This window comes from Ambystoma mexicanum, chromosome 2p, assembly GCF_040938575.1.
Source record: "Ambystoma mexicanum isolate Mex_15411 chromosome 2p, UKY_AmexF1_1, whole genome shotgun sequence".
Classification (NCBI taxonomy): domain Eukaryota; kingdom Metazoa; phylum Chordata; class Amphibia; order Caudata; family Ambystomatidae; genus Ambystoma; species Ambystoma mexicanum.
The window spans coordinates 396,799,096-396,871,184 of record NC_090923.1 but is presented as its reverse complement, the minus strand read 5'-3'; positions in this window follow the sequence as shown (position 1 = coordinate 396,871,184).

Here is a 72,089-nt window from a genome sequence, read left to right as displayed (position 1 = left end):
AGTTTCAGAGAGTGCATGTGATTTCTCCACATACATTCTAATTCCTTAGTAGGGGGTTCCATTAATTTTGTTTTTTCTCAAATAATATTGTTACTCCTTCCATAGATATGTCTAACCTAAAGCATATTGTTGCCCACAAATATGTGGCAAGGCCTTGGCTATCCAGAAAAGCCTAGTCTAGGGCAATGTCGGCCCCCATTTCAACAATAATGTAGTCAATTGTGGCCGTGCAATTGTGTTGCATGTTATGCTTTATTATTTACCCTTCCCACACCATTTCATCGGTGTCGGCCATTTGATATCTCATACCTTCTAATATAATCCAGTGCACCCATTTCATTAGCCCTCAGCCTTCCATAGTAAACAAACGTAGGAGGCACAGTGACCTTCCTATACATTTACAGAAATTATATTTTGTTGAATTAATTTTTCAAAAGCCATTGCATCTTCGCACTACCCACTGTTTACCAATGTTTGATGTCGACCCTCTCCCTCTGAATTGCCATTTCTATCGTGGGATGATACATTTTGAGGAATTGACCATTCAACACAGCACACCATTAATGTATTTCAAGAAGATAGCCTTGAAAACAACGTTTATTATCGAAACACGTGTCGGCTGACACCTTGAGCAACCATTAATAAATCTAAGGACAATTGCAATGAGTAACTGTAACAAACAAAATATCTTTAGTATGTCTTGTGAAATTCATAATGTACCACTGAATACCACCATTTCTGTAACTAAGCTGTTCTAGGTAATAGTGCCTTAATGTCATGCTTCAATTAAATTAATCAAATAAATAAATAAATAAATAAATACATGTAATTGTATAAGTATTATTTTTTGAGATTGGAACATAGAGTGTGCATGCATGCAATTTTGTTTGAATATATGTAGTCTATAAATTTCATTTAAAAAATGTTAGTTTAATATGATTTGATAGTGTGTGTATAAAGAAAGTAAATTGTATAAAGGTTTATAAGTGATAGTTGATTTTAGGAAATTGGGAAAAAGACAGTAGATTCATTTTACAGATTACACAAGCTAAAAGTCAGTTTGAAAATGTGTTCATGTACTATACAGAAAATATGCATTCCTGTAGTTTGTGTTCATGCATATGGATATGCATGGAGCTGCAAGTAGAAATCTTGGAGACTTGTACAGTATTTCTTGTAGATGGTGTATGCCAATGATATGACACTTGTACTCAGAGAGATTCACAGTACATTTGCAGTGCTGATCTATGATGATGCAGTTAGATGTAGAGGTCTTGAATGTGTTTGGTGCATGGTCATGTGATTTCTTAGCTACATCCAATGAGGGAATGGCACAGAGAGTGAAGTGGAAATGGTAGAAGGGCTGTTCATGTTACGATATGTCTGCGGACATGGCAGTAGTTTGCGGACATTAGGAGTTACATCCGGGGATTTTTGGGTTCAGAAGTCATGCAAATGAGAATGAGCAGTGAAAGGGATTGGTCAGGAAAGTTTAGTGGGTGTGTTGTGCCAGGAGAGAGTTTCTCAGATACTCTTTTTGCTGAGAGAACAACAGATAGCTATGGCTGTGTGTTTCAGAAAATAGATTGTTTGGATTTTGGGAGATTCGTGGATTCATTGGCTGAAGGTGCATGCAGAAAGCTGTGGAGTAGCTGTAGATCTTTGATTTCCACATGTGGAAGTTCATTGGTTGAAGGTGCATGCAGAAAGCTGTGGAGTAGCTGCAGATCTTGGATTTCCACATGTGGAAGTACACTGGCATGGAGTACGTGGAATGAAGTGTTTGGACTTGCTACCTCTCTGTGCTACTTTGGAAACAAAGCAACATCCAGACATAATTGTAATTCATTGTGGAGGGAACAGTTTAGGACATGTGTCTGGAATTTCTTTGCAATTTGCTATGAAAGAAGGACTTGGGAAAGTCATGGACATGTTTCCTAATTCTCAAGTAATATTTTCACGGATTGCACAGAGACAAATGTGGCTTTGTTCTTCTTCATTTGGTCCACAAATGGAAAAAGCAAGGCGCAATGTTAATAAGGCTGTTTGTGCCTTTCTAAGAGATTTTGGCATGTCCTCTTTTCACAATGAAAATATTATGTTTCGTAGTACATACATTTTTTACAGAGATGGAGCCCATCTTACTTATGCTGGCAATCAGATATTTCTGATCAATGTACACAATGCATTGCAACCTTTTTTTAGAAATACAGCATCCATTTTGAAGTAGGTGTTAAGTATTTATAATTTTTGACATACAAACACCTCCCAAAGGCTCTTTTCAGAGCCACCACTTCGTCCCAGAGAAAAATGCAATGGTAACAATAGGGTAGCACCCCAATTTTTGTAATGTTCGCGAACTGTCCGCGGACTTTTAAGAAATACAAAGGGCCCTGCTTTATTCATCTTCACTTCTATTTTTTAACTGTGAAAGGCGGCTCTAAAAAAGAGCCTTATTTTTTTTGATTTTTGTTTTTTGTATTTTTTTGTTTTTTTTTAGACACAACACACTAAGAGAGGAGGGGAAAGGAGGGTAAAGGGGGGACAGCAACCACAGGGATAAGAAAGGGCGAGCTGAGAGAGGAAGATGTAGAGTGGGTTTTATTTGGGTAGTGAGCAGGTCTTCTCGTGCTCTGAGACGATAGTCTCAAAAGCACTGCGAAGTCGCTCCCCCCTGCAGAGTACTGTGTCACAGTACATACATACAACTGTGACCCTCGAAAGGTAAGGGTCATCAGAATTCTGTATGGCCTGTGAGGCAGCTTGAGGAAGACGCTGTCCCACAGAGGTGGTCCTTGTGGGGACAGGATCAGAAACGGAGGATGAAGTAGAGGAAATCAACCTACTACGTTCTTTGCAAGGTACAACCTTGCGAATAGCCTCAGAGTGAAATGACCTCAGGTGATGCTTCATGGTCGTGGTCCCAAAGCTGTACGAACCGTGCTTCCCGCGACTGAGTATCATTTTGCGCTCATTGCAGATAACACGGTTCGCACAAGCCTTAGGACCATTCCCATAAATGGACAATAACCGCCACACCCAAGACTCACGTCTAGTGCGGGTAGTAGGGATTTCCTGTACCTCATTCTCGTCATCCTCTTCTTCCTCCTCTGCATCCTCACTCCTGTTCCCCTCTTCAGGCCCTTGGGAAGGTGGTGGTGGTGGAGGGGGTGGGGGTGGTGCTGAAGCAGGTGCAGCACCAGGTGCAGCACCAGGTGGCAGTCCTGCAGCCAGGGATGCCATCTCGATGGTGGAATCAGCAAGTTGCTGGAGAAATAGCTGTGCTCTGAAGAATAGCCAGAAACACAATGAGAATAAGCTCTAGGGCGTGGTCTTTTATAGGGGTGCTTGTACGCGGTTCGTGGACATGCGCGCTCTCTGCAAACAGATAGAACACAAAAAAGGGTTCAAAAAGTTTCAAAAGATATGTAGAAACTCAGGATTACTATGTGGGACTTGTGCCATGATGAGTTTTTATGGAAAAATATTGTGGATTACTCGAAAATGTACTTTTAAATTGTTCGGGGCCACAAACAGTGTCCGCATTCAGAACACGCGATCAGCATGGGCGCGGTCACATGATCCCTTCGCGAACAGGTCCGTGAAGGAAGCTCCTGTCCGCAGGACACCAAATCCACGGACATTGGTTTGCGCATGCGCGTTGATGTTCTACGGACAGTGTTCGGGTCCTGAATTAATTAAAAGTGCGTCACACATCAAACAAACATTTCTGGACATCGCATATGTTCTAGAACAGTTTAAAGTTGCTAGCGAACACTACGGACAGGTATAGTGTTCTTTAGGACACCTCCATTTTTGTTTATTTACAAACATTTCAGGACACCGCTTGTGTTCTTAGAACAGTTTGAACTTGGTAGCGAACAGTACGGACAGGTATAGTGTTCTTTATTAGGACACCTCCATTTTCGTTTAATTACGAACATTTCAGGACACCGCTTGTGTTCTTAGAACAGTTTCAACTTGCTAGAGAACAGTACGGACAGGTATAAAGTTCTTTAAGACACCTCCATTTTCGTTTATTTACGAACATTTCAGGACACCGCTTGTGTTCTTAGAACAGTTTGAACTTGGTAGCGAACAGTACGGACAGGTATAGTGTTCTTTATTAGGACACCTCCATTTTCGTTTAATTGCGAACATTTCAGGACACCAATTGGGTTCTTAGAACAGTTTCAACTTTCTAGCGAACAATATGGACAGGAATAGTGTTCTTCAGGACACCTCCATTTTCGTTTATTTACAAAAATTTCAGAACACCTGCGCTGTCCGCGGACATCTACATTGTTTTAAAAAAAATAAAAAATGGGAAATAATTACAACACAATATAAAAATAAACCTTTATTTCACATATATTAATAATTTATGACAGAGAAGGTGAGGCAGAAGCAGAAACAAAAACAGGAGAATTAAGGGTTTCAACATGATTGGTATCAGGTGAAGAAGGGATGAAAGTCTCATCAAAACGTTTTGGATTATGGAAAGGGTTTGGGGATAATTGACTGGGATATGGTAAGGGGGGACAAGTACATGTGGGAAAATGGTATCAGGTTTTTGCTTTAAAATGATCCTCAACAAAAGTTTTCAAATTATTAAAATTGCTCAATAATAAATCCATTTTTTCTTTTAAGCTGTCAAGCGTGTTTTCCATAACAGTTTCTTCAGGCATATTTTCTATTTTGGTATGCTCTGTACAAAAAGAACTATATATGCTAAATATATATAAAATAATAACAATTAAATGGTTTATATTGTAAAGTGTGTACCATTAGCTTCACTATTTTCTGACATTTCTTCATGTGGGAAGTGCTCCTCTAGCCATTCCAGAGTACTAGACATTTCTGTTAGAAAAAAATAAAAAAATATTATATATTTTGTTAATATAATACAGAAAGTTTATAAAGATATGAGTAAAATGATGTACACTTACTATTTCAGGTAAGATATGTTCTGAGTAGTCTGTAGGTCTGGTCTTGGTCTTAGTTGTGGAGTGTCTGTGAGGTAATTATGTTGGAAGCCTATTTATCTTCTCTTGGTATATTCCATTTTAGAATATATTGTATTTAAATGAATGGTTAGTGCGGTACATAAATGGGTTACATTTCTTATGTATTACTACATATAATATGTATGTGTACTACTTTGTGAATTTTTTAAATGTTATCATGTTGTAATATAACAATTAAACATACCCCCCCAGACTTTTTAGGTAGTGGTACTGTTGTCCGAATATGTCCGCGGGCATCAAAAATGTTCGCGGACATTACATTCAGTAGAAGTGGTTCAGTATGTTCCATATTACATGTACATAAAGTCAAAGTTACTATTTTTAAGCTTTGCTACTAAAAACCTATGAAATTCAGTGAAAAAACTTTGTTAAAGGGACGTTATGGTTAAGTTGCGCTACTAAAAACCTATGAAATTCAGTGAAAAAAACTTTGTTAAAGGGACGTTATGGTTAAGTTGCGCTACTAAAATCATATGAAATTCAGTGAAAAAACTTTGTTAAAGGGACGTTATGGTTCCAAGTAAAACTGAAAAACCCTTGAAATTCGCCAGTTATGGTAAACTAAGCAACCATAACTCGCGCCACCACCGTGCACTGCTAAGACTAACACCCAGGACATCAAAGATGACATCACAAATGTCATTGATGACATCACTGATGACATTGCATGTGCATTTATCTTTCATGAAAAGTCTGTACAAGGGTTTCTTATTGTAATGTTAATTAAAAAAAGTGTCAAGGATCATTGGAATAAATATCAAGTGCTAATTCGTCCATCCAGTATACTAAGGTGCTCATGTAGAAACATAGGCATTGTGTGCAGCATACATGATGGAGGTGCAATATTCATAAATATGTGTTCATTAAGAACATATCATATGTATTGAACTGATGCGACGTATCTTATGTGAATAAGATAGTTTTAATGGTTTTAAGGAAGGCGCTGAGGTTTTCAATTAAAAAAATCAATATCTTAATTAAAAACAATGCAATATACAAACAAAATTTCTAATTTGTTTCTTTTACAATTGCAGTGAAGACCATTCTCCTGAAAAGAAGCAGCCGAATTTCAAGAACAAAGAAGAACTAAGAATTAAACTGCTCATTTTAGAAAAAAAGTAAGTAGAATATCACCATAATATTTGTGTTACTCAAACATACTGTAAAGTTAATTCATGCTATTTCTGTGCCTAAAAATAGAGATTGTGCACCATTCTGTCCAAAAATCCCCATGTCTTAAACAGCGATTTACAGCCAGAATGGCGCACAACTTCCTACTTTGGACACACAAATTACCCAACTCAACCGCTAGAATTTTCATATTATAGAACAAACAACTGTTTTTATTGTATACATTAGATTTACTATTTGTACTTATCCACACCACTAGCTTATTTTTTTCTGTCATCTGAACCTGAGTTTAGTAACGTATTAATTGAAGAATACACATCTCTACTAGTTGTAGTTCCCAATGCACAATCAGACACCATTACATACATCATCTTACTCAAACACTAATGCACACAGCACAAATACATTGCACAACACCCCAACCCATACCTTCTTTATTTTTTTCAACATACCCTAAAGAATGCCTACCAAAAGTTAAGTCCGTAGAAATCAATGCAAAAGTAGAGCAAATGAAAATAAAAGTGTCCAACATAAGCATCCATCTCTAGCAGAATTTGTAAAAAAAAGTTAAAAAAAACAGCTAATATAGTCATTTAGTGAAACACAAGAAGTTTCAAGTACAAAAACTTTGAGTTCTCTATCAAAATGTAAAACAAACCAAAAAACAATTAACAGAAAATCAGCTATCACTACATAATAAAACTACTTCTTTACATTTTAATATAGTGCAAAGTAAGCATACCAAGAAAAGTATTTTAGCCAAAATGTTCCGTCACAAAGTCCTTCAAAATCTTATAAAAACAGGAGCGAAATCAGGTTCAATGCTTAAAACCTATCGTAGGAAATTAATTTTAGAAGTGTTGATAGATAGTGCAATTCTTCTCAAAAGAAAGTTATTTATTTTAGCGTTAAACAAAATGAAACCACTAACAAAACGAATAACTAAATTACAAAAAATACTTCTCAATAAACAAAATGTCAACAGAAAGAACTTCATAAGTATCTGCGGAGGTGAATGGAGTCACACAACGAGCACAGAACCATACTTTAATGAAGAAGCGTACAAACAAAAGAAAACAAATACACTTGCCATACATAGCAGTGGTCGAGGTTATAAAAAAGTGAATAATACCATAATGGAACAAGAAGTACTCCTTACAAAAATATGCCCTGAAAACATTGAATTACCCCTCCATTCAACTGAATCAGAACGTCTAGTGTATAAATGGCCATACACGTCAATATGTAACATTCCTAAACAATTTTTCAAGTCTTTACGCCAATTCCTCAATCAATATGTAAAAAGCAAAGACAATATCAAAATTAAACTACTGCAAAATATGGATACCTGTCCAGTGCGCAAATACACAGGACTACAAGGATATTCATTGGCCTGCATTACAGGACCTACTTGTAAAACCACCTTCCATGATATCAAAAGGATATCAACACATCATTCAACTATAAGATATCTAGTCTATAAACTGTACTATGCTAAAAGTCCTGCTTTAGCACTAGCAAATTTAAATAACATTCTTCTACATGGTACAGCAAAAGACCTACTTGAAGAAATTGACTATACCCAGAAAAAATATTTTGGAAGTGAAAGCCATTTACAGAATGAAATAGCAACCAAATTAGCAACAATTCTACACATGGCAACCTTTTGCTAAACACATACAAAAAAGAAATACTCAAATTTTAAAGTACATAAGCTGAAGTACCAAACCATGTATGTGTATGTTGCCGCAGAACTTATTATAAACATAACACGAAAACTGTACACCTATCATATAAAATAGAAGACAATGAATGGTTTGAATTAGCTCTCTACCTTATAGCAGAAAACAAATACGAAATAAGTGACCCCTTAATACTTTGCAGTTACTGCACTACAAAACTTGACAACAACCAAACTCCTTCACGTGCTATCACAAATAATTTTGAATTATACCCACTACCAAAACCCCTACAACAACTTAATTTATATGAGAGCATCATAATTCAAACAGTACACCCATTTCAAGCAATAATACGCCTTCAACCAAAAACAGTAACATTAACTCCCTCTGAATTGGTAAAAGGCATTCGTGGAAAAGTAGTTTATTTACCATTAGATCTAAAAGAAAATGTGCATACTCTAGGAGTGCAATGTCCAATGCAGCAATATTTAATTATCTTAGTAAATGGAGTACCTACAAAAGACAAACAAATATGGCAACAGCTGGTAGATTTACATAAAGTTAGACAAGCCTTACAATATCTTAAAGAGAATAATGAATATTACAAAGAAATTCATATTGAAGAAAACTTGAAAGATACAACTGAAATAATTCAAGAAACACAAGAAGCTGGTCAATTTGAGCTACTAGATCCTGCTACAATATCAAATACTTTAGACCATTATACAATTCATACTTTGCACTCTAATGACACCATAGAAGATGCACTGGAAACATACCAAATGTGTCAAACAAAAGGATCACCAATCAGCATATGGGAATAAAGTATAGAAGCACATGCTTTTCCTCTACTCTTTCCCTACTGGCAAAGGAGAAAGGTAGGATGATAGACCTATTCAAATATCAGCTTCAGAATACCGCTCATTACGGATGTATTCTGAAGATCCCAGATTAAGACAAAATGTGGAATACATATTCCACCTACTCTTTGAAAGTGAACTAGAAACTTTATGTTACGGAGTTACACACATATTAAAATCAGGATCCGACTTCCAAAATATGACAGCTACACAATTATTACAAAAAGTGCAACAAAAGGATGAGGTTTTACAATCAAATATTACAAATCTATTAGCAAATATGCGTGGTACTAAAGAGTACTGGTTTCGACGTCATGGAGATGTATGTTGTATGATCAGAAACCTTGGCCCACCCACTTGGTTTGTTACATTAAGTTGTGCAGAATATGCATGGGAAGATTTACATGATTTCCTACGCATATCAAATAAAAACAAAACAAACATAGATATACTAACACCAGGAGAACTTTGTTCTTTGGATCCTGTTAATGTTTCAAGATATTTTCACCATCGCTTCATTGCTATGCTACATTTTATTTGTAATAAAACTGTTCCTCCCCATGGAGAAGTGCAACACTTCTTTTGGAGAAAAGAATACCAAGCCAGAGGAGCACCACATATCCACATGCTTTTATGGATTAAAGATACTCCTAAATTTGGTCAAGACAGTGATGCCACTGTTTTACAGTTCATTGAAAAATACTGTCACTTGTGAAATTCCATCAGAATCCACAAATAGTGATCTTCATGCACAAATTTTACAATTTCAAAGACATGAATGTGGCAAATATTGTCGTCACAAATACAAAAACAAAGGGAAATACTAAACCAAATGCCGATTTGTTTTCCCTAGACCAGTTACAAATACAGGTCAAGCGAACAACCTCATGTCTTCAGTTGGACATAGTGTTAAAGGTAAGTCACCTAAAATATATATATTACATAAAAAGAAAAGAAGAAGAAAAATATATCAATGATTATAATGCAGTCATTGTCCACTTATGGAATGCAAACATAGATGTGCAGTACTTTGCAGACAATTCTACTGCAGTTGCACAATATGTCACAGCATACTTAACCAAAGCTGAAAAGACAGAGCTCCAAGACCTCTGGAATCAGATAAAACAATGTCTCAGAAATTATACACCTTGGGCATAAAAATGCTCTCCCATAGAGAATGTGGATCATATGAAGCAGCTGATCGTTTAACTGGTACTGCATTGTATGGTAAATCTGAAAATATAGTATGGCTAAGTCTTGCTCCAGCTAAATCTAGATAAAGAGTTCTAAAAACATACGAAGATATAGAAACAATAGCCAAACATGATCCCAACAGCCAAGACATTTTAAAAAACAATTTATTGGACACATACTACCCAAACAGAAGTAATACTTTGGAAACCATGTGTCTATACCAGATAGCCCAAAACTACACATACAAAAATAATATAAAACCTGATGAAAAAAAGGTAAATACAGAGTGACAAACTGTGAAGTCACTAAACCAAATTTAATCAATCATATCAAATTATCACAAAAAAATATATTACATGTCCCTGCTACAACTCTTTATACCATGGAGAAAAGAAGAAGAAATACTGGAAAACTATGACTCATATGAAGATGCTTTCAAAGCAAATGAAAGCACTATAACTGATGTAAACTTTACACAATACAAAACAATGTTGCACAATGAACAGCAACACGAAGAAGAACTCCAGGCCCAACTAGATAAAGACACTCCTGACAGTAGTCAAACTTCGCTAACAGAAAGCCAAGGATCACTGGGAGAACCACTAATAATAAATGAGGCAGAATTAGCTATGATAGAAGTAGAAAACACTATATGTCAGTATGAAGATAAAGAAGACTTAACTATACTACAACCAAAACTAAACAACGAACAACGTAGCATTTTTGAAGAAGTAACAAAAAAAATTGCACATGGTGTACAACATGAAAAAAAATAATGTTCCTGCCATAATCATAAACCTATACTACTGTACTTCAGTGGTGAAGCTGGTTCTGGCAAAACATTCCTAATCAAAATCATCAGTAAATTCCTTCAACAAATGACAAACAACAAACTGTCAGCTGTTGTCACTGCCCCCACAGGTTTAGCTGCCTACAACATAGGTGGTGTCACTTTACACCGATTACTACTATTGCCAGTAGAACACCAGAACAAATTAGACTATTACAAACTTTCTGCAGAAGCTACAATTGAACTACGCAGAGTATTAAAACAAATGAAATGCTACTAATAGATGAAGTGAGCATGGTCTCCAACCTAATGTTGGCTTTGATTCACCTCAGATTACATGAAGTACTGAAAACAAACTATGAATAGCTCTTTGCAGGAAAATACATTGTTGTTTTCGGAGATCTTCTTCAATTAACACCAGTAAAAGGTGAGCCCATTTTTAAAACATTAGGACACAACCTCTGCCATAAAACTGTTGGCAGCATTGGAAATGTCAACCTTTGGCAGCATTTCCAATACAGAGAATTAACAGAAAACATGCAGCAATCTGAAGATCTCACTTATGCCAACATCTTAAAAAGTATCAGAGTTGGTATACTCTCTAAAGAAGCAGAAACAATATTGAAAACCCGGCAAATTAATGCATTTTATGGCGATAATGCATGTGCTACAGATGTTATGGAACAATTAGCCCACAAAAATGTCAATTGTATGGCCTTAATGCCAACTCTTGCAAGCTGTTTCAAATTCAATGAAATAATGTTAAGTAAAGAAATGCAACCAATAATGGAAATTTGCGCCACAGACAAACTAGATGTACATGGTATGACACTACCTATGTGTGACTAAGCCACAACAAGACTAAATAGTTTTGAAAAATCAATCTCAAACACAGCAGGCTTAGAAAAGATATTAAAATTATCCTTAAATTGCAGAGTAATGCTTAAACGTAACCTTGACGTGGACCAAGGACTAGGTAATTGAGCACTGGGTACAGTTGTTGGCTTTCAAACATACCCACGTGACAACAAAATTCAGTTTGTCAATATACTCTTTGACAAACTTTCAGAAGTTAAAAGGATAGGACGCTCAACAGCTCGATTCCTTCTCTTCAAAGACATGTATGTATGCAGAGAACAATTTTCTCTAACTCTTGCATACGCAGTCACGATTCATAAATCACAAGGTCTTACCCTAGACAAAGCAATGATAGATATTGGTAACACAGTCTTTAAAGAAGGCATGAGATACGTAGCACTAGCACGCTTACGTACACTTGACGGTCTATTTCTAATCAACTTTGATGCAAGTAAAATAATCGCTGATATTCCTTGCATTTTAGAATACAATAGACTTCGCTCACTATACACTCCCCATCTAAACACATATTCTGTTCCACAAAAAGTAAAACATTATAAAAGAAAAATAAATCAAACAGAAAAGCAACAGGATGTCACTGCAAATCCTCCAAAGAGAGTAAAAGAAAGTAATACTTCATCAAGTACCACAAGCAAAAAAGAATCAATTAGGGAAAGTAAACCAGGTACTTCTTCAAAGAAGGAAGACAAACTCCAAAAAAAGCAGTCAGATACTGAACTACCTGGTCCATTTAAACTCTCAAATATAGTTGGTGTAAGTTGCTACGCAAATGTAGTAATGAATATTCTATTTCAATTACCACCAATTGTTGAGAACATTTACTTGCACAGTACAGACTCATTGTGTTTGCAAATGTTAGTACTTCACAGAAATGCAGCAAGCAATCCTGACAACATGTATAGTGTTTATGGAATAAGACAACAATTGGACTACTGTGCTGGAATGGTGAAATTCACTATAAACTCACAGGAAGATCCACAAGAATTTCTAATGTACTTACTACAAGTACTCGAAAACAAAAACATACCTATAAATGAAATCTTCCAGATTTCATACATGTGGAAACATACATGCACTCTCTGCAACAATGTGACACAAGAAGAAATCCCCAATGAACGCTTCATATATATATCAATACCTAATTGTGAATCCATTCCATTTCAGCAACTTGTACAAAATGCAAACCATGGTAGATTATGTTCTACCTGCAATTCAGATAATCGATCCACGTTAGTAATACAAACACATAGTAAATACGTAATAATGATGCTTCTACGTTACAATGCAGATGGTACCAAAAACAACTGCAAGCTGATTGGAATCACACATGGTCAAATATCACTTGGTAAGAAAACCTTCACAACAATAGGTATAATCTACCACGCAGGAGCCACAACCAATTCAGGGCACTACACTGCATATATAAAAAAGAAAAGTGGATGGTTTCAATGTAATGATAATACCATTACTCTAAAGCAGAGATTACCAGCAAATCTTACAAACGCTTATTTAATGTTCTTAAAACCAAAATTTTATAACTAAACTGTACTTAAACCTCAAGTAAACTTGGAGTAAACAATATAAACTGTTAGAATATTCCAAAAGCTATCTAACTGGCCAAAGATTCTACAACAATTAATCACATTAATGAATACCACTAAATTAGAGCAAAAAATAGACAATTAGAATACGCCAATTGGTATCTAACTGTCCCAAAATTCAACAATATCCAAACAGATAAATCAATACCACTAAAATATATAAAACAAATAGACAGTTAGAATATGCCAATTGGTATCTAACTGTCCCAAAATTTAACAATATCCAAACAGATAAATCAATACCACTAAAATATATAAAAAAAATAGACAGTTAGAATATGCCTACTGGTATCTAACTGCTCCAAAATTTCATAATATCCAAACAAAGAAATAATATGTTAGTGCTGCAAAAAAAATGCAACAACCCAATGTATAAAGCATTAGCCAGAAACAACAAGTGAACACTGAAAACAAACAAACAAATAAACTGTAGCATAACAGAAAAAGTTTTTTTTTTAATCCAACATGGATTTTTTTTTCTCCCACAGACCCAATGATTTTAGCAACGAACACAGAAACTGAGCAAATTACACAGTACTCTGATTTGTAATCTACTAAATATGAGGGTCCAAAAAAAAAAGTATATTGATTATACAATGTAATAAGTCATTACAAAATACTAATACTAACATGCTATTTACTTTTATCACAGAAATGAACAAGAAAAACATGGACTCCCTTACTAGACCAAACAGTAAGTATACAATAATAAGGAGAACCATAGCAGCATATCACATCCATAGTATCTAATACCTTTGTTCCTTATACATTTGATTTTCACCCAAAGTTATAAGCAATATGAATGTGATATGCTGCGGTGGTTGTTGCCAGGGCATAGGCCATGCACCCAAGACGCTATGCCCTGGCAACAACCGCCGCAGCATATCACATCCATAGAGTCAAACATTTCAACTATGGTCTATGGAAACTTTTAATGTCCGCGGACATTATGAGTGTTCTTAGAACACTTTCAACTTGCCAGCAAACAATACGGACAGTGTTTTCAGGACACCCCCTACGAACATTTCAGAACAACGCGATAGTTCATAGAACACTTTCAACTTGACAACGAACAATACAGACAGTGTCCTCAGGACACCCCCATTTTGTTTATTTGCGAACATTTCAGGACACTGCGAGTGTTCTTAGAACACATTCAACTTGCCAGCGAACAATACGGACTACGCCTTCAGGACACACCCTACGAACATTCCAGGACACCGCGAGTGTTCTTAGAAACGTCTTCAGAACACCCCCATTTTGTTTATTTGCGAACATTTCAGGACACCGCGAGTGTTCTTAGAACACATTCAACTTGACAGAGAACAATACGGAGAGCGTCCTCAGGACACCCCCTACGAACATTCCCCGGACACCGCGAGTGTTCTTAGAAGCGTCTTCAGAACACCACCATCTTGTTTATTTGCGAACATTTCAGGACACCGCGAGTGTTCTTAGAACACATTCAACTTGACAACGAACAATACGGACAGTGTCCTCAGAACACCCCCATTTCGTTTATTTGCGAACATTTCAGGACACCATGAGTGTTCTAAGAACACATTCAACTTGACAGAGAACAATACAGACAGCGTCCTCAGGACACCCCCATTTTGTTTATTTACGAACATTTCAGGACACTGCGAGTATTCTTAGAACACATTCAACTGGCCAGCAAACAATACGGACTACGCCTTCAGGACACCCCCTACGAACATTCCAGGACACCGGGAGGGTTCTTAGAAACGTCTTCAGAACACCCCCATTTTGTTTATTTGCGAACATTTCAGGACACCGCTAGTGTTCTTAGAACACATTCAACTTGACAGAGAACAATACGGACAGCGTCTTCAGGACACCCCCTACGAACATTCCCCGGACACCGCGAGTGTTCTTAGAAGCGTCTTCAGAACACCACCATCTTGTTTATTTGCGAACATTTCAGGACACCGCGAGTGTTCTTAGAACACATTCAGCTTGACAGAGAACAATACGGACAGCGTCCTCAGGACACCCCCATTTTGTTTATTTGCAAACATTTCAGGACACTGCAAGTGTTCTTAGAACACATTCAACTTGTCAGCCACAACCTCCATTCATATTTGCGAACATTTCAGGACACAGCGAGTGTTCTTAGAACATATTCAACTTGACAACAAACAATACGGACAGCGTCCTCAGGACACCCCCATTTTGTTTATTTGCGAACATTTCAGGACACAGCGAGTGTTCTTAGAACAGTTTCAGTTTGCTTGCGAACAAAACTGACACATATTGAGTCCTCAGAACACCCCCCATTCAGTTTATTTAGAACATTTCAGAACACCTGTGATGTCCGCAGACAAATCGAACACAACAAGAACGTCTAACACATAAAAAACACAACTTTCATCCTATCTCATACACTCCCACCCTCCCCAAACACTCCTACACACCAACACACTCTACTAAATACACATTTTGAACAAAGTTTCACCGCGCTGTCTGCGGACGACCGCGAATCCAAGATATCGGGCACTACCGAAAATCTGACGCGATTCACGCTCCACGCCGTCCAATCAGTGAACACGTTGCATGTCCGCGAACATCACGCAAGCCGATTGGCCAATCAGGAAACTGTCCGCGGAGCGAACAGGGAAGTGTGTCCGCGGACCGAACACAGATATCACTAATTTTTTTACCTACTTTTTGGTCATTTTAAAAAAAACTACTGGACAGATTTTACCAAATTTCCAAAAGCACGCTTTCGGGACAAAGCCGCTGCTCCTGGTCCAAATTTGGTTCAGTCTATGGGGAAAAAAAAGTTTTGGGACCCCCCCTATAACTTTGCCCCCCCTGGAAGAATCCTCACCAAACTTTGCAAAAAAAATTCAGAGTGACCCAAATACTTTTTTTTGCAAAGTTTGGCGAGGATCTGTCCAGGGAGAGCGAAGTTATAAGCCGCCCAAAAAGTGCTCTTCCTATGGAAACAGCAACTTAACCATAACTACATGGCCACTATCGTGGCCATGTAATAATATCATTAGAATCACAGGTTGAGTGTGATTTGCGTGTTAAATAATGTTATAGATTTTCTAAGTTACCAGGCACTGTGGGGTTGCCTGGTTTTTGACGTCTGCAACGCAGCTCAAACCTAACATCAATTCAAGGTGTGCAGAGCGCATACACAGGCCCCTTATCCACCATTAGTATTCTCATTACCATCTACTATGGCACCCCTAGTCAACAGCCTTAGCTACTACAATTGTCACTTTGTCGTAGGTCACATTGTTCAGGTCTGTATGATTCTTGCACCATGGGCATGCCTTATCTGCACCATAGAAGTCTATAGAATATTGTCACTTGCATCGTGACGGGATCACAATAGTCGCAGGACTCTAAGGGGGTAATTCATAGAATTTAGCACACAAGTGGCGCACGCGGCTGGCCCACAGTTCCCCATTTCTGCGCACAGCGCATACATTGATTCCAGCTACCAAAGCCAGCCGTGGCGCACAGTGGCGCAGCGACCCTGCAGCAGCGCCAGTTACGCCCCCAAGAACCCCTCTCGCGCAGGGAAAAGCCATCAAAATCCCCAATCCAGCGCAAAGGGCTGCGCTAACCCTGTACCAGCACGGCAAGCGGGCTACGTGTATCACTGGGGTGCGCGGGAAGTACCTCACGTCATTTCCGCTGGGTACATGTATTTCAGGGGTGCGCTTGAAGTTCCACACGCGATTCCATCAGGGTACGTGTACATCAGGGGTGAGTGGGAATTTTCACACGTGAATTCAGCAGGATACGTGTATATCAGGGGTGCGCGGGAAGTTCCACACGCGAATGTCCTGGCTACGTGTATTTCGGGGTGCGCAGGAAGTTTCACACACGATATCAGCAGGGAACGTGTATTCCAGGGGTGCGCGGGAAGTTCCACACGCGAATGTCCTGGCTACGTGTATTTCGGGGTGCGCGGGAAGTTACACACGCAAATGTCCTGGCTACATGTATCTTGGGGTGCGTGGGAAGTTTCACACGCAAAGTCAGCAGGGTACATGTATATCAGGGGTGCGCGGGAAGTTCCACACGCGAATGTCCTGGCTACGTGTATTTCGGGGTGCGCGGGAAGTTTCACACGCGATATCAGCAGGGTACGTGTATTCCAGGGGTGCGCGGGAAGTTCCACACGCGAATGTCCTGGCTACGTGTATCTTGGGGTGCGCGGGAAGTTTCACACGGGATATCAGCAGGGTACGTGTATTTCAGGGGTGCGTGGAAAGTATCACACGCGATTCCATCAGGGTACGTGTATTACAAGGGTGCGCGGGGAGCACCACACGTGAATTGCACGTGTGAGTCCTCCCAGGTGTTCCCTCTACACCCTCCACGGCCCCTGCAGGTGGTTCACACCACAGGGTCCTACCCTGCACATGTCCTGCAGGCACCCCATCCACCATGGCCATGCCCCCCAGCCAACCCACATGTCAACTTGCACTACTGCCCACCAACGCATGTTCCCCTGCACCCCCAGCCACCAGGGGCAGCCTCTACCAGGCCCCCACCCATGTCTCCCACCACCCCCACCCCCCAGCAGTGCAGGAGGAGCCTCCACCAGGCCCCCACCCATGTCTCCCATCACCCCCACCCCCCAGCAGTGCAGGGGCAGCCTCCACCAGGCCCCCACCCATGTCTCCCACCCCCCCACCCTCCGGCAGTGCAGGGGCAGCCTCCACCAGGCCCCCACCCATGTCTCCCATCACCCCCACCACCCAGCCACCAGGGGCAGCCTCCACCAGGCCCCCACCCATGTCTACCACCACCCCCACCCCCCAGCAGTGCAGGAGCAGCCTCCACCTGGCCCACACCCATGTCTCCCATCACCCCCACCCCCCTGCAGTGCAGGGGCAGCCTCCACCAGGCCCCCACCCATGTCTCCCACCACCCCCACCCTCCAGCAGTGCAGGGGCAGCCTTCACCAGGCCCCACACATGTCTCCCACCACCCCCACCCCCCAGCACTGTGGGGCACCTGCCAGCAGGCCCCCACCCATGTCCAACTCATGTTCCCCACCACCCCCACCCCCCAGCACTGTGGGGCACCTGCCAGCAGGCCCCCACCCATGTCCAACTCATGTTCCCCACCACCCCCACCCCCCAGCACTGTGGGGCACCTGCCAGCAGGCCCCCACCCATGTCCAACTCATGTTCCACACCACCCCCACCCCCCAGCACTGTGGGGCACCTGCCAGCAGGCCCCCACCCATGTCCAACTCATGTTCCCCTGCACCCCCACCCCCCAGCAGTGCAGGGGCAGCATCCACCAGGCCCCCATCCATGTCTCCCATCACCCCCACCCCTTCAGCACTGTGGGGCACCTGCCAGCAGGCCCCCACCCATGTCCAACTCATGTTCCCCACCCCTCCCACCCCCCAGCACTGTGGGGCACCTGCCAGCAGGCCCCCACCCATGTGCAACTCATGTTCCCCTGCACCCCGACCCCCCAGCAGTGCAGGGGCAGCCTCCACCAGGCCCCCACCCATGTCTCCCACCACCCCCACCCTCCAGCAGTGCAGGGGCAGCCTTCACCAGGCCCCACACATGTCTCCCATCACCCCCACCCCCCAGCAGTGCAGGGGCATCCTCCACCAGGCCCACACCCATGTCTCCCATCACCCCCACCCCCCAGCAGTGCAGGGGCAGCCTCCACCAGGCCCCCACCCATGTCTCCCACCACCCCCACCCTCCAGAAGTGCAGGGGCAGCCTCCACCAAGCCCCCCCACCCATGTCTCCCATCACCCCCATCCCCAGCAGTGCAGGGGCAGCCTCCACCAGGCCCCCACCCATGTCTCCCATCACCCGCACCCCCAGCAGTGCAGGGGCAGCCTCCACCGTGCCCGCACACATGTCCAACTCATGTTCCCCACCACCCCCACCCCCCCAGCACTGTGGGGCACCTGCCAGCAGGCCCTCACCCATGTCCAACTCATGTTCCCCACCACCCCCACCCCCCAGCACTGTGGGGCACCTGCCAGCAGACCCCCACCCATGTCCAACACATGTTCCCCACCATCCCCACCCCCCACCACTGTGGGGCACCTGCCAGCAGGCCCCCACCCATGTCCAACTCATGTTCCCCTGCACCCCCACCCCCCAGCACTGCGGGGCACCTGCCAGCAGGCCCCCACCCATGTCCAACTCATGTTCCCCACCACCCCCACCCCCCAGCAGTGCAGGGGCAGCCTCCACCAGGCCCCCACACATGTCTCCCATCACCCCCACCCCACCAGCACTGTGGGTCACCTGCCAGCAGGCCCCCACCCATGTCCAACTCATGTTCCCCACCACCCCCACCCCCCAGCACTGCGGGGCACCTGCCAGCAGGCCCCCACCCATGTCCAACTCATGTTCCCCACCATCCCCACCCCCCAGCAGTGCAGGGGCAGCCTCCACCAGGTCCCCACCCATGTCTCCCATCACCCCCAGCCCCCAGCACTGTGGGGCACCTGCCAGCAGGCCCCCACCCATGTCCAACTCATGTCCCACACCACCCCCACCCCCCAGCACTGTGGGGCACCTGCCAGCAGGCCCCCACACATGTCCAACTCATGTTCCCCTGTACCCCCACCCCCCAGCAGTGCAGGGGCAGCCTCCACCAGGCCCCACCCATGTCTCCCATCACCCCCACCCCCCAGCACTGTGGGGCACCTGCCAGCAGGCCCCCACCCATGTCCAACTCATGTTCCCCACCACCCCCACCCCTTCAGCACTGTGGGGCACCTGCCAGCAGGCCCCCACCCATGTCCAACTCATTTCCCACACCACCCCCACCCCCCAGCACTGTGGGGCACCTGCCAGCAGGCCCCCACACATGTCCAACTCACGTTCCCCTGTACCCCCACCCCCCAGCAGTGCAGAGGCAGCCTCCACCAGGCCCCACCCATGTCTCCCATCACCCCCACCCCCCAGCACTGTGGGGCACCTGCCAGCAGGCCCCCGCCCATGTCCAACTCATGTTCCCCACCACCCCCACCCCCCAGCACTGTGGGGCACCTGCCAGCAGGCCCCCACCCATGTCCAACTCATGTTCCCCACCACCCCCACCCCCCAGCACTGTGGGGCACCTGCCAGCAGGCCCCCACCCATGTCCAACTCATGTTCCACACCAACCCCACCCCCCAGCACTGTGGGGCACCTGCCAGCAGGCCCCCACCCATGTCCAACTCATGTTCCCCTGCACCCCCACCCCCCAGCAGTGCAGGGGCAGCATCCACCAGGCCCCCATCCATGTCTCCCATCACCCCCACCCCTTCAGCACTGTGGGGCACCTGCCAGCAGGCCCCCACCCATGTCCAACTCATGTTCCCCGCCCCCCACCCCCCAGCATAGTGGGGCACCTGCCAGCAGGCCCCCACCCATGTGCAACTCATGTTCCCCTGCACCCCGACCCCCCAGCAGTGCAGGGGCAGCCTCCACCAGTCCCCCACCCATGTCTCCCACCACCCCCAACCTCCAGCAGTGCAGGGGCAGCCTTCACCAGGCCCCACACATGTCTCCCATCACCCCCACCCCCCAGCAGTGCAGGGGCATCCTCCACCAGGCCCCCACCCATGTCTCCCATCACCCCCACCCCCCCAGCAGTGCAGGGGCAGCCTCCACCAGGCCCCCACCCATGTCTCCCACCACCCCCACCCTCCAGCAGTGCAGGGGCAGCCTCCACCAAGCCCCCCCACCCATGTCTCCCATCACCCCCATCCCCCAGCAGTGCAGGGGCAGCCTCCACCAGGCCCCCACCCATGTCTCCCATCACCCGCACCCCCCAGCAGTGCAGGGGCAGCCTCCACCAGGCCCCCACCCATGTCCAACTCATGTTCCCCACCACCCCCACCGCCCCAGCACTGTGGGGCACCTGCCAGCAGGCCCCCACCCATGTCCAACTCATGTTCCCCACCACCCCCACCCCCCCAGCACTGTGGGGCACCTGCCAGCAGGCCCCCACCCATGTCCAACTCATGTTCCCCACCACCCCCACCCCCCAGCACTGTGGGGCACCTGCCAGCAGACCCCCACCCATGTCCAACACATGTTCCCCACCATCCCCACCCCCCACCACTGTGGGGCACCTGCCAGCAGGCCCCCACCCATGTCCAACTCATGTTCCCCACCACCCCCACCCCCTAGCAGTGCAGGGGCAGCCTCCACCAGGCCCCCACACATGTCTCCCATCACCCCCACCCCACCAGCACTGTGGGGCACCTGCCAGCAGGCCCCCACCCATGTCCAACTCATGTTCCCCACCACCCCCACCCCCCAGCACTGCGGGGCACCTGCCAGCAGGCCCCCACCCATGTCCAACTCATGTTCCCCACCACCCCCACCCCCCAGCAGTGCAGGGGCAGCCTCCACCAGGTCCCCACCCATGTCTCCCATCACCCCCAGCCCCCAGCACTGTGGGGCACCTGCCAGCAGGCCCCCACCCATGTCCAACTCATGTCCCCCATCACCCCCACCCCCCAGCACTGTGGGGCACCTGCCAGCAGGCCCCCACACATTTCCAACTCATGTTCCCCTGTACCCCCACCCCCCAGCAGTGCAGGGGCAGCCTCCACCAGGCCCCACCCATGTCTCCCATCACCCCCACCCCCCAGCACTGTGGGGCACCTGCCAGCAGGCCCCCACCCATGTCCAACTCATGTTCCCCACAACCCCCACCCCCCAGCAGTGCAGGGGCAGCCTCCACCAGGCCCCCACCCATGTCTCCCATCACCCCCACCCCCCAGCACTGTGGGGCACCTGTCAGCAGGCCCCCACCCATGTCCAACTCATGTTCCCCACCACCCCCACCCCCCAGCACTGTGGGGCACCTGCCAGCAGGCCCCCACCCATGTCCAACTCATGTTCCCCTGCACCCCCACCCCCAGTAGTTCAGGGGCAGCATCCATCAGGCCCCCACCCATGTCTCCCACCACCCCCACCCACCAGCAGTGCAGGGGCAGCCTCCACCAGGCCCCCACCCATGTCTCCCATCACCCCCACCCCCCAGCAGTGCAGGGGCAGCCTCCACCAGGCCCCCACCCATGTCTCCCATCACCCCCACCCCCCAGCAGTGCAGGGGCAGCCTCCACCAGGCCCCCACCCATGTCTCCCACCACCCCCACCCCCCAGCAGTGCAGGAGCAGCCTCCCCCAGGCCCCCACCCATGTCCAACTCATGTTCCCCACCCCCCCACCCCCCAGCACTGTGGGGCACCTGCCAGCAGGCCCCCACCCATGTCCAACTCATGTTCCCCACCACCCCCACCCCCCAGCACTGTGGGGCACCTGCCAGCAGGCCCCCACCCATGTCCAACTCATGTTCCCCACCACCCCCACCCCCCAGCACTGTGGGGCACCTGCCAGCAGCCCCCACCCATGTCCAACTCATGTTCCCCACCACCCCCACCCCCCAGCACTGTGGGGCACCTGCCAGCAGGCCCCCACCCATGTCAAACTCATGTTCCCCTGCACCCCCACCCCCCAGCAGTGCAGGGGCAGCATCCACCAGGCCCCCACCCATGTCTCCCATCACCCCCACCCCCCAGCACTGTGGGGCACCTGCCAGCAGGCCCCCACCAATGTACAACTCATGTTCCCCACCCCCCCACCCCCCAGCACTGTGGGGCACCTGCCAGCAGGCCCCCACCCATGTCCAACTCATGTTCCCCTGCACCCCGACCCCCCAGCAGTGCAGGGGCAGCCTCCACCAGGCCCCCACCCATGTCTCCCACCACCCCACCCCCCAGCAGTGCAGGGGCAGCCTCCACCAGGCCCCCACCCATGTCTCCCATCACCCCCACCCCCCAGCAGTGCAGGGGCAGCCTCCACCAGGCCCCCACCCATGTCTCCCATCACCCGCACCCCCCAGCAGTGCAGGGGCAGCCTCCACCAGGCCCCCACCCATGTCTTCCACCACCCCCACCCCCCAGCAGTGCAGGAGCAGCCTCCACCAGGCCCCCACCATGTCCAACTCATGTTCCCCACCACCCCCACCCCCCCAGCACTGTGGGGCACCTGCCAGCAGGCCCCCATCCATGTCCAACTCATGTTCCCCACCACCCCCACCCCCCAGCACTGTGGGGCACCTGCCAGCAGGCCCCCACCCATGTCCAACTCATGTTCCCCACCACCCCCACCCCCTAGCACTGTGGGGCACCTGCCAGCAGGCCCCCACCCATGTCCAACACATGTTCCCCACCATCCCCACCCCCCAGAACTGTGGGGCACCTGCCAGCAGGCCCCCACCCATGTCCAACTCATGTTCCCCTGCACCCCCACCCCCCAGCAGTGCAGGGGCAGCCTCCACCAGGCCCCCACACATGGCTCCCATCACCCCCACCCCCCAGCACTGTGGGGCACCTGCCAGCAGGCCCCCACCCATGTCCAACTCATGTCCCCCACCACCCCCACCCCCCAGCACTGTGGGGCACCTGCCAGCAGGCCCCCACCCATGTCCAACTCATGTTCCCCTGCACCCCCACCCCCAAGCAGTGCAGGGGCAACCTCCACCAGGCCCCACCCATGTCTCCCATCACCCCCACCCCCCAGCACTGTGGGGCACCTGCCAGCAGGCCCCCACCCATGTCCAACTCATGTTCCCCACCACCCCCCCACCCCCCAGCACTGTGGGGCCCCTGCCAGCAGGCCCCCACCCATGTCCAACTCATGTTCCCCTGCACCCCCACCCCCCAGTAGTGCAGGGGCAGCCTCCACCAGGCCCCCACCCATATCTCCCACCACCCCCACCCTCCAGCAGTGCAGGGGCAGCCTCCACCAGGCCCCCACCCATGTCTCCCATCACCCCCACCCCCAGCAGTGCAGGGGCAGCCTCCACCAGGCCCCCACCATTGTCTCCCATCACCTCCACCCCCCAGCAGTGCAGGGGCAGCCTCCACCAGGCCCCCACCCATGTCTCCCACCACCCCCACCCCCCAGCAGTGCAGGAGCAGCCTCCACCAGGCCCCCACCCATGTCCAACTCATGTTCCCCACCACCCCCACCCCCCAGCACTGTGGGGCACCTGCCAGCAGCCCCCACCCATGTCCAACTCATGTTCCCCACCACCCCCACCCCCCAGCACTGTGGGGCACCTGCCAGCAGGCCCCCACCCATGTCAAACTCATGTTCCCCACCACCCCCACCCCCCAGCACTGTGGGACACCTGCCAGCAGGCCCCAACTCATGTTCCCCAGCCAACATGTCATCACAATCTAGATACCTGGTCCCTATGGTCAGCCTCCAAATGCAAAACACCCACCCGAGTATTGCATCCACCCACTCAGAAATGGCAATTACATGACAGAACACCAATTGCAAGTTTCGAAACAAACACATGTCCCTCACATACACCCAATGGGTGTCAGTGAATCTCAAAACCCATATCATGATATGCATGAAACCAATGAGATGATACTACACATTGAAGTTCGATCAAAAAATATGTATTAAAGGAAACAGAAATGGGAATGTACAAAAATGAAAAGAAGCATGTCCGTGAAAAAAAGCAAAACCAAAAATCATAATCCAAAGGAATGGTGTCCAAAGTCACAGTCCACAAAAGAAAATCCAATGGAAAATTATAATTGAAAGCCATTGCTCCATGGGTAAATTGTGAAAGAAAAAGAAAACCCAACAGTGAACTATGTACAGACGAACAAGCCAGGGTCCATTATCCCAACAAAAGAAATGAAACCTATCTAACAACACTAACTAATAAAAAAAACTATAAACAAAAATGTGGCCCATTGTCCAAAAGGTCCAAAATAAATTCAAAAACAAAGGAAACCTAACACTAACTACAATGTCCCGGAGGCGGTCCTCCTCCATGGCCCTGAGGGTCCGCAGGGCTGTCGACGTGTCCACCTCCAACCCCCTGCGGATTGCCTCGAGGCACTCGGCCCGCCTCAGGGCCCTCCGCATGGAGTTCTCCGCCCTGACCATTGTGAGCCGTGCCTCTCCCGCCCGCTGCCGCTCCGCATCTATGGCGTGGCCCAACCGCTGCCACACGGAAGACACTTTCTGTCCTGGGTCCTCCTGCCCTCCGGCCGATGCCTGCCCCTCCGATGTTGAAGGCCCCGAGCATTCATGGCTCCCACCACGTTGCTGCTGCTGCTGTGCCTCTGCCCGTGCACTGCCTCCTGCTGCCTGCACATCCTCCGCCGGCTTGGGTGCAGTCGTTGATGTGGCCACCCCTGTTGGACGTCCGACTCCCGACTGTGGCAGGGATGCCTCCCCCACCAGCCTGGCCCACCATCAGAGGCAGCTCCACAGGGCACCCAGGTGACTGATGGGTGGGAAGATGGCACGGAAGACGACTGGGGCGTAGGGGGTTCAGTTGAGGAGGGGGTCGTAGCAAGCCCCATCAAACGGAGGAATCCGGCCTGGGTGACCTATCCCAGTAGGCTGACGCGGTCAACGAGCCGTTCGAGATGACGTGCAGTCTCCTCATGAAAAGACTGCAGGTCACCTTGCATGGCCCGTTGATGCAACGCCACACCCGTCAGGACAGGCTCAACCCGGATCCGGATAGCCACGTCCGCAGGCAGAGGAAGGCTAGTTGTCGTTAGCTCATCCCCTGACTGAAAACGGGTCTGGACGGAGGCATCCCTGCTGGTGCAAGATGATGCAGGGACAGGATCAGGGACAGGATTGCACACAGGCACTTCCGCGGCGGCCTGTGCTGCCTCCTGTCCCTGGTCCTGCACTGCACCACTAGCACCAGTGGGATCCCCACATCCAGACCCCGTCTCTGTTGCTTGCACGGCCTCCTCCTCCACCAAATCCCCCACCAACCTGGATGACTCCGTGCCATCTTCCCCCGTTGGGCCCTGTGGGGTCCCAGCTGCCCCTTCTGCTGCCGAGGAGTCCAACTCCAACCTCCGCCTCTTGGACCTCCCCCCGGCAGCTGCGGCCTGGGACGCGGCACCGGACTCCTCACTCCCTGACGAGATGACAACATGGGAGGGGAGCCGGGCCTTGCGTCTCCGGCTGGCGGTGGTATCCCCGCCGCTGTGCTCCACAGCACCTTCTCCGCCCTCTTCATCAGTTGACGCTGCAGACAGGGAGAAATAAAACACAGGCATCAGGGCACTGTACAATGGACACATACACACATGACAGTTGTACATGAGTGGCATTGGCAAACCTCAGACATGCCATCACAATCCCCAACACACATGTCATTTCAATTCGCACACATGAGCCATACCACAGCCATATCGCAACTGCCAGCACCATCCATACACATACAACAGCATGAGCAGGCAAAGCTGAGCCAGACATCACATGCAAAACAGGAAGTGCACTACACATGTAAACACACCACCACACTTGCATGCATGTGTACACCTCTGCCTAGTGTCGCATTGTTCAGATGGGCATCCATGTCACATCTGCCAATCAGGCTTCCACATCCCGCTGTCACATGCATCCATGTTGCTTCACTGTTGCACCCTTGTCAAATATACACAAATGCACATGTACACAGTGCTGATACATGCAGCTGAAAACAACATACATGCGTGACATCACGAACATGTCTACTTACATACACATTCATCCAAACATGTGTGCCCACACAACTGCATTTGGCATGCAAGCCTACACACACAAGCACCATACATGTCTCACACATTACAGCCCTCGCATGTGTTAGCCTAACGGCCCTGTACACCCCCACCCATACTCGACCCCATACAAACAGATGTGCAACCTGCACACTACTGAAACATCACCACACGCACAGCTCACAATCATGATGCATGTACACTTACCGCTCGACTCCAGACGGGTCTGCCTCTCAAGGACCTGGACGTGGAGCGCTGGGGATATGCGTTCCAGGACCCTCATCTGATCTTCCGACAAGTGGCCCCGGTGCCCCTTAGCATCCACTGCCTTCAAGAGGCGCCGGGCCTTGTTCAGGGTCCTGGACCTGAAGTCCTCCCAGCACTTCTTGACATGTTGTAAGTCGCAGACTGCCACCCCCTCCGCGTAGATGGCAGTCACGATGTCAGTCCAGATCCGAGTCCGTCCTTCCTTGTCGGCGCGGGAACTTCCGAAGAGGGCATCATACTGCCCCAGGACTTGCTCCACCAGGACACCAACTTCCCTGGCACTGAAGCTGGTGCCCCTCTGCCTCTCTGGCCGGGGGTTGTCAGTGGTGCCAGATGTTGCAGTGCCCGACATGACAACCCCAGAGGCAGGAGTGGGTGGGCAACTGGGTCCTGGGGCTGGGCTATGGAGCGATGGAATCCCAGTCGGGAGTCTTCGGTTCCAGCAGGGATGATCACAGCAACAGCACCCCTGGCTGATGTGCAGGCAGCAAATGGCAGGGCACGTGGGCAGCAGTTAGTCAGGCAGCAGCAGATGGCAGGTGGGAGCGTGCTCGGGGATCTGGGGGGCAGTAATTCGGCCTTCTGGGCAGGAGCGTGGTCTTCCGTGTGCTTACCCGTGGCCAGCTTGATGCAGAGTGATTTGGCACGTGAAAATTCTGCACATCAGCGTGTAATTCGAGGAAAGGCCCTTAGCGCGTAAGCGCGTCTGCACGCATATGCAATTTCATTGGACAGAAGGCCCCTCAAGCGCAAGCGCCCCTGTGATGTGACGCTCACAGGCGTGCATGGGCATTTCAGCGCGCGTGAAAAACTGCACGTCCGCGTGTAATACGAGGATAGGGCCCATGCGCGTAAGTGACGTGACGCGCGCGTGCGTTTCCCTCAGCACGGGTTGAAGGTGAGCGGGCCCAGCAGTTTGCTGTACGTGCCTTTCGTGGAGACCGACGTGTGTTGCTGCTTCCTGTTGTTTCGCGCGCCATCACAACTTCACAACAGCTATCAAGGACGTATCTCTTCTTTTGGCAGGGGTATTGGCTATGCGTGTTTTTCTGCATCGCGCTAGTCAGATGGTGAGTCGCACACGCTCTTTTTCCCACTGCGGGTGCCCCTGTGTATTGCACCCATTTTCGATGTCATAGTAGCGTGCGTGTCCCACGCGTACGCGTTATTCGTGTTACTGGGTGTCACCGCGTACTGCGGGAGGTTGAATCCACGCACGTAGGCTGCAGGGTTGCGTGCACGGTTTTACTGCAGTTTTGGGGTGCCTGAGCGTTGCGTGACCCGTCACTACATCACCGGGGTCACATACAGCCTTGCAGGTGCAGGGGGGCTGTTAACATATTGCTTCCCACCCCTTCACCCCAATTGCCCAGGTCAATTGTGGTGTACACCTCCCATTGGCACCACTCCATCTGTGCCGGCACTACTACATCTGTGCCGTGGTTGGGAGGCCACCAAAGGTGAGGGGTGCCTCAGCTGGGCGTACTCATCGTGGCGGGCGTGGTCGGGGACGTGGCCATGGTGACCAGGGAGTAGGGGGACTCCAGGGTGTCCAGGGCAGCCACAGAGGGGGAAGAGGCAGGGGTGCGCCACTTGAGCACAATGTTGTGCCATGTGTCGGTGCAGTCATGCCACCACCCCCTGTGGTTCCGGGGGATGCAGTTTCTGCATCTGGCACTGGCGCCCGTGTGACCCGGCAGTCCGTTCCATCGACTGCCACGGGCCCAAGGGTAGTGGTAGCTGCAGGTGCAGCTGTGGACACCGCCACCCAGGCTCGGGGTCTGCCAGCTCAGGCAGCATTGGCACTTGAGGAGCCCTTGGTAGATCTCCAACAGGCCAGGGGGGAAACCATAGGGGCAGGCCGGGCTGCTGTTAGGCAGAAACCTGTGCAGTTCCCTCTGGGACCACTGCAAAAGATTTAGGACTACAGGTGTTTGGCAGTAAACCCACTTGGTAGCAGTCTGTACCACACAGATTCACTTGGTAGCTGTGGCTGAGCAGTCAGACTTCCCTCAAGAAGAGTTAAGCAGTATGTGGAGTATACAATATAAGGCAATTCTTCACAGTAAGACAAGCAAACACGCAACGAGACTCAGTGTAAAGATATTAAGGTATTTATTTATAACTGAACATCTATGGAAAACACTGTGACACTATCACGGCAAACACTTCAATCAAAATTACTCTACGAAGAAGAAACGATCAATCCCTCTAACAATATTTCGACAAGTCTAGGTTCTACCAGCATCACTTATTGTTAGGGAGAATTCTCTGTTTAGGCTGAATTTCCTAACCTAGTGAGTCCCCCAGCAGCTTTGCTGGATTTCTGGAGTTTGTTTTTTTCCATCCTGCCAAGAGTGAGACTCTTTTCTCCCACTCTTGGACATGTATGCGTGTGTAATTCCTTTGAGATGTCAATGTGTTCGATGGGCTATGGGGTCTTTTACTCCATAGGGTCTCATATGTTTTTCTATGTGTGTTACACCGCACCCTACGTGCCGTAACACTGGGGCATCCTAGCGGACCCCCACCATAGACTCCATACCCGGGGACTGACTACTGTCTCCCCGGGCATGTAAAGTCACCATTGGCTTTACTAGACCTAAATTTACTAACAGGACTAGTACAAACCATCTTATTGTGGACGTACTAGTAGGGGTAATTCAATTACTCCTAGCCCTGTTACTCGAGGGGGCACTGTCCCGTCCCCCCTCGTCGAGTTTTGGCTGGTGGCAGTGGAAACTACTTGTTTTGTTCGACCCCGGACATAACCCTATGGGATTCGTCCCATTGTTGGAGATTGATACTTTTTCTCGTTAATCTCTAACATACCACCGATCTACTTATCTTAAATAAGTTTATCGGATGGTATTTTCTGCCAGAACTCGGTTTGTAAAATGGCGTCTGTGTTCGTCTCTGTGACTCCTAAACCAAAGGTTGAGCCCTTTATTCCACTTTTGGCGGGCCTCTGTACAGAGACCCTCCAAAGTGGTGCCATTCTGTCTGGTTACCTCAGGGGTGTGGGAGGGGGTTTAGGCACCCTGGACCGAGTTGCCTTGCCAACTCAGGTCGCACTCTGGAGTGATTGGCCCAAGTGGTGAGCGTTCCCGCTCACCACTTAGCATGTGTTGATTGTAGGCTATGCTGAATGAATGGGGGTTTTCTGCATAAAAGCAGGGCTTTTGGGACTGGATCTTCAGAAGTCGCCACAGGACCTAAGAATCCGACGAGGGTAACGCTGAGCCGACCTGCACGACGACACCTCCGGTGGAGCCTTGCGGAACCGACTCACCACTTCCCGACGACAGAGGAGATCTCCCTGCCGCAGAGTCTCTTCCCCTGGCTGGTGGGAACAACCAGTCCCCTTTGCTTTTTATTCGCCTCAGGACGCAGTGGTCAAATTGCCCGTGCAGAGCACCCCGGCAACCGGATAGCCACTACCCCTGTACCGCGACCAAAAGGTGGTGCCTTGTGACGGAGCACTCTGCGGCTGGTCTCTTCCCTGGTGGTGCACCTGACTTCATTTTCTTCGACGAAGAGATCATCTCTACTCTTGGCAAAGACCCGACGTGCATCCACCACCAGGAACAACTGCCCCCGCCGGAGCTGCCCTCCACAACAAGGTACTGTGTCCGCCTGGCTTCCCTTTCGATCGGTTTGATCGAGGTGTCTTAATCCTCTCTGTTCCGTTGGGTCGCCTCCAAGCTTTTCTCATTTGTTGTTCTGAACTGGTTCAACCTGCCGATAACAATTTGCTACACAGACTTGAATGCATCTCCACTAGAGACTTTTTGGGACATCGCGCCTTGCCTCTCTCCGAGTGGGCCTGGCCTCTGAACTTTACGATCTATTGTGATTCTTGCCTTCCTGCCTTGCATTTTATCCGATAGGATTGAACTGTGTTGACTTCATGACCTGCCTATCTTTTTCTATCCCATCCTAACTAATATTCAAGTGTCATCTGGGTTGAGGTATACACCTCTGTCTGAAAATAAGTGGTACCGGTAGAGCCTAGAGTTGTCGATATTGCTAGGGGGATTGATCGTCTACTTCGTAGAGTAATTGTGTTTGATTTGTTTGCCGGCATTTGCCTTAGTGTTTTCCATAGATGTTCTGTTATAAATAAATGCCTTAATATCTTTTCACTAAGCCTTGTTGCGTGTTTGCTTGTCTTGCTGTGAAGAATTGTCCTATCTTGTATACTCCACATACTGCTCAACTTTTCTTGAGAGAAGTCTGACTGCTCAGCCACAGCTACCAAGTGAATCTGTATGGTGCAGACTGCTACCAAGTGGGTTCACCGCCAACGCCTGTAGTCCTAAATCTTTTGCAGTGGTCCCAGAGGGAACTGCACAGGTTTCTGCCTAACACTGGTGTACAGCGGTGGGATTTGTATCGAGTATACAGTTTAGAGTGCTTTTCGACACTGTAGGATAACTAACCACAAAACTTTGCACAAAAAGCAACTTTCAAAAACATGTCTACGATGGAAACTTACAGTCAAGAGTCTTTGTCAGGTGAAAATACTGAGAGTTTGCAAGCTCTCTGTAGGCAAGAGAATCTTTCTGTAAGAGGCAAGAAGTTAGAATTAATTGAGAGATTGCTGGCGAACCAAAGTCTGGGTACTGGTTCAGAGGAACCAATCTCTCCAGCAACTGTAGATAACAGTGATGGTGTTGATCTGAATCGTAATTCTGATGATAGCGATGAAGAGGCTGACAAGGTCGGCGAGGCTAACGAAACTGTCTCACCTGCTCCTCTACCTGCCTTACCAGCTGTACCTACGGGGCCCATACCAGGTCCCACAAGTAACCCTGCTTATTTTGAACTTGAAAAAATGAAGCTCGAACTAGAATACAAACGGTTCTTGGCTCAATCTGAACGAAACCAAGAGCTCGAGTTCAGACGGATGAATGCCAAGGCTTAGCAGAAGCAAGCTGAGTTAAGACTCAGGGAAATAGAACTTAATCACGAGTTAGAGATGAAAAAGTTGTCTATGGAAAATGCTTCTCTCTCCTCTGGTTCCTCTAGGAGCTCCAGTCCCAAAAGACCCCGGATGCCGAAGGAATTAGTGGGTATGTATGAACCGAGATTGGATGTGTTGGATTGGCTGAAACTGTTTGAATACAATCATGGGCTCCAGGACATCACCGGGAATGCGTTGCTTCCCTGGTTGTTCTCTAGGCTCCCTCCTGTTGCGACTGATGTGGTAATGGAATTGGTGGAGGCGGATAAGACGGATTACGAAAGTGTGAAACTAGCTTTGATAGCTAGATTCGGGAAGACCCCTTCCCAGTATCTTAAGAGGTTTACAACCCTCAAAAAGCATGATGGTACCCCTTGGGCTACCTGGGTGAGTGAAGGGTTGAAAAACTTAGAGGGATGGATTAAGGGTTACAAAGTGAACACTTATGAGGGTATGAGAAATCTTTTTATGTTGGAGTCTATTTATGATGCCTGTTCTCCTGAGCTCAGACAGCACTTGGCTGATTCGAAGGAATTGGATTCCAGGGAGCTAGCTAAGGCTGCTGACTTGTGGGTTGTCAACAGGGCTACTCATAAGGATTCTGGGGCAACTCAGAAAAAGGATGAGGGAAAACAGCCTAAAAAAGACTCAAAAGAGCATTCGAATAACTCACATTCAAAAGAGGGCCCCAAACAAAACCAGAAGGTTAAGCCACCGGGAAAACCACAGCAGAATAGTATGCCTTCTGGTGCAAGACCGGAAGGAGGGCAGAACAAGCCACCATTCCAGAAAGCATTTGGTAAATGCTTTGTTTGTGGCTCGACTGACCACGTGAAAGGAGATCCCAGATGTAAGGGTAAACCTTCAGGGGTCCAGCTTGTCTCCTTAGCCTTCGCTCCAGAGGAGGAAGTCCGAATGGCAAGTGGAAACTTTCTACTGCTAGCTGACGAACCATTGGAGTCTCAGCCAGCGTTTCTTTAGTATCTCTGGGGTTGTGGGAACAACAGAATTTAGATGTCTATAATTCTATCACCGATAATACTAAAGAGTATTATAAGGACAGTGTCCAGGTGAATGGTCAGGAGTCTCATGCCATTAGGGACACTGGGGCCAGCATAACTGTGGTGGATAAATCATTTTTTCAGGCCGAGGATGTTGCTAAGGCACCCAAACGCCTCACCAAGTTAGCTGGAGGGCCTGTGCAGATGCTTCCCCAATTACCAGTTCTCATCCAGTGTAACGACATGACTGTGAAGATACCTGTCAGCATACAGAGTGAGGCACCAGGACGCGTACTATTGGGTAACGATTTGAAAACTCTCGGAGTTGTATCGCATACTCCCAGACCTCCTAGTAAACGGTTACAGGAGCTAACCAGACCTGCAAGAGAGAAGACCATGCGCGGAACTCTCCAGGAGATGATGAAGAAGGATATCACTCCTGCTCCACTGGAATTGTCGGCCGCTGTTTCCAAGAAATCAGAAGCGAAAGGGAAACCTAAGACTTCTACCCCGAAACCAGCAGCCAGCATTCCAGTGCAGCCGACACGGACTTCCCCGCGGTTGTCCAAAGTCACACCCGTAACTCCACCTCCAGCCGAGGCTGAGAGGGAGGTACAACCCTGCGTGGTAGAATTAGACTCTGAGGAAGAGCTAATGGAAGGCCAGGAACTCATTGGAGATCTGGATCCTGTTGACCATCCTGAGCTGCAGTCGTTACTGGCAGAAGGTGGACCCAGCAGGGCAGACTTCAGTAAGGGACAGAGAGAATGTCCAACTCTGGAAGGTCTTCGCCACCAGGCAGAAGCTCAGGCTGAAGGGCAAGAGCCTGCGAAACACAGGTTGCACTGGGAAGATGGCCTCTTCTACAGTGAACCGACCGAGTCTGCACCTGGAGACTACAAACGACTTGTAGTACCCCAAGAGAACAGACCACAGTTCTTGCAGTTAGCCCACGAGATTCCTTTGGCTGGTCACTTGAGTTTCAAGAAGACTAAGGAAAGGCTCTCTCTCTACTTCTATTGGCCAAAGATGGGGGCCGAAGTAGAAAAAGACTGCAGGAGCTGCCACACCTGCCAGACCTCTGGTAAGGTTGGCTCCAAGAATGTGGCACCATTAGTGCCTCTCCCAGTTGTGGGAGTCCCATTTGAGAGAGTAGGGATCGACATTGTTGGTCCCCTTGATCCTCCAACCTCATCAGGCAACAGGTTTATACTTGTTGTAGTAGACCATGCTACTAGGTATCCTGAGGCAATTCCTATGAGGACTGTTACAGCTCCGGCTGTGGCTAAGGCCCTCCTTGGTATTTTTACTAGAGTCGGGTTTCCTAAGGAAGTAATCTCTGACAGAGGGTCAAACTTTATGTCCCACTACATGAAAGCCATGTGGAAAACCTGCGGAGTTACTTACAAGTTCTCAACGGCTTACCACCCCCAAACCAATGGGTTGGTGGAACGGTTCAACCGAACCATGAAGAGCATGATAGGTGCTTTAGAGGAACCCCTTAAGCGTAAGTGGGACCTTCTACTGCCATGCCTTCTCTTGCTTATAGAGAAGTCCCTCAGGAGGGAGTAGGTTACTCTCCCTTCGAACTACTCTATGGTCATCCCGTCAGAGGTCCATTGGCCCTGATTAAGGAGGGGTTTGAGAGTGCTCCTTCCCCAAGCCAGTCAGAATGACTGACTACGTGATAGGTCTCCGGAGGAGAATGTCACACATGATGACGGAAGCAAGCGATAACTTGAAATCTGGACAAGCATTGATCAAGCATTGGCACGATCAAAAGGCTAACATGGTTGAGTTCGCTCAAGACCAGCTCGTTCTCGTTATGATCCCAACAAGGCAGAGGGCCTTGCAAGATAAGTGGATGGGACCCTTCCGAGTAGTGGGTAAACTCGGAGAGGTTAACTATCTGGTGGACTTGGGCAATCCCAAGGAGGCTCCGACAGTCTTTCACACCAACCGACTTAAAGCGTATGTCTCACGACCTGATGTAGGAGCGTTGCTTCTAGCATCATCCGAGGAAGAAGAAGAGAGTGAAGCTCTTCAAGATCTCCTCAGAGGCTTACCTTTAGATGAAAAAATTGAAGGAGTGAATCTCTCCTCCAATCTGACACCCGAGCAACAAGAAGAGTGCAAATCTATGTTGAATCAGTTTGCCTCTCTGTTCTCGCTTTCACCAGGCTTGACCCCATGGGGCCAGCACGACATACTCACTGGTGACTGTCTGCCTGTCAAGAGCAGAGGATACCGAATGTCAGAGAACGTATGAACCCACATCAAAGGTGAGGTCAGCAAGATGCTCGATCTCGGGGTAATAGAGCCCTCTACTAGTCCATGGTCTAGCCCAGATGTGTTAGTACCAAAGGCCGGATCTAAAGAGCTTAGATTCTGCATGGATTATAGAGCTCTTAATGCAGTCACCAAGACTGATGCCCACCCTTTGCCAAGAACAGATGAGTTGGTGGATAAACTTGGCGTCGCCAAGTTCCTCAGCACATTTGAATTGACGTCAGGCTATTGGCAAATAGCCCTGACCGATCATGCCAAGGAGAAAACTGCATTTTCTACCCCCGTTGGCTTATACCAGTTTAAGGTAATGCCATTCGGATTGAAAAATGCACCTGCTACGTTTCAACGGATGGTAAACCAGGTTCTGAATGGGATGGAGGACCTCTGCATGGCATACTTGGATGACATCGCAGTGTTCAGCAATTCCTGGGAAGACCATGTAACCCACCTGAGAGATGTTTTGCAGGCTCTTGGACGAGCCAATCTGACCATACAGGTGAGTAAATGCCAAATTGGACAGAGTAAGGTAGTCTATCTTGGGCATGAGGTAGGCGGTGGAGAAATAAGACCTTTGCTCAGTAAGATTGAAGTTGTGCAAAATTGGACAACACCGACTACTCAAACCCAGGGGAGAGCCTTCCTAGGCCTTACCGGGTATTACAGGAATTTCATAGAGAACTATGGGACCATAGCTTCTGCACTGAATGTCATCTCCTCGCCCAAATTCCCTAAAAAGGTTAAATGGAACGAGGAGTGCAATCAGGCTTTTGAAAACCTGAAAAAGGCTCTTTGCCAAGCCCCAGTACTCAGAGCTCCTGATTACCGCCAACACTTCATTGTGGAGACAGACGCTTCCAATGTAGGGATAGGTGCCGTACTCAGTCAACCTGATGGGAAAGGTAGGGAGCACCCCGTTTGCTTCATCAGCCTCAAGCTGAAGGATCCTGAAACAAGGTGGGCAACAATCGAAAGAGAGTGCTTTGCTATCGTGTGGGCTCTGAAGAAGTTTAGGCCGTACTTGTATGGTTCTACTTTCGTCATTCAGACTGACCACCAACCCTTGAGATGCTTTAATGCAAATGAAAGGGGAAAACCCAAAACTATTGAGATGGTCGATCTGCCTGCAAGGGTTTGATTTCACCTTTGAGCACAGGTCAGGGTGTCACCACCAAAATGCTGATGGTCTCTCTAGGATGTATGTCATCGACTAGAGGTATGAGATTCATCCAGGAGTGGATTAAATCCTCCTGTCCCTTAGTCTGGGGGGGGGGGGAGTGTTAGGGAGAATTCTCTGTTTAGGCTGAATTTCCTAACCTAGTGAGTCCCCCAGCAGCTTTGCTGGATTTCTGGAGTTTGTTTTTTTCCATCCTGCCAAGAGTGAGACTCTTTTCTCCCACTCTTGGACATGTATGTGTGTGTAATTCCTTTGAGATGTCAATGTGTTCAATGGGCTATGGGGTCTTTTACTCCATAGGGTCTCATATGTTTTTCTATGTGTGTTACACCGCACCCTACGTGCCGTAACACTGGGGCGTCCTAGCGGACCCCCACCATAGACTCCATACCCGGGGACTGACTACTGTCTCCCCGGGCATGTAAAGTCACCATTGGCTTTACTAGACCTAAATTTACTAACAGGACTAGTACAAACCATCTTATTGTGGACGTACTAGTAGGGGTAATTCGATTACTCCTAGCCCTGTTACTCGAGGGGGCACTGTCCCGTCCCCCCTCGCCGAGTTTTGGCTGGTGGCAGTGGAAACTACTTGTTATGTTCGACCCCGGACATAACCCTATGGGATTCGTCCCATTGTTGGAGATTGATACTTTTTCTCGTTAATCTCTAACATACCACCGATCTACTTATCTTAAATAAGTTTATCGGATGGTATTTTCTGCCAGAACTTGGTTTGTAAAATGGCGTCTGTGTTCGTCTCTGTGACTCCTAAACCAAAGGTTGAACCCTTTATTCCACTTTTGGCGGGCCTCTGTACAGAGACCCTCCAAAGTGGTGCCATTCTGTCTTGGTTACCGCAGGGGTGTGGGAGGGGGTTTAGGCACCCTGGACCAAGTTGCCTTGCCAACTCAGGTCGCACTCTGGAGTGATTGGCCCAAGTGGTGAGCGTTCCCGCTCACCACTTAGCATGTGTTGATTGACAGCTAGGCTGAATGAATGGGGGTTTTCTGCATAAAAGCAGGGCTTTTGGGACTGGATATTCAGAAGTCGCCACAGGACCTAAGAATCCGACGAGGGTAACGCTGAGCCGACCTGCACGACGACACCTCCGGTGGAGCCTTGCAGAACCGACTCACCACTTCCCGACGACAGAGGAGATCTCCCTGCCGGAGAGTCTCTTCCCCTGGCTGGTGGGAACAACCAGTCCCCTTTGCTTTTTATTCGCCTCAGGACGCAGTGGTCGAATTGCCCGTGCACAGCACCCCGGCAACCGGATAGCCACTACCCCTGTACCGCAACCAAAAGGTGGTGCCTTGTGACGGAGCACTCCACGGCTGGTCTCTTCCCTGGTGGTGCACCGGACTTCATTTTCTTCGACGACGAGATCATCTCTACTCTTGGCAAAGACCTGACGTGCATCCACCTCACTCGAACCGATCGAAAGGGAAGCCAGGCGGACACGGTACCTTGTTTGTGGAGAGACAGCTCCGGCGGGGGCAGTTGTTCCTGGTGGTGGATGCACGTCGGGTCTTTGCCAAGAGTAGAGATGATCTCATCGTCGAAGAAAAGTGAAGTCCGGTGCACCACCAGGGAAGAGCGCAGCCGCGGAGTGCTCCGTCACAAGGCACCACCTTTTGGTCACGGTACAGGGGTAGTGGCTATCCGGTTGCCGAGGTGCTCTGCACGGGCAATTCGACCACTGCGTCCTGAGGCGAAGAAAAAGCAAAGGGGACTGGTTGTTCCCACCAGTCAGGGGAAGAGACTCTCCGACAGGGAGATCTCCTCTGTTGCCGGGAAGTGGTGAGTCGGGTCCGCAGGGCTCCACCGGAGGTGTCATCGTGCAGGTCGGCTCAGCGTTACCCTCGTCGGATTCTTAGGTCCTGTGGCAACTTCTGAAGATCCAGTCCCAAAAGCCCTGCTTTTATGCAGAAAACCCCCATTCATTCAGCCTAGCTGTCAATCAACACATGCTAAGTGGTGAGCGGGGAGGCTCACCACTTGGGCCAATCACACCAGAGTGCGACCGGAGTTGGCAAGGCAACTCGGTCCAGGGTGCCTAAACCCCCTCCCACACCCTTGTGGTAACCCAGACAGAATGGCACCACTTTGGAGGGTCTCTGTACCGCGCATGGTACTCTCTCTTGTGGGTCTGGTTAGCTCCGGTAACCGTTTACTAGGAGGTCTGGGAGTATGCGATACAACTCCGAGAGTTTTCAAATCGTTACCCAACAGTACGTGTCCTGGTACCTCACTCTGTATGCTGACAGGTATCTTTACAGTCATGTCGTTACACTGGATGAGAACTGGTAATTGGGGAAGCATCTGCACAGGCCCTCCAGCTAACTTGGTGAGGCGTTTGGGTCCTCAGCCTGAAAAAACGATTTATCCACCACAGTTATGCTGGCCCCAGTGTCCCTAATGGCAGGAGTCTCCTGACCATTCATCTGGACACTGTCTTTATAATACTCTTTAGTATTATCGGGGATAGAATTATAGACATCTAAATTCTGTTGTTCCCACAACCCCAGAGATACTAAAGAAACACTGGCTGAGACTCCAATGGGTTCGTCAGCTAACAGTAGAAAGTTTCCACTTGCCATTTGGACTTCCTCCTCTGGAGCGAAGGCTAAGGAGACAAGCTGGACCCCTGAAGGTTTACCCTTACATCTGGGATCTCCTTTCACGTGGTCAGTCGAGCCACAAACAAAGCATTTACCGAACGCTTTTTGGAATGGTGGCTTGTTCTGACATCCTTCCGGTTTGGCACCAGAAGACACACTATGCTGCTTTGGTTTTTCCGGTGGCTTACCCTTCTGGTTTTGTTTGGGGCCCCCTTTGGAATTTGAGTTATTCCAATTCTCTTTTGAGTCTTTTTTAGGCTGTTTTCCCTCATCCTTTTTCTGAGTTGCCCCAGAATCCTTATGAGTAGCCCTGTTGGCAACCCAGAAGTCAGCAGCCTTAGCTAGCGTCCGGGAATCCAATTCCTTCGAATCAGCCAAGTGCTGTCTGAGCTCAGGAGAACAGGCATCATAAATCGACTCCAACATAAAAAGATTCTTCATACCCTCATAAGTGTTCACTTTGTAACCCTTAATCCATCCCTCTAAGTTTTTCAACCCTTCACTCACCCAGGTAGCCCAAGGGGTACCATCATGCTTTTTGAGGGTTCTAAACCTCTTAAGATACTGGGAAGGGGTCTTCCCGGATCTAGCTATTAAAGCTAGTTTCACACTTTCGTAATGCGTCTTATCCGCCTCCCCCAACTCCATTACCACATCAGTCGCAACAGGAGGGAGCCTAGAGAACAAACAGGGAAGTAAATCATTCCCGGTGATGTCCTGGAGCCCATGATTGTACTCAAACAGTTTTAACCAATCCAACACATCCAATCTCTGTTCATACATACCCACTAATTCCTTCGGCATCCGGGGTCTTTTGGGACTGGAGCTCCTAGAGGAACCAGAGGAGAGAGAAGCATTTTCGATAGACAACATTTTCATCTCTAACTCGTGATTAAGTTCTATTTCCCTGAGTCTTAACTCAGCTTGCTTCTGCTCAGCCTGGGCATTCATCCGTCTGAACTCGAGCTCTTGGTTTCGTTCAGATTGAGCCAAGAACCGTTTGTATTCTAATTCGAGCTTCATTTTTTCAAGTTCAAAATAAGCAGGGTTACTTGTGGGACCTGGTATGGGCCCCGTAGGCACAGCGGGTAAGGCAGGTAGAGGAGCAGGGGAGACAGTTTTGTTAGCCTCTCAGTCCTCGTCAGCCTCTTCCTCGCTATCATCAGAATTACGATTCAGATCAACACCATCACTGTTACCTCTGAACCAGTACCCAGACTTTGGTTCGCCAGCAATCTCTCTATTAATTCTAACTTCTTGCCTCTTACAGATAGATTCTCTTGCCTACAGAGAGCTCGCAAACTCTCAGTATTTTCACCTGACAAGGATTCTTGACTGTAAGTTTCCATCGTAGACATGTTTTTGAAAGTTGCTTTTTAGTGCTAAGTTTTGTGGTTATTTATCCTAAAGTGTCAAAAAGCACTCTAAACTGTATACTCGATACAAATCCAACCGCTGTACACCAGTGTTAGGCGGAAACCTGTGCAGTTCCCTCTGGGACCACTGCAAAAGATTTAGGACTACAGGTGTTTGGCAGTAAACCCACTGGTAGCAGTCTGTACCACACAGATTCACTTGGTAGCTGTGGCTGAGCAGTCAGACTTCCCTCAAGAAGAGTTAAGCAGTATGTGGAGTATACAATATAGGGCAATTCTTCACAGTAAGACAAGCAAACATGCAACGAGACTCAGTGTAAAGATATTAAGGTGTTTATTTATAACGGAACATCTATGGAAAACACTATGGCACTATCACGGCAAACACTTTAATCACAATTACTCTACGTAGAAGAAACGATCAATCCCTCTAACAATATTTTGACAAGTCTAGGTTCTACCAGCATCACTTATTTGCAGACAGAGGTGTATGCCTCAACCTAGATGGCACTCTAATATTAGTTAGGACGGGAGAGAAAAATAAGCAGGTTACGAAATCAACACAGTTCAATACTTCACAGGAGAAATGCAAGGCAAGAAGGCAAGAACCACAATAGATCATAAAGTTCAGAGGCCAGGCCCACTCGGAGAGAGGCAAGGCGATATGTCCCAAAAAGTCTCTAGTGGAAATGCGTTCGAGTCTTTGTAGCAAATTGTTATCGGCAGATTGAACCAGTTCAGAACAATACGTGAGAAAGCTTGGAGGCGACTCAACGGAAAGGAGAGGATTAAGACACCTCACTCGAACCGATCGAAAGGGAAGCCAGGCGGACATGGTACCTTGTTTGTGGAGAGACAGCTCCGGCGGGGGCAGTTGTTCCTGGTGGTGGATGCACGTCGGGTCTTTGCCAAGAGTAGAGATGATCTCGTCGTCGAAGAAAAGTGAAGTCCGGTGCATCACCAGGGAACAGCGCAGCCGCGGAGTGCTCCGTCACAAGGCACCACCTTTTGGTCGCGGTACAGGGGTAGTGGCTATCTGGTTGCCGAGGTGCTCTGCACGGGCAATTCGACCACTGCGTCCTGAGGCGAAGAAAAAGCAAAGGGGACTGGTTGTTCCCACCAGTCAGGTGAAGAGACTCTCCGGCAGGGAGATCTCCTCTGTCGTCGGGAAGTGGTGAGTCGGGTCCACAGGGTTTCACCGGAGGTGTCGTCGTGCAGGTCGGCTCAGCGTTACCCTCTTCGGATTCTTAGGTCCTGTGGCGACTTCTGAAGATCCAGTCCCAAAAGCCATGCTTTTATGCAGAAAACCCCCATTCATTCAGCCTAGCTGTCAATCAACACATGCTAAGTGGTGAGCGGGGAGGCTCACCACTTGGGCCAATCACACCAGAGTGCGACCGGAGTTGGCAAGGCAACTCGGTCCAGGGTGCCTAAAACCCCTCCCACACCCCTGTGGTAACCCAGACAGAATGGCACCACTTTGGAGGGTCTCTGTACAGAGGCCCGCCAAAAGTGGAACAAAGGGCTCAACCTTTGGTTTAGGAGTCACAGAGACGAACACAGACGCCATTTTAAAAACCGAGTTCTGGCAGAAAATACCATCCGATAAACTTATTTAAGATAAGTAGACCGGTGGTACGTTAGAAATTAACGAGGAAAAGTATCAATCTCTAACAATGGGACGAATCCCATAGGGTTATGGTCGGGGTCGAACATAACAAGTAGTTTCCACTGCCACCAGCCAAAACTCAACGAGGGGGGACGGGACAGTGCCCCCTCGAGTAACAGATCCAGGAGTAATCGAATTAACCCTACTAGTACATCCACAATAAGATGGTTTGTACTAGTTCTGTTAGTAAATTTAGGTCTAGTAAAGCCAATGGTGACTTTACATGCCCGGGGAGACAGTAGTCAGTCCCCGGGTATGGAGTCTATGGTGGAGGCCCGCTAGGACGCCCCAGTGTTACGGCACGTAGGGTGCGGTGTAACACACATAGAAAAACATATAAGACCCTATGGAGTAAAAGACCCCATAGCCCATAGAACACATTGATATTCAAAGGAATTACACACATTCATGTCAAAGAGTGGGAGGAAAAAGTGTCTCACTCTTGGCAGGATGGAAAAAACAACTCCAGAAATCCAGCAAAGCTGCTGGGGGACTCACTAGGTTAGGAAATTCAGCCTAAACAGAGAATTCTCCCTAACAGCTGCTCAGACCAAGACATGTGTCCCTGGGGCAGTCATGTCATCTGCTGCCCCGAACAGCCGGGTGTTGGCAAGTGCAGGGGCAGATGCACCCAACAGCACCCCGGTTGTGAGTCTGCCAACCAGGACCGTTGCGGTAAATGACCCTGCCACAGCTGATGTTGCTGCACAGGGTCCATTAGTGGGCACCCAGCTGCCACTGACACAGGTCAGGCCTTTGGTCATCCCTCCACATGCCACCTCCTTGGCTCAATCCCCCGAACCCACTGGCCATACTGGTCAGGGCGGCATTAGCCAGCCAGGGTCTGCGCCACAGTCCAAGAGGAGGAAGGTTGCACCTGCAGCACAGCCTGGGACCCCACACACAGCCACGACCTCCTGCACGTCGAGGAAGAAGCCTTTCTGTAAGCAGGAACTGGACTTCCTCGTGGACTACGTGCGGGGCCACAGCCGTGACATGCTAGTGGGTGCCAATAGTCAGACTACGGTTGCCCAACGTGACACCCACTGGAAGCATGTTGCGGAACATGTCAGTTCATTCGGCCCTGAGGTGCGCACGGCGCAAGAGTGCAAAAAGCGTTGGAATGATATCAAACGCAGCACTAAGGCTAAGCGTGCCTCTAATTACAACTTGACTCTGGTGACTGGCGGTGGGCCTGCACCAGAGGAGGAAGAGCTCACTCCGCATGAGGCACTCGTTGCGGAGTTCATACCACCTGAATTGGTCAAAGGAGTGGGAGAGATGCTGGACTTTGATGCCCAGTCCAGTGAGTGTTGATGCGTGTTTGTTGAGGACGTGTGTGTTTCACTTGTGGGATGTGTTGTGCATGATTGCTGCTACATGTGACGTGTACATGCTTCTGATGTGTAAGTAAAGCAATGCTTCCGTCGTGCATGTCTCCTCTGCCTGCATCCAGGGACTCCATGTAGGCATGCTCCCTTGCCCCTCCTCCGCCACTCTGCACCCCAGTTCCACCTTTGCACTGGTATTCTTCAATCTTGCCAATGTGTACTTTCTTGTTCATGCGTCCTGTGTAGATGCTCACTTCCAGCGTAGAATCTGCCAAACATATTTCGTGTGGTACAGCCTTAGTACTTGATGCAGGGTATCTCACTTGTACTGTGCATAGGTCAGATGTCCCGCAGGGACATGAGTGCCCATTCATGCTCCATGTGCATTGCACGCATGCCCCTATGTGTCCTTGACTGGATGATCACTGTAATACAAGTCCTTGGTTACATACATTGCCTGCCATCTCATCAGCCTTCCCATGTCAACTTTGGCTCAGTCCTGCGTTGCACACATGTTTAGGGTCTGACAATCTGTGTGGCTCACAAGCCTCAGCATGTTCAATGGCCAATGACTCTGTCCAACTGTTGTTGTGTCTTCTTCACACATGGGTGGAATCCAGAGTTTTCATCATGTGTCCTGCTTACTGTCCCAGCATCATTTGCAGTGTTGTCACTTGAATCACATTAAGCTGTTGATGCCAGTCAACACTGCCTGTCAATACACAGGTGTATGGTCAGCCTTTTGTTACCATGCTAGGCATCCCTGCTTTGGTACTGGAGTGGAGGGGTGCTTGGCTTCTAGATATGGTACACATTGAATGCACAATGCACGTGATGTCTGAATTTGACATTGCACTGCCTTCACATTTCCTGGCACACACCATGGAGTCCTTGTACATGTAGGTAGTGAGTGGCGTACACATTTTCTGCACTGCATAGACCCACTTCCATGGAAACTGCCACCATTCAACAGGTCTGATCACAGAAGCAATTCAAAGTTGACCCAGCATGCATGCCATGTTATATGTCGTGTGTCACATGTCTGCCTGATGCGTTTGCTGTCGGTGTGTGTGTGTGTGTTGTGTGCTTCTGACATGTGTAGTGACCTTTTTTCTCTCTATTTTTCAGGTGATGACGCAATGGAGGCGGAGGATGGTGTTGTCATGCCAGACACAGGGTTGTTACCACTACATCAACCCGGCACTAGTGGGGGTCGTGGGGTGGTAGGCCACGAAAACCCCCAAGTGCTACAGTCCATCTTGTCTCTGGCTGCCTATGAGTCCAGCCTTGATGACGACTCTGATGTCCATGTTGAGTTGGATGAGCATCAAGTCCATGTGTCAGGGGTGAGTGATTCTGATGTGGACACTCCTCTGTCTGTGACACCTGCACTGAGGGATCAGACAGTCTTGGATCCTCCGCCTGTGGTGGATCGGGACGCAGGGTCACCCTCCACACCAGTCACTGATGTGCCTGGGACATCACGTCGACGGGGGCATGTAGTCGTGCAGCCGCGGGCGGTGCCAACAGAGCGAGGACCCCCGGTCCTTGGGTCCCGCAGGGGTCAAGCCCAGCAACGCGGTCGCTGCACGCAACTGCAGTATACTGAGTGGGAGCAAGACATGACTGCCAATTCAGAATGGCAGGGGGCAGCAATGGAGAACATCGCTGAGAGCATGGAGCGTGTGGCCCGATCTGTGCTCCCCCCTACTAGGCAGGTGCTTCTCCAGCAGCAGGCGGCACGGTCCACGGCCCGCTCGCTCAGGCTGGGCATGGCGGCCTCAGACAGGGCACGCCACGCTGAAATGTCGTCTCTGCGTCAAGCAATTGCTGCTCACGCAGAGGCGCACATGGATGCCCTGAGGGAGGAGTATGCTTCCCTCAGATCCACTCTGGGTGTCCTTATGATGTCCCAGAGGCAGCAGGCAGAATAGAGGTTTGCACAGCTTGAGCGTACCATCTCGGCTGAGCTACAGGCTTGCCGGGAGGTGCAGCGGTTGTCCAGCCAGGCCTTGCAGGAGGAACTCTGTGTTACACATGCTACCTTGCAAGAGGAAGCATGTGTATCACGTGAGGTTCTGCATGCAGACCTACGTCACATCGCCACACAGAACCAGGCTCACCCGTCCGGCAGACTTGCTGCCGACGAGGGGCAAGCTGCGGCTAGGCGTGGCCAGGCTACTGTGCCACATCCTCCTTTCCAGGATGAGCCAGACTCGGACGACCATCTATCTCCCACATAGGTCGGGCTGTGCAGGCGTTGAGCCCATGGAGGTTTTTTTTTTGGCTCAGCATCATCGCATGTGGATGTTGAGTAGCACCCTGTACCTCCCCCCCTCCTGGGTGCCTCCCCTCCCCTCCAGGTCGTATGTGGCCATTTTTGATTTTTCTTTTAGTTTAGTTAGTTAAGTTTCTGTTTGATAGTTAGTTTAATTAGGTAATGTAGGTTTTCCATAGTTAGTGTAATTAGTTAATATAATTTAAAATTGCTTGTCTATTGTGCTTTCATGTGACGGTGCGGTGCTTTGTGGCTTTTGAAGGCATCCACTATCTGTTCCAGCTGGGCCCTTCAGGCTTGTCTTGTGTATGTGTTTGCTGCTTGGGGTCCTTGACTCACATATGCCACTCCTGCCTCCCTTATCCATGGGCTCGAAGGATGGTTTGGTGTCACAAACTTTTACACAAGGGCTTTGGACTGTGATATCTGTGGCATGTCTGGTGCTGTGTGCCTTGTGTTTACACCCCTAGTGGGGATGATTTTGGTGTTATTGTCCACTGTTAAGCTTTTGCTAGATGGGGTGTTTCATGATTAATGTGTACATTAATTTCTATGCATTGTGTAGTATGTTTCTTATCTTTACTGTACACGTGCTTGTTGCTATTCATGCTGTAGATAGTGTTCCAAACTTTGGATGTGAAAGACCGACTGATGGTGTGATTTATGCTGTGACTCTCTGACATGGTCAAGTAATGAGATGCCTGAAGAGACACACACAGATGACTTTGAAGCATTAATCATGTGTTTCATGCCCTTTCTGCAGGGGGATGAGCCTCCAGAGCACCTTTGCCAGCAGACATGGCCCATTGGACGACGGAATTCTGGACACGTTTGTTGGTGCCCACATGCACATGTGTGCACAAGCAGAGGCACAGGGATTGCAGACCTACATCCTAGAACTGCTGACGTGTTCCAAGGAACTCCAGGCAAGGTGAGCAGCACAGGGGGGCCACAACACAGCAAAGCTTGCACCAGGCGAGTTGCACATGCAGGCTTAGTCACAGCACTGAGGGTGAGCTTGGACGGATATTGGTGTTATAGCACACAATGCAGCTCAGATGTGTTTGTGGACTGATGGCTGTTGACTGTAAGGTTGTCTGGGACACCTGTAGGGGCAGTGGCACATACCCTCCGGTACACCAAGGTCCATCGAGGCACTTGTATCAACCATGTAGCCTTCCGAGACATGGAAAGGGGCAGCTCACAGGGACATACAGCACGGGACATACTCGGGTGCAGTGCATTTCATTTCCATGTACTTTATGATGAATGCACTGCCAACTTTGTTTCGGTCATGGTGGTACGCAACTTGCTCTGAAGTCATGGCTTGCTATATGGGTCTGTCTGCTTACCCAGGGAACATTGCATGTTGTGTGAATTGTGACACATTGGTGTTCCATTTGCCACGCACCCACCGCAGCTGATTTACTGCATTGACTGTGTATGACCCGTCACAGGGGTAATGTTATATATGGGTATGAAGCATCTACACCAGATTGTCTGTTTGTAGAGTAGTTTGTTGCTATGGGGCATGTTTGGTGGTGTGTTTTTGTGTAATTGGCACGTACAGGTTGTTGACTGTGGCTCTCTTTGCAGCATTGCAGTGCTCCTGTAACCGGACCTGAGAGTGCGCAGGCAGGAGGCCAGCACTCAAAACCAGAGCTAAGTGTCTTGTTGTTTTTCTTTCAAACTGCTCTGCATAGGCTTTGTCATGACCGCAGCCTCCAAGGAGTCAGGTTTAGCACAACTGCCTCGGAAGCTGGGTCACAACTTCATTTCCAGGCACCCATCGGCTCCCATAGGGGCCTTATGGACCTTGTCCTGGCGCCAGTGGCGCCAGGCTCATAAGGGGACTCAGTCCCGGCACAGGACGTGCCGGGCTCATGATGTAAGGAATGGTGCTTGGGTGGACCTACCTGCTGCAGACCATGCTGCTCACTCACCTGCAGGATGAAATCCTCATCCATCCATGGCTGGAACTACTTTACCTCTGGGTGTGGCCAGCACCACTCCCTGGGACTGGATACTGGAACTATTCTGGAAGCTGGGACTTCTTACCTGGGCGAGGCTGCTGTGGAAGGAGACACCTAAGCACTCCAGTAAGCTATTTAAACCACACCCGATCAGAGCAACGTGCTTCGCGTTATTCTGCAATAGCAGCAGGACGCTCACCGTGTCAGCTCCAGAGAATCTTCAACTTCTGCATCTGGGGAAGAGAAATCCGCAATCTTACCTTCCGAAATACCATCTTCGTCTTCAGCAGCATCTGAAAAGGGAAAAGAACACCAGGTTAGCACGAGATAAAAACCAGCGCAGCACTTACCCAGTCCATCGGTGCATCTCAAGCCACGGGCTGCAGCTTTCCATTTTTTTCCGGCACCCTGTGGAAGCAAAGACATTGGTTAGTAAACCTCCGTGAAACTTTCCTTACCTGCGCGGCATTCTTCTCGCCTCCGCCGACGCTGCTACTCGCATCTGCAAAACAAAAGGACATCATTAAGAAATACAAAACTCCATCTATACGTACGTGTTTTGGGCAGCGCTCATCTTTCTCACTCCTCGGTGCATTCCTCGTCATCCATTTTTCTACCCAGCTGCTTCTGCGACCTGAAAAAGGAACAGAGACATTAAGAAGTGCTTTTAACTTCGAATTGACATTTTCTACTTACTTGCCTGCAATACCTTCGCCATTCCATCGCTCTCCGTACTTCCATATTCAAGCAACCGCCGTTCGTGCTGCTAACAACGGCCTAGCTCCAAATCTTCATCCTCTGCAACCAAGAGGCTGGACAATTAACCAGTGAAGTAACTGGCTTCGGCGCCCCTGCACTGACGCAGGATGGAGAGCTCCGCTTTCACCTACATAAGGTGAGCACATTTAGCCTACGAACTACTTGGGAGTACCAGGAAGGGGAGGCAGCTTACCCAGTCAGGCATATATATCCATGTTAACCCCTTGCTCTCATAATTACAGACACCTCACCCTTCAGATCAAGATCTCCGTGAGGAAAGGGCCTTTCCAGGGTGGCATTCGAGGCCTGCGCGTGACCCTAGAAGACTTTGAGAACCCCCAGCCCAGACCTGCGCCTCCGAGGGATTCAGGTGAGCGTTACAGAACGCGAAGCCTACCGCAATTTTCCCACCCAGGCGCAATGGAAACTTCGGACACAGATCCACTGGCTCAATTGCTTGGGGAACTAAGGGCAGAAGTACACGCATCTCGCCAAGAAACAAACGCTTTACGAAGGGAGTTGATCATTGCCAAGGAACGGACGGATGATCTGGCCAGACAGTTGCTACAGGCTCAAGCGGGACAGACGCCACTGCCTCCCTATGGAGGGGGCGGCACTCCTACAACCTCAAGTAACCCGGTGCAAATTAATCTGCCAGGGAATGTGCCTTTGGCCCCGCCCGAACGTTTTTCCGGTGATCCAAAGCGATATGCAGTATTCAACAATCAATGCCGCTTGCACTTTCTGTGTAGACCCGCCGCATTCCCAACGGACCAAGCCAAGGTAGCGTTTGTACTTTCCTATCTTAGCGGTAGTGCTGCAGATTGGTCCATTCCTCTCGTGACACAGGATGACCCGCTCCTCTATAACTTTCAAGACTTTCAGACCAGTATGGAAAAGTTGTTCGCAAGACATTCACAGGGGCAGGCCTTGGACAATGAACTCCTGTCACTCAGACAAGGTAATCAGGGTCTCCTGGCTTACATAGCGTCCTTTAATAGACTGGTGGTTGAGACCAGGTGGCCTGAAGATAAGAGAATCACGCTCTTCTACAGAGGTCTACGTGGGGAACTTAAAGACGTTTTAGCACAGGTGGTTAATCCGCCGCAAGACTGTTCCGATTATATCGACCTAGTAGTCCAATTAGATCAACGGCTACAGAACAGGAAGACCGATCGATCCAGATTTGAAACCCGGGTACTTTCAAGACCTCAGAGCTCCGCTAAAGGGAATGACTCCGTGGAACCAATGCAAATAGGAGTAGTAAAAGGACCATTAACTCAGAAAGAACGGGAAAGAAGAAGGCAATTACAGCTGTGCCTATACTGTGGGAATTCTGGACATTTCCTTCGTGATTGCTCAGTGAAACCGGTCAAGAAGACCGTAGGAGTTTCTGATAAAAATGCTGAGAAACTGGAATCGGGAAACGACCGCACCCGACAAGCGTAGAGGTGCGCTTGCCGAGCGTTAAAACCAGTTCCTTGACCTCGCATTTGGTAATGCCTATGGTCCTCATAAGTCCCAATAGACCAGATTGCATGCATGCTATCAAAGTATACATTGATAGCGGAGCAATCGGTAATTATGTGGACCAAGACTTGGCTATCAGGATGGATCTTCCCCTACGTCCCAAGATGGTAAAGGACGTAATCACTACAGTGGATGGTACTGAAATAGCTTCCGGACCAGTTTCTCATACCACCATGGAGGTAACGTTGTTATGTCAAGACAGACATCGGGAGAAGATCGTGTTTGATGTAATCAAGGCCCCGCAGTTTCAGGCGATTCTGGGAATGCCTTGGTTGGAAAAGCACAATCCTCAGATAGACTGGCGAGCCAAGGTAATCCGGTTTCCAGAATGCGCTTCAACCTGTTATCCTCAGCCCGAAATCAAGCTAGCAGCCATCACTTCCGAGGACCCCCGATTACCTCTGGAGTACCAAGAATTCAGCGACGTTTTTCAGAAAGATCAAGCCAACACCCTGCCTCCGCATCGGTCATACGACTGCCAGATAGACCTAATACCTGGGTCCACCCCTCCGTGCAGTAGAATATATGCCCTCACTGAACCAGAAAACCTCCATCTCAGGCAATACTTGGACCAGTACTTGGCTAACGGATTCATCCGCCCCTCGAAATCCCCGGCTTCCTCAGCTTTGTTCTTCGTCCCGAAAAAGGAAGGTGACCTAAGAACTTGTATCGATTATCGAGCCCTGAACCAGATTACAGTCAAAAACCGATACCCGTTGCCCTTGATTCCTGAATTATTGGACCAGGTAAAAGGCGCCTGCATATACACAAAGTTAGACCTCAGAGGAGATTACCATTTGGTACGCATTAAGGAGGGCGACGAATGGAAGACGGCCTTTCGCACTAAATATGGATTATTTGAGTATCAAGTAATGCCCTTCGGACTATGTAACGCACCGGCCGCCTTCCAGTTTTTCATGAATGATGTCCTCAGAGAACTTATTGATGTGTGCGTAGTCGTTTATATTGACGACATCCTGGTATACTCAGCCTCAGAAACTGATCATCGTAGACACGTCACAGCGGTTTTACAGAGACTTCGCCAACACCGCTTGTTTGCTAAACTGGAGAAGTGCACCTTTCACGCAAAGGAAGTGGAATTTTTAGGGTTCATCTTGTCACCCAACGGAGTTCACATGGACTCAAGAAAAGTGGATGCTATCACCAAATGGCCTTCCCCAACTTCCGTGAAAGGTGTACAGAGCATGCTGGGCTTCGCTAACTTTTACTGAAGGTTCATTCCTGAATTCTCTCGGGTAGTCCAACCTATCACGGCTCTTCTGAAAAAGAATAAAAAATTCGAGTGGACTCCAGAAGCCGAACAAGCCTTCCACGAATTAAAAGCCAAATTTATCTCTGTTCCAGTCTTAAGGCATCCCCGTCCAGAACTTCCCTACATCGTTGAGACAGACGCTTCCAGTCTTGCAATGGGGGTGGTGCTGTCACAAAGAGACCCCGAAACGCACCAGTTACACCCTGTAGCCTTTTGGTCTCGCAAATTTTCGGCTCCTGAGATCAACTACACAATTACGGACAAAGAACTCTTGGCAATTAAGTCCGCCTTTAAGGCCTGGCGGCATTATCTTTTGGGAGCCCGGCACACAGTAACTGTAATCACGGATCACCGTAACCTCCAGTACCTGAAGTCAGCTAAAGCTCAATCTTCGAGGCAACTACGCTGGGCTCTATTCTTCGCAGAATTCGATTTTGTAATCACATATCGACCAGGCGTCAGGAACGGAAAAGCAGACGCCCTTTCCCGGATAGGGGTAGACGAACTTACAGCTAATCCGGAGCCAGTGCCAATAATTCCTGAACAAAAGATACTAGGAGCAATCAACACACTATCCCTCGAAGAGATTAAAGCAAAGGTCAATCAACTCATAACTCCCGAAGATTCATCGAATTGGCAATTGAAAGGAAAGGATTTTACAATAGATCAGAACCTATTGTATTTCCAAGGAAGACTATTCTTACCCTGCGTTGACTTACAAAAACAGGTCATCACCTGCTACCATGATTCTCTAATGGAAGGACATCCTGGAGTTGCCAAAACCTCAGAGAAAATTAAAAGGCATTTTTGGTGGCCATCTTGGAGGAAAGATGTTAAAAAGTTTGTGGCTTCTTGTGGTATCTGCGCACAAAACAAGAGTCAGAAGGAAAAGCCAGCAGGATTACTACGTCCAATAGACATTCCACCAGGCCCTTGGCACACGCTCTCCAAGGATTTTATCACGGATTTACCCCCTTGCTCCGGATACAACACAATTCTAGTGATCGTGGACCTTTTTTCAAAAATGGCTCATTTTATCCCCCTGAAGGGTTTACCTACAGCTTCCATTCTAGCCCGAGAATTTCTTGAAAACATTGTACGGTTGCACGGTTTCCCTTCAGTACTAATCTCTGACCGAGGGAGCCAATTTATTTCCCATTTTTGGCGGAGTTGTTGTCGTTTAGCACAAATAGATGTACGACTTTCCACCAGCCATCACCCTCAAACCGACGGGCAGACTGAGAGAACTAACCAAACTTTAGAACAATATCTGCGCTGCATGTTGTATCAATCCGAGGGTACTTGGAAGGATGTCCTTTGGATTGCTGAATACGCTTACAATAATTCAATCCATTCTGGGATGGGAAAAACCCCTTTTTTCCTGCTGTATGGAAGTCATCCTCGAACCTCAAATCTGGACCCACCTCAAGCTCTCGGAACACCTGCTGTTGACCATCTGCATTCGGCGATAACTCAAGCATTTAAAGAAGCCACAGCTCATCTTCAACGAGCTAAAGAATCATACAAAAAAGGAGCAGACCAACATCGAAAAGAGGCTCCTCAATATCAAAAAGGAGATCAAGTCTGGCTGTCCACTAAACATTTATCTTTAAAAGGGCCACGCACCTTCAACCCAAGATATTTAGGACCCTACTCGATCACGGCCGTGATTAACCCAGTGGCTGTCAAACTAGAATTACCTACTCGAATGAAGATACATCCTGTCTTCCATGTTTCTCTCCTGAAACCTGTGCAACCCGGAACCCGTTTGACTAAACCTCCTGAGCCAATCCAAGTTGACGGAGAATCCGAATTTGAAATTCGAGACATCTTGGACTCCAAAATTTCCAAATCAAAACTATACTACGTGATTGATTGGAAGGGATATGGACCCCAGGAGAGATCTTGGGAACCCTCAGAATATGTACATGCACCTCGTCTAGTCCGAAAATTTCATCGGGCTTTTCCCAACAAGCCAAAACCTCCGGAAAAGACAAGCTTGGGAGGGGCCTTGAGGGGGGGTGCTGTCATGACCGCAGCCTCCAAGGAGTCAGGTTTAGCCCAACTGCCTCGGAAGCTGGGTCACAACTTCATTTCCAGGCACCCATCGGCTCCCATAGGGGCCTTATGGACCTTGTCCTGGCGCCAGTGGCGCTAGGCTCATAAGGGGACTCAGTCCCGGCACAGGACGTGCCGGGCTCATGATGTAAGGAATGGTGCTTGGGTGGACCTACCTGCTGCAGACCATGCTGCTCACTCACCTGCAGGATGAAATCCTCATCCATCCATGGCTGGAAGTACTTTACCTCTGGGTGTGGCCAGCACCACTCCCTGGGACTGGATACTGGAACTATTCTGGAAGCTGGGACTTCTTACCTGGGCGAGGCTGCTGTGGAAGGAGACACCTAAGCACTCCAGTAAGCTATTTAAACCACGCCCGATCAGAGCAACGTGCTTCGCGTTATTCTGCAATAGCAGCAGGACGCTCACCGTGTCAGCTCCAGAGAATCTTCAACTTCTGCATCTGGGGAAGAGAAATCCGCAATCTTACCTTCCGAAATACCATCTTCGTCTTCAGCAGCATCTGAAAAGTTAAAAGAACACCAGGTTAGCACGAGATAAAAACCAGCGCAGCACTTACCCAGTCCATCGGTGCATCTCAAGCCACGGGCTGCAGCTTTCCATTTTTTTCCGGCACCCTGTGGAAGCAAAGACATTGGTTAGTAAACCTCCGTGAAACTTTCCTTACCTGCGCGGCATTCTTCTCGCCTCCGCCGACGCTGCTACTCGCATCTGCAAAACAAAAGGACATCATTAAGAAATACAAAACTCCATCTATACGCACGTGTTTTGGGCAGCGCTCATCTTTCTCACTCCTCGGTGCATTCCTCGTCATCCATTTTTCTACCCAGCTGCTTCTGCGACCTGAAAAAGGAACAGAGACATTAAGAAGTGCTTTTAACTTTGAATTGACATTTTCTACTTACTTGCCTGCAATACCTTCGCCATTCCATCGCTCTCCGGACTTCCATATTCAAGCAACCGCCGTTCGTGCTGCTAACAACGGCCTAGCTCCAAATCTTCATCCTCTGCAACCAAGAGGCTGGACAATTAACCAGTGAAGTAACTGGCTTCGGCTCCCCTGCACTGACGCAGGATGGAGAGCTCTGCTTTCACCTACATAAGGTGAGCACATTTAGCCTACGAACTACTTGGAAGTACAAGGAAGGGAGGCAGCTTACCCAGTCAGGCTTATATATCCATATTAACCCCTTGCTCTCATAATTGCAGACACCTCACCCTTCAGATCAAGATTTCCGTGAGGAAAGGGCCTTTCCAGGGTGGCATTCGAGGCCTGCGCGTGACCCTAGAAGACTCCGAGAACCCCCAGCCCAGACCTGCGCCTCCGAGGGATTCAGGTGAGCGTTACAGGCTTGCTGGGGGGTGCACTAATGCATGGATGTATGTGTGTTTCAATTTGGTATGTTTTTCTCCCCCTAATCACCCAGAATCCTATGCAATTTTGAACCCTGTACCCTCTACCCGGTGTTCCTGCTTCCCGTACCTATCCAAGCAATGTTCCCTAACCCTCTTTCACCGCTGGGGATGCGGATGCCTGTGTAAGCCCCGAACTTGCAGGCACCAAAACCCTAGAGGGGGTGGTTGGTTCGTTCCACTCCTAAGCCTAGACTACAGAAGGCCATGACAATGATGTCCAAGTTTGTTTGGATTGTGTATGTGTTCATGCAGGTAGTACATTTTCGTGCATTCCCTACTTTCATGTGTCATTCCTCCTCCCCTCTCCTGCCACTCATTCCAGTTATCCAGTGTGCCAACACCTGTCCCGACTGCATACCCCTGACCCTCCTTCCCCACCATGGTCTCAGGGGCCTGTGTGAGTTTAACCTTGCAGGCACCCCGGACACAGTGGGGGTGGTTGTTTCGTGACACTTCCGTGCCTGTACACAGGACCTGTGACAGTACACATCCGTTCATGGTGCATCATCCTATGTTATGTACCACACATGGTTCACATCTTGTTGTGACATTGTTTTACTGTGCTACCTTGGTTGTTGCATCATTGTGGTAGTACTTGGCCTTTGTGAGGTACTGCTACGTCAAGTCATCTACTGGAGGGTGTTCTGGTTTGTTTTTATGCCTTGGATTTTGTGATTTTGGAAATGAGTGTGGATTCTGAGGGTGCAGGCACCTTTTTACACACAAGGTGGGAGATGGTGACGAAGGGTAAAGGTGATCCTGTGGCCAGGTGGAATTGAGGGTTGAAGGCTCCATGACGCAGGTGCAGTGGTTCAGTGGGTCATGGTCATTTGTGAGGGGGGGGGTTGTTGTTGATAGTTGCCTTGCCCTGCAGTGTGATGGGAACTCTGACATTGTAATGGTGGTATCCTATGTACATGTTGTGTTCTGCTGATCAATGCCTGTTCATGTGTTGTGTTTATCTTTCAGGTGCGAGGGGATAGTTGTGGTTTGACATGCTGGGGTGTACACATGGTGAATGTTCACATGTGATGTGTAGAGAACACTGATGGTCACTTGATTGCACATGCATATGTTGAGTGCATGTCCTTGCAGACCCACACACTTGCACTCTGATGCACTACATGTACTCCCACCCTTGCATATCCACGTGTACACTGTTTGCCTTCTGGTGCCCACTGTGTCCCTGCAGCACATGTTCTGTGACCAATTATGGATCCTATACATGCCTAATTTGCTTTTTGATGTGGTCTGTTGCTTAGATGTAATGCTCAGGGTGTGCATCACACACAATGGCTGTTCACTGTGCTGTGCGCTGAGCAGTGTGTTGCAGGAGTAGGACACAGCACACAGAAGCTGCAGTGTTGATTTTGCAATGCACAATGTGCATGTAGACAGGTATTCATTGTTATGTTACGTCTACAACTCTTGTAATGCATTTGGAAATGACTTATTTTGGGTGGGAGGTTGTTGGTCTGTCTTTTCATCTGATTCTAGGAGAGGCATCATTGTCTGATGCCACTGTACATTTTGGACATGGCAATGTGTACCTTATTGTTACTGTGTTGGTGTATGGGTATTGCTTGCCATGTCATGTTGTGGTTTGGGAGGGTTTGAGTGACATAACAGTGATGGCCATGGCCTGTTTTGCAGGTGTGTGTGATGCACACCTTGCATGTCAGGGTCATCCGCTTCTCAGAGCAACCAGCTGGGGGTAGATCTCTCTCCGCGGCAGGGCCCTCCCTCTGGAACAGCCTTCCTGCCTCACTTGAACTTGAGGGGAACCATCTCCGGTTAGGGAAGCACCTCAACACTTTCCTCTTTGCTTCTGCTTTCTATCTGCCTCTCCTTGGCAAAATTCTTCACTGGAACTGCACTGGATCTGCAACTGGGCCACTCTCACCAACCTCGGTCCCTGGCCCAGCCACTCTCCACTTGCCCTGCCTACCTGGCAACCCCTGCACTGCGGTACTGTCTCTCTATCCCTACAGCCCCCCCTTCCCAGCACTTGTCTGCACTTACCTTTGCAGTTGCCACCAGCTGACCTATGTATTTGATTTTTGGTCTACTTCCCTTGTACTGCACTCCCCCCCTCCCCTTCCCCTTGCACTTTTCCCTTCCCCCTACCCCTGCACTTGCACAATCTAAATGACACCTGGCCTAGTAGTACCGTTGTCTGTCTTCCCTTGTTCCCCCCTCCCTGCCTCATCGCACCTTGAAATACTTGTGTATAGGCCATATCATGTCATGTCACATGTGTGCCTTTTGGTCACACAGGAGAGCTTGTGTTTAAGTAGCTAGGGATGCACACAATGTGGCACTTCCATGGCAACTATCTCAGGGTGGTAGGGTTGTGACAGTTGACTGTCTCTTTGTCATCATGGATTGTCACCTGGTATGTGCCAGGCCTGTGTGCACTCCGCAGGGGTGGGAGTTTAGGTGAAAAATGTGGCCACAAGCTGGGTCCGGGCTTCCTCGCCACGTGCCCTGTCCCCTTCCATGGGCAGCGCCTGTGCCTGTGGTTGGGGATGTGGGGGCACCACCATGTCCACCGGGACGCCCTGCCGTGTTGCAACATTGGGCAGGACACATGCTGCCACAATGATCCTGCACAGAGTAGCTGCCCGCCAGAGCGGTCAAGGGAGCGGAAACGTGACTTGAGCACTCCAAATGTGCGCTCCACTATGGCCCTGGTTGCAATATGGGCGGCGTTGTATCTTACCTGGGGTGGTGTGGTGGGGTTCCGGATTGGCGTCATCATGTGGTTGCTCAGAGGGTAGGCATTGTCCCCTGGGGAGGTGATAATAGTTGAGATTATTAGGGTTTGGGTATTTGTCTTTGTGTGACTTGCATGCATGTGCAAGGGCATTTGTACTCACCTAGGAGCCATGTGTCGCCATGCTGCCCAGCTTCCAGGGCCCGGCCCAGGGCGGACATTCTGTATATGAAACTGTCATGGGTGGAGCCAGGGTAGTTTGCATAGACAGAGGTGATGATTCCCTTTGCATCGCATACCATCTGTACATTGATGGAATGCCAGTGCTTGCGGTTTCGGTAGATGTGCTCAGTGGCCGTAGGTGGACGTAGGGCCACATGGGTGCAATCTATGGCCCGAGCACTTTGGGGAAGTGTGCCACCCTGAAAAAATCCAGGACAACGGCCTGCCTTTCTCGGGTGTTCTGGGCATGTATATGTGCCTGCGGACTGAGGGGCGCGCTGTCATGATTGCCAGTACCTGGTGTAGGCAGCGTGACTGTGTGGCCTGTGAGACCCCCCCACTATGGCAGTAGTCCGCTGAAATGACCCAGTGGCCAAAAAATGCAGGACATTGAGCAGCTTCTCCAAGGGGATCAATGCTTGGGAGCAAAGGGTGGGGGATGTAAGGTCATCTTCCCACTCCCTGACCAGGTCTAGGATGATGTGGGGTGGAAACCTATACCTGCCATAGACCTGGTCGTCAGGCATCCCAAAAAGGCTTGTCCGTGGTGCGAAAATGCGTGCCCTGGCTATTCTCCTCCTCCTGCGGTGTCCCACGATCAGTGCTGCGACAAATGGGGCATTCATCGTAGCTGTATATACGTGTTTGTTGTTTGCGCGCACTTTTATACTGTGCCCGGGGATGCTTCCGCCTGCCTTCGTGTGGCGGACGCGTTGACGCCTGTGTGCGTCTTTTGCCGTGCGCGGGTTTCCCGTATTCGGATCCATGAATACAGGTTGTTCGCTTGCGTGTGGGCGTTCTGTGTAGTTGCCTGCAGTACTTCCCCAGTTACGCCTTCTTTTTCATGCGTTATTCCCCATTCCGCGTGTTACGCCCACTGTTCTGCCCGCTTTGGTTGTGTGCGCCACGCTATGTGCGCTTTTTCTGTGCGCATAGCGCATGCCGTGTATGCCTGCGTGCGCCATGGCTGGATTGGGAGCACGGACAGCGGGAAACACGTGCAGCGTATTCTTTGAACCGCACATGTGCTCGTGCGCTGTGTTTCTCGCACTTGCGCTACCTTGCGCCTGCTTGCACATGGATTTTCAGCGCACGTTTGTTCCATGAATCGGCCCCTAAGTCTCTTACATCATCCTGCTTCTTCGCTCTCATCCGGTGCTTGTATGAATGTATTATGTAGCTTGGCCCACTTCTCTGTCTCATTAAAGATTAATGACCACTAACACCCCTATGTGTTTTCTGCGCCTCTAAATGCCACTACTTTCCATAATAAATGATCTACCCTTCCACCATTCACCTCTAGCTTATGACCTCCCACTTCCCATGCTCCTAAGACTAGTCTATCTGTTCATGTACATATTCTATTTACCTACACAAGGCATAAAATAAGCAGTGTTGCATAGCAATTTGCTATGCAATTCTGTTGATTTGCTAATTAAAATTACACTTGTGTAGCACAACTTGCTATTTAAATTACCCTGTTCATTCCTCTCTTGCCCTTAGGGGTCCTTCCTCCACCTTTTCCCTGTTCACTGCAGGTTCAAAGGGACTATGGCGGGAGAGAGTGCAACAGTAATAATGTTATCCACTCTTTAATGTGCCAAAGGCCATAAAAAAATTATCAGTACCACAGATGGTAGCTCTGAGTACTAATGGTGATAAATACCACTTTCGTGGTTGTACAGGGCTGAAATGATGTGCTTAGGCATAACTGGCATGGGGTTGAGGTTATTTGCAGCCCTGCCCTCCCCGCCCCCGAAAGTGGTAGTTAATGCTATATTGAAAATCATACCAATGACAGGCAAGAGCCTTCTTGTCCACCTGAAGTTGACAATTACCCTGCCTGCTGCAACACCATAGTACATACTTGGTCTCAGACTATGACTTTCCTTTAACATTGTGAACCTTTTGATTTATGAAACGTCTGAATTGCTTCTCCTTGCAGAACAAATGATTGGTCAACCATGTGGATCATACAATATATGGGGCACTGCCCTGTGCATCGCTGGTTTGGGCCAGCTACACAGAGCCTTGTACAGAAAACCTCTGTCCATTCATGCAGCTAACCTTTAACTTCTGGTGATATTACAAATATTAGTACAAAATTGCTAATCAAATGTGCTAATCAAAACATTTTTAATGATCAAACTCTGCTAATCAATTTATGAAAACTAATTTATGCCTTGCTACATGATGTTTGCCTTGCTGAATTCCTCGCATTAATGCGCGGCTTCCACCCTGCAAAAAGGAGTTAGCACCATATCCTTGTTGGACTTTTGCCATGTATTTGCTTCTGCCGCCCTGCAACATGGGGTTGGCACCATATATGTGCCTTGCTGGACTTTTCTCATGTATTTGCTGCTGCCGGCCTGCAACATGGGGTTGGCATCATATAGTTGCCCTGCTGGACATGCCCCATTTGTATGTGGTTACCACCTTGAATCAAGGGGTTGGCACCATATTCTCGCCCTGCTGGACTCTTCACTTTTGTATGTGCTGCTGCAGCCTTGCAACAGGGGTTAAGCACCATATACTTGCCCTGATGCAAACAAACCGAGCTCCCTGCTATAAGAGACGAGTTCTCCTAAGTATTACCACTGTACCGATTATGACTGAACATGTACTTGATGTAGCTCCCCGCCACAAGAGTTGAGCTTTCTCTAGTATATTGTTTTTCCACATTTCTTACGGCCACATATATACCTGTCGTACATTCCTGCATATTGTGTTAAACCTTGCCATGCATTTATTCCCTTTGCTTTATCCAGGCCTAATGTCTGCCTGATACACACTTATTGTACTACACTTACTGTAACCATATGCTTAAGATAAGCACCCAGTAGCCTGAAGGCCGTGTGCACTATACACATAATAAACCAACCAACCAACGCATTTAACTTGTATCACTTTTTTAAAAAAACAGTTATTTATCAGAGCAACTTTTGAAATGTGACTTTTAAATGCCAAGGACGAGTATGCTCGTCCTTTTTGCATACAAGTGCATGATAGCCTGGCAGTTAAGTGGCTAATCAACTCTCATTTTGACATTTAGGGCATGATTCAAAACGTATTTTTCAATTGATGCATTCCATTGAAAAACGCTTTGTGAATCAGGCCCTTAATCTGATGTATTAATACTAGAGAGGTTAGGCAGATCAAGGTGAATCTCTAGAGTGTTTAGCTGTAACTGTGTGTGATTGTATGGTCCCATATGTTCACTATCTTCAGGCTATAAGTACTGGCAGTGGCAACAGTTGTTTGACTTCTTACTTCTTTGCTTCTCTACATTATCTTCATATTTGTACCTTTCAACGGCAGTTTACGCTAAAGAGTACGACTTCATGATGTGCCTATCGGGAACACAAAGGGGGTAATTCATAGAATTCAGCGCACAAGTGGCGCACGCGGCAGGTGCACAGTGTGCGCGTGCAAATCCCTGCGCCAGCCGCGTGCGCCAAAATCCATTTCCGCGCACAGCGTATTCATGGATTCCAGCCACCAAAACCAGCCGTGGCGCACAGTGGCGCAGCGACCCTGCAGCAGCGCCAGTTACGCCCCCAAGAATGCCTCTTGCGCAGGGAAAAGCCATCAATATACCCAATCCAACGCAAAGGGCTGCGCTAACCCTGTACCAGCACGGCAAGCGGCTACGTGTATCACTGGGGTGCGCGGGAAGTACCTCACGCGATTGGCCCTGTGCGAGCAGGGTATGCGTATTTCAGGGGTGCGCGGGAAGTTCCACACGCGATTTCCGCAGGGTACGTGTATTTCAGGTGTGCGCGAGAAGTTCCACACGCGATTTTAGCAGGGTACGTGTATTTCTGGGTGCGGGGGACGTTCCACACGCGATTTCAGCATGGTACGTGCATTTCAGGGGTGCGTGGGAATTTCCACACGCGATTGGGCCCGTGCGAGCAGGGTACGCGTATCTCAGGGGTGCGCGGGAATTTCCACATGCGATTTGTCTGGGTACGTGGATCTCAGGGGTGCGCGGGAAGTTCCACACGCGATTTGGCCGGGTACCTGCGCGGGAATTTCCACACGCGATTTGTCTGGGTACGTGGATCTCAGGGGTGCGCGGGAAGTCTCACACGCGATTTGGCAGGGTACGTGGATATCAGGGGTGCGCGGGAAGTTCCACACGCGATTTGGCCGGGTACGTGCGCGGGAATTTCCACACGCGATTTGTCTGGGTACGTGGATCTCAGGGGTGCGCGGGAAGTCTCACACGCGATTTGGCAGGGTACGTGGATTTCAGGGGTGCGTGGGAAGTTCCACACGCGATTTCAGCAGGGTACGTGTATTTCTGGGTGCGGGGGACGTTCCACATGCGATTTCAGCATGGTACGTGCATTTCAGGGGTGCGCGGGAAGTTCCACACGCGATTTCAGCAGGGTACGTGTATTTCTGGGTGCGGGGGATGTTCCACACGCGATTTCAGCATGGTACGTGCATTTCAGGGGTGCGCGGGAATTTCCACACGCGATTGGGCCCGTGCGAGCAGGGTACACGTATCTCAGGGGTGCGCGGGAAGTGCCACACGCGATTTCAGCAGGGTACGTGTATTTCAGGGTGCGGGGCAAGTTTCACACGCGATTTCAGCAGGGTACGTGTATTCCAGGGGTGCGCGGGAATTTCCACACGCGTTTTGGCTGGGTACGTGTATGACAGGGGTACGCGGGAAATTCTACACGCGATTTGGCTGTGTGCTCCCAGGTTTTCCCTGTGCACCCTCCATGGCCCCGGCAGGCAGCCGACACCACAAGGGACTACCCTGCACACCTGCTCATGTCACCCAGCACCCCCACCCCCCAGCCACCATGAGCAGCCCCCACCAGGCCCCCACTCATGTCTCCCACCACCCCCACCCCCCAGCATCCAGGGGCAGCCCCCACCAGGCCCCCACACATGTCCAACTCATGTCTCCCACCGCCCCCACCCCCCAACAGTGCAGGGGCACCCTCCACCAGGCCCTCACTCATGTCTCCCACCCCCCCGACCCCCCAGCACTGTGGGGCACCCTCCACCAGGCCCCCACCCATGTCTCCCACCACCCCCAGCCCCCAGCAGTGCAGGGGCAGCCTCCACCAGGCCCCCACTCATGTCTCCCACCCCCCCGACTCCCCAGCACTGTGGGGCACCCTCCACCAGGCCCCCACTCATGTCTCCCACCACCCCACCCCCCAGCAGTGCAGGGGCAGCCTGCACCAGGCCCCCACTCATGTCTCCCACCACCCCCACCCCCCAGCAGTGCAGGGGCAGCCTCCACCAGGCCCCCACTCATGTCTCCCACCACCCCTACCCCCCAGCCACCAGGGGCAGCCTCCACCAGGCCCCCACTCATGTCTCCCATCACCCCCACCCCCCAGCCACCAGGGGCAGCCTCCACCAGGCCCCCACTCATGTCTCCCACCACCCCCACCCCCCAGCATCCAGGGGCAGCCCCCACCAGGCCCCCACACATGTCCAACTCATGTCTCCCACCACCCCCACCCCCCAGCAGTGCAGGGGCAGCCTCCACCAGGCCCCCACTCATGTCTCCCATCACCCCCACCCCCCAGCCACCAGGGGCAGCCTCCACCAGGCCCAAACTCATGTCTCCCACCACCCCCACCCCCCAGCCACCAGGGGCACCCTCCACCAGGCCCCCACTCATGTCTCCCACCACCCCCACCCCCCAGCATCCAGGGGCAGCCCCCACCAGGCCCCCACACATGTCCATCTCATGTCTCCCACCATCCCCACCCCCCAGCAGTGCAGGGGCAGCCTCCACCAGGCCCCCACTCATGTCTCCCATCACCCCCACCCCCCTGCCACCAGGGGCAGCCTCCACCAGGCCCACACTCATGTCTCCCACCACCCCCACCCCCTAGCCCCCAGGGGCAGCCTCCACCAGGCCCCCACTCATGTCCCCCTGCACCCAGGTCCTCACAATTCCCAATCATGTGCGTTATGGTCAGCCTCCACAGCCAAAAGGCCCTACCAAGTAACCCATTCACCCACATGGAAATGAAAATTACATGTTACACCCCCAATGTTCATGAAGCAAATGAACCCATGTCCGTCACACACAATGGTTGCAAATGAATGGGAAAACACCCAACATGACATGCATGAAACCAATGAGATGATACCACACAGTGAAGTATGAAAACAAAATTGTATTAAAAAAAATTGAATGCAAATGAAATGAAACAAACTACAATGGCAATGAAAAAAAGATAAGCTGCATGTCCGTCCAAAAAAATCAAAACTACAAATCCAAATCCCAAAAAATGTTGTTCAAAGTCACATTAAAAATAAAATCAATCCGAGAGATAAAAATAAATGCAAAGACCATTGCTCCATGGAGAATAAATCAAAAATAAAAAAATAAAACAATCCAATGAAGAACTATGTACAACACATCCAAGGGTCCATGAGCCCAACTGAACAAAGGAAACCTACAAAAAACCCTAACTAAAATGCAACTATATGCAAAAAGTGGAGCTGTGTCCGTCGACTCCAAATCATAAGAAGAAACAAAGGAAACCTAAAACTAAAGAACTATATACAAAGGCGGCGGGCAAGTCCAGCGGCTCACTCCGTGGTGTTCCGGGCCAGGGCATCATCAAACTCCTCGTCTATGTCCCGAAGGCGGTCCTGTTCCATGACCCGAGGGTCCGCAGGGAGGACGCCACCTGCTCCTCCAACCCCCTGCGGATTGCCTCGAGGCACTCGGCCCGCCTCAGGGCCCTCCGCATGGAGTTCTCCGCCCTGACCATCGTGAGCCACGCCTCTTCCGCCCGCCGCCGCTCTGCACCTATCTGCTGGCCCAACCGCAGCCACACGGAAGACACTTCCTGTCCAGGGTCCTCCTGCCCTCCGGCCGATGCCTGCCCCTCCGATGTTGATGGCCCCGAGCCATGATGCCTCCCACGTTGACTCTGCTGCTGCCTCCGACGCAACTGTCTCTGCCAGCACGACGGCATCCAGGCTGATGGAATCCACCAACGCCGTCGTGCACGTGCCCTGCCTGATGATGCCGGCACATCCTCCATCTGCTGGGGTACAGTTGCTGTGGTGTCCACCCCTGCTGGACCTCCGACTCCAGACTGTGGCAGGGATGGGATCCCCACCGAGCTGGCTGCATTGGTCAGGGCAGGTCCACAGGGGGCCCTGGTGGCATCTGGGCCGGAAGACGGCAAGGAGAACGACTGGCGTATAGTCTCCACAGAGGAGGAGAGGGCCGCCAGATTGGCCGACACATGCAGGAAACCCCCGAACATGGACGATCCCAATTGGGCCACATCGGCACGGTGCTCTTCGTGATGATGTGCGTGCTCCTCCTGGGAAGCACGCACGGCATCACGAATCACAGCCGTGCGCATCGCGACCCCAATCAGGACCTTCTCCATACGGCCAGGGGTCCCCTCGTCCGCAGGTGGAGGGGAGTCAGATGACATGGACATCCCCTCTACCTGCGGACGGGCCTGGGACGGGGCATCCCTGCTGGTGCATGGTGGTGCACCCACAGGGTCAGGGACAGCGACATGCACAGGCCCCTCCACGGTGACCTGTGCTGCCTCCTGCCCCTGCCCCTGGACTGCACCACTTGCGCCAGCAGGGATGCCCCCACCAGGCCCCATGAGCGCCTCAGTGGCTGCCTCCTCCTCCTCTGTTGAAACCACCAACCTGGATGGCTCCTCACCGTCTTCCGCCGTAGCAGGCCCCTGTGGGGGCTCACCCACCCCTTCCGCTGCAGCCGTGGGGGCATCCCCGCCGCCTTGCTCCACAGCGCCGTCTCCGCCCTCTTCTTCACTAGCCGCTGCGTAGAGGGAGACATAGAACACAAGCATCAGGGTACTATACAATGGTCCCCTAGACAGGAAGCAATAGCAGATGAGTGCCACTGTCAAAGTACACTTCCATCATGTCCCTCCACAACACATGTTTCAGTCCAGGCAAAACACACACAGTGACAGTCATGGTGCATGCCCTGGACATTTCCATACATGTCCAATGGACTCTCGAAACATACAATGTAATGGAACTCACATGCATCATGGGTCATGCCTATCACATGCACACACTTCACCTCAGTCACATCCATCTGGCCCCGTACACCCCAATCACAGTGGATACAAGGATGACTAGGCTGCATCAGTGAATCTGTACATTGTCACAGACATGTGTCATGCATCCATGGCATTCACAAGTCACAGACACGCAGGTCAGGCACACAGACATGCATACCATATATGTACCTGGCATCAGCACCCATCCCTCACCCCCACCCATGTCCAGGAACAGAGACTGCCATGCTCTCATGTGTACAATCTGCATAGGGCTCCCCATGTCGCATTTAAACACATGCAACAACGGCGGTTCACACATTACTGGTCGCACATGCATTACCATGATGTCCCTGCACACATACATGCGTACATGGCCTATGTCACACATACAGGCAAGTATCAGACAACCAGCACACTGCAACATGCCCTGTCTCACACAGCAATGCTTGGCCACTTACCGCTCAACTCCAGACGGGTCTCCCTCTCAAGGACCTGGGCGTGGAGCGCTGGGTGTACGCGTTCCAGGACCCTCATCTGGATGGAACTCATGCGGCCCCGGCCCCCCTCCACGAGGCGCCAGGCCTTTGTGAGGGTCCTGGACCTCAAGTCCTCCCAGCGCTTCTTGACCTTCTGGATGGTGCGGGTTGCCACCCCCTCCGCGTTGATGGCAACCACACAGTCGGCCAAGATCCTCTCCCGTCCTTCCTTGTTGGCGCGGGACGATCCGAAGAGGGCATCATACTGCCCCAGGACTTGCTCCACCAGGACACCAACTTCGGTGGCAGTGAAGCTGGTGCCCCTCTGCCCCTCTGGCCGGGGGTTGCCACTGGTGCCAGATGTTGATGTGCCCGACATGGCAACCCCAGGGGCAGGAGTGGGTGGGCAACTGGGTCCTGGGGCTGGGCTGTGGAGCGATGTTATCCGAGTCGGGAGTCTTCTGTTCCAGCAGGGGTGGACACAGCAACTGGACCCCTGCAGATGGCTGATGTGCAGGCACCAAATGGCAGGGCACAGTGGCAGCAGGCAGGCAGGCAGGCAGGCAGCAGCAGATGGCACGTGGGAGGCTGCTCGGGGCACTGGGGGGCAGTAATTCGGCCTTCTGGGCAGGAGCGTGGTCTTCCGTGTGTTTTCGCGTGGCCAGCTTGATACAGAGTGATTTGGCACGTGAAAATCCTGCACGCTAGCGTGATATTCGAGGAAAGGCCCTTAGCGCGTAAGCGCGTCAGCACGCGTACGCGATTTCATTGGACCAAAGGCCCTTACAGCGTAAGCGCGTCTGTAACGTTTCGCGCATGGGCGTTGCCCTGGCAGGGCTTGGAGATCCCGCGTGCCTTTGAACTGCTCTGTACGTGCTTTTAGTGCGGTGCGTGTGTTTTCCATCCGTTGGGGTTCACACGCTATTACTTCACAGCGGGTGTTGGCTACGCGTTTTTCTACACGCAAGGTAGACGGTGAGTGGTACCCCGCTCCCCCCAGGCCTGATCGCGTGAGAAACTTCATGCGAACCCCTGAAATACACGTAGCCCGCTCCCCCAGGCCCGATCGCGTGAAAAAGTTCACGCGAACCCCTGAAATACACGTAGCCCGCTCCCCCAGGCCCGATCGCGTGAAAAAGTTCACGCGAACCCCTGAAATACACGTAGCCCGCTCCCCCAGGCCCGATCGCGTGAGAAACTTCACGCGAACCCCTGAAATACACGTAGCCCGCTCCCCCAGGCCCGATCGCGTGAGAAACTTCACGCGAACCCCTGATATACACGTAGCCCGCTCCCCCAGGCCCGATCGCGTGAAAAACTTCACGCGAACCCCTGAAATACACGTAGCCCGCTCCCCCAGGCCCGATCGCGTGAAAAACTTCACGCGAACCCCTGAAATACACGTAGCCCGCTCCCCCAGGCCCGATCGCGTGAAGTTCACGCGAACCCCTGAAATACACGTAGCCCGCTCCCCCAGGCCCGATCGCGTGTAAAAGTTCACATGAACCCCTGAAATACACGTAGCCCGCTCCCCCAGGCCCGATCGCGTGTAAAAGTTCACGCGAACCCCTGAAATACACGTAGCCCACTCCCCCAGGCCCGATCGCGTGAAAAAGTTCACGCGAACCCCTGAAATACACGTAGCCCGCTCCCCCAGGCCCGATCGCGTGAGAAACTTCATGGGAACCCCTGAAATACACGTAGCCCGCTCCCCCAGGCCCGATCGCGTGAGAAACTTCACGCGAACCCCTGAAATACACGTAGCCCGCTCCCCCAGGCCCGATCGCGTGAAAAAGTTCACGCGAACCCCTGAAATACACGTAGCCCGCTCCCCCAGGCCCGATCGCGTGAGAAACTTCACGCGAACCCCTGAAATACACGTAGCCCGCTCCCCCAGGCCCGATCGCGTGAGAAACTTCACGCGAACCCCTGATATACACGTAGCCCGCTCCCCCAGGCCCGATCGCGTGAAAAACTTCACGCGAACCCCTGAAATACACGTAGCCCGCTCCCCCAGGCCCGATCGCGTGAAAAACTTCACGCGAACCCCTGAAATACACGTAGCCCGCTCCCCCAGGCCCGATCGCGTGAAGTTCACGCGAACCCCTGAAATACACGTAGCCCGCTCCCCCAGGCCCGATCGCGTGTAAAAGTTCACATGAACCCCTGAAATACACGTAGCCCGCTCCCCCAGGCCCGATCGCGTGTAAAAGTTCACGCGAACCCCTGAAATACACGTAGCCCACTCCCCCAGGCCCGATCGCGTGAGAAACTTCACGCGAACCCCTGATATACACGTAGCCCGCTCCCCCAGGCCCGATCGCGTGAAAAACTTCACGCGAACCCCTGAAATACACATAGCCCGCTCCCCCAGGCCCGATCGCGTGAAAAAGTTCACGCGAACCCCTGAAATACACGTAGCCCGCTCCCCCAGGCCCGATCGCGTGAGAAACTTCATGGGAACCCCTGAAATACACGTAGCCCGCTCCCCCAGGCCCGATCGCGTGAGAAACTTCACGCGAACCCCTGAAATACACGTAGCCCGCTCCCCCAGGCCCGATCGCGTGAAAAACTTCACGCGAACCCCTGAAATACACGTAGCCCGCTCCCCCAGGCCCAATTGCTGTATGTTGCCACTTTTGTAATGCGCAGGGACGCTACCGCCTGCCTTCGTGTGGCGGACGTTTTTCGGCTTGTGCGTGTCTTTGGCTGTGCGTGGCTTTGCCCTATTCGATTCCATGAATACGTGTGGTTCGAGTGCGTGTGGGCGTTCCGTCTGCTTCCCTGCAGTACATCCCCATTTACGCCCTTATTTTCGCACGTTGTTCCCCATTCCGCGCGTTACGCCCCGTGTCCCGCCCACTTTCTGGTGTATGCACCGAGGTTGTGCGCTTTCAGTGTGCGCGTCGCTCACGCCTTTCGGGATGTTGCAGTGACTTGTGCGCCATGCACGGGTTTGGCGCACATCCCGGGGTGTACACGCGCAGGGACTTCCATGAATCGCACGCGTGCGCGTGCGCCTGTTTTTTTCCGCTTGCGCCTGCTTGCACCTGCTTGCGCGAAGATTTTCGGCGCACGTTTGTTCCATGAATCGGCCCCAAACTGTAACATTACAAACACATTTTGGTAAATTAAACCTTTTAGCGAAGATATAGTCATCTGATTTTTTTTAAAATGATTGGAATTAACGGAGTGTAGTTTGCATAAAATTAGTACATTTTTACAATATTATCACAAAAAAAGTAAAACACAAGATGAGATCTATTCGATTAAAGACACAGGGAACAATGAATTTGAAAGTTAGAGGCGACATTTGGCAAATATAGACATGCTAATGGACACACAATGATAACCAAAGTTGTAATCAATTTACAAATGCGTGAATATTAGCATGTGAAAGCTTGCTACTCCGATTGCAATTTTTTCTATTCCGTGTAGTTCTTCTTCATGTAACAGGTAATCCGTGCATCACAGCACAGCATGGCTTCCCGGGGCTTTTGGTAAAGTATCCTTGTCAAAAATGACCAAGTGTTCAGTTTCTATTTATGCACTGATATATTTCTTTACTTAATGAAAATGCTAACAATAAATGTGCTCATTTTTCTGTAAATGGAGCACATTTTCATACAGTGTCCTAGGGGAGCCGCAGATACTATTACAGAAGGTATTAGCTGAACGGATTAATGGAGCTGGCTATTGAAATGCAAAGTATCCTAAATAGTAAATAGAAAACTGAATGGACACATCCAGTTATTCTTAATGTAGGAATTAAACTAGCCAGAGCAGGTGCCTGGATAACTGCTTCTGCAGCAGTTTGATTCTGCAGGAGTGATAACACGTCCTCACCACTTTCATTTGGAACTACACTCTTTCTAGAATCGTATGAAACAATGGCAATTTGAGATCATTGTTAGACCCCAAACAGAACGGAGTGTAGCAAATCAGTGACCTTTTACAGTGGCGATTGCCTTGAAACCCTCTGGGCTTTGTGCCAGCAAGTCCCCCCAGCATTGCCAGTAAGAACCTACCCTTCCCGGTTTACAAATGCAACTGTGGTAAATGCCATTAAGTATTCACTTCATGGAAATGGGCGCAGAAATCCTGCAGGGTGCTGCATACTGAGAAGGACACAGCACGATACTGCGCGCAGGTAAAAGAATGTGCACCCCAGGTATTCATTGAATTAATTGGGCAAAATAACCGTATTCGCCTGTCATGTCCAGTCTGCCCCTGACACTCCTCGACGCAATGCAAAAACAAAAAGAACAGCTACCTTTGCGCATAAACACACAGTTCAAACCGTGTGCAGGGTCCCTGGTAACTGTATGTGGTGCGCTGACAACATGTGTATGAAGAATCGTAACTCAGTTGAAACCTTGAAATATCTGCGTGCGAACCCCCGTAAACCATTTCTGCACCCTGCTACACTGCATGCGCACACCCCTAAATTAGATTGGTACCCCGGTTACATACATGCACCCCGAAATCTGACGTGCAAACACACATCTGCACTGCAATTCCTATGCGCAAGTGTGCTTGCGGCTGCCTTCGGGTGGTGGATAGTATGAAGGACTTGCATGGCCGTTTTGTGGCAGAGATTTGCGCGATCGATTCCATGAATACGTCTCGTGTCGTGCAATTGTGGGTGTGCAAGGGACTGCCTACAGTCCGTCCCTCAGACCGCCGACTTTTTAGCAAGTACGTCACCATCATGGTGTTCTGCCACCTTCCCAGCCCTCTGCACAAGCCACGCCCATGCTCTGCATGGAGACATGCGCAAGGCCCTCAACAGCTCGCAGAGACTTGCTGAGCCTGGCAAACTTCACACAAGTCCAGGAAAAGTACTGCGCATTTGATTCGATGAATCGGCGAATGCGGTTTTGTGAGAAGTTTGGCGTGCAAGTACTCTATTTTCCACGCAAATAATTCCATGAATCGGGCCCTTAGGGCCTAATTCATGGAACATTTAGAGTGGTGAAAATTGACTTTGCACTGCCAATAAACACGTTCCACCAGGGCTAATTCACAGGCGGGGCAAATTGTAAAAGTTCACCTTCAAACGTATACACACGTGGGGTGGTGTAGCCGAGAGAGGTGCATGCAGGAATATTTCCTTTGTGTTTTTGTTGTGGACTATCTGAGGGAAACAAGACGTACACAAAATCTCCACTATTAATAAATATAAAGATCAAATTGAGGTTTAAGTGTCTTTAAAACAATTGAGGGATTGAAAACTACTGAAACCATTACACCGCCTACTCCATACACTGCAGACGGTTGGGTAATGCAGAACCCAAGGAAGTGAGCCCTACCATAATCAACCAGATTGGTGGATCTCTCTTGTGCTGCTGGCATTGGCTGAAGACACCGGTGATTCAGTCGGATCATGGTGCACTAATACCAGGAACCTGGAGTGGGGCTGTTTCAACAGCCCGTGGTGAAGACTAATTCCTATCAAGTGCAACAATTGATGAGCCTGCAAAGAGCATCTTTGATGAACCTGTCTCAGGTATTGCACGACTGGGCCCCGTATGGCTTTCATGACGGTCAGTGAGGGCATTGCAGAGATAAAATACATAGATGTATTACAAGCCTGCCAGCTCACGTGGTCATGGATAACTGGAGGAACATCCCTAAAAGGTGGGAGGACTTATGTGCTAAATAGAATTGAAACAAATGGGTGTGCATCCTGCCACAAACGTTCATGTATTTACTCACATTCAAGTAAATAATACTCATTTAATCATGTTTTTAACTTAGCAGGAATAACTCTGTGTCTACTGTTATAATCATAAAGAAGAGTGCAGTACTGAATTTGAGTTCATCCAGCGTTTATTATTTAGCTGGTGAATCTAGTATTTCTTTTAGTCTCT